The sequence below is a fragment of the Schistocerca piceifrons genome, chromosome 1 (genome assembly GCF_021461385.2).
Source record: "Schistocerca piceifrons isolate TAMUIC-IGC-003096 chromosome 1, iqSchPice1.1, whole genome shotgun sequence".
In the NCBI taxonomy this organism is placed as follows: domain Eukaryota; kingdom Metazoa; phylum Arthropoda; class Insecta; order Orthoptera; family Acrididae; genus Schistocerca; species Schistocerca piceifrons.
Genome location: NC_060138.1, coordinates 867,119,709 through 867,191,797, shown reverse-complemented (window position 1 = coordinate 867,191,797; position 72,089 = coordinate 867,119,709).

Genomic DNA, 72,089 nt, shown 5'->3' with positions numbered 1-72,089 from the left:
TCCTGCCTCGGGCATGGATGTGTGTGATGTCCTTAGGTTAGTTGGTTTAAGTAGTTCTAAGTTCTAGGGGGCTGATGACCGGAGATGTTAAGTACAATAGTGTTCAGAGCCGTTTGAATCAGCCAGTTAAATGCGTGGAAAGTCTTATTTTCTGAAGAAATAGTGGAAAGAATTGTGTTTTATACAAACCAAGAAATCGGGAGACAAGAACTGAGTTATGGACAAGAAAAGAAGTATGTAGGTGACACAGATCTCCGTGAGATACTAGCTCTAACTGCCCACCTGTATATGGAGTTAGAAAGATTCTCATTTTTCTGTGAGTGACATGTTTTCTAAAAAAAGGCGAAGAATATGAAGTTATTAAAAATTTACTTTCGTAACTTCGTTTCGATGAGAAAATTTTAGAAAATATAGAAGGTGAGTTTTCTCCAATTCGTGAAATTTGGGGAGCATATGTAGGAAATTGTACCCATAGTTATCTCCCTCACGCCTCCTGCACAACTGATGAGCAGCTGTTAGGTTTCCAAGGACGTTGTCCATTTAAGTTTTACACAGCATCGGGATTGAAATTAGTGCAGCTTTTTGTATGATAAACTGACAACCTTACATTGGTAAACAAGACGCTCCGAGCAGTGAAGCTGTGGCCAGTCAGCTTGCTAAAAATCTTATCTATTTCATTTTACGGAAGTAATAGAAACAAGCCAACCTACAATTCTTTTACTTCAATCCCACTGGCGGATGAAATGTTTAAAATAATACGAACTTACAGTTACCACTACAGTAAGAAAGAGATTCCTGCGTCACCTTTACCAAAGTCGAAAAATGAGGTTTTACAGCCGGCCGGTGTGGCCGTGCGGTTCTAGGCGCTTCAGTCTGGAACCGCGTGACCGCTACGGTCGCAGGTTCGAATCCTGTCTAGGGCATGGATGTGTGTGATGTCCTTAGGTTAGTTAGATTTAAGTAATTCTAAGTTCTCGGGGACTGATGACCTCAGATGTTATGTCCCATAGTGCTCAGAGCCATTTGAACCTTTTTTTTTTTTTTTTTTTGAGGTTTTACAGTCTCTGTTTATATTCAGAGAAAATGCAACGTTGGTATCCTTCACACCTAGGCGTTCGAAATCTGTTATTTTGATGTCAACTATGCATCCACAAAAACGGTGAATTGAGAAAAGAATAAACCTGAAATAATTGATCTTTACAATTGTACTAAGGGTGTGGTAGATACTTTTGACCAAGTGGTCCATAATTATTCAGTGGCATATCGGACCAGGAGATGGTAATTGAGATATTTTTTAGAAACAAAGTTTGTGGAAGAACTTGGTTTACAATTAGCTGCCCACATATGCTCAGTCGCTTAGCTGAAAGCATGCCTTTGGAAACCCAGAATGACGTAAGAAGAACTTGGTTTACAATTAGCTCGCCCACATATGCTCAGTCGTTTAACTAAAAGCTTGCCTTCGCAAACGCTGAATGACATAGGAGTCATCTTGAAATTAACTAAGGAAACCGCAGATCATAGACCAACAACATAACAATCAAAATCTCCAAAATGTCCCATGTATAGAAGCAGTAAAGACAAGAACACAAAAATTTTCTGTAACAATATAGTATGCCTGTTTGCAGTGAACGTAGAGGATATTTGTTTAACTTGTAATAAATAACAGTAATATAAATTTAGATATTTAGAATATGTAAATAAAGTAAAATATAGTATACCATCTACTTATATGAGTACCCAGACGTATGTAAAATTCGTGTATCGAGTTAAAAAGGCTCAACTGCACGGCTTCAGTTGACTAACCAACGCAGCAGCAAACTGGAGGCGTGTAGTGTCCTTCTACGAGTCGCGATGCTGCCTCTTCTCAAGTGACGTAAGACGTTCGAGTGCGACGGCGGTTCAGTGAGGCGCATAACGGCCGTGTTTGGCGTGCAGTTCCCGCCGAGGGTAGTTCTGTGACGTTGCGAGTGTTCGTACCTTACCCTACATGGGGACCAAGTGAACTTCACCTCACCAATATAATTCATATTGACTGGGTGTATAGGGCACGTTTAGGACTTCAACATATGTAAACAGAAGAAAGAGCTCTCAACCATTTTCGAGCAAAGTTTAGACGAACCTGTATACTCTGCAGGGTCGCCAGTCTGCAAGGAGTCGGCTGCCGAGCGAGTAAGCGCTTAATTCCATAAGTGTGAGGTCTCTGCCGGTATAACATACATTTTGATAAACCACAAAGCTGAACTCTTATGTCTCGTAGAATAGTCCTCAAGAGACAGGATAATAATAATGTCGAGTGACATATCTGCTTACAGATAGCTGCGTAATAATTCATAATGTTTCTTTCAGTGAAAATGTTTGCTAAATTGTGGTAACTACATTGAACTGACAGTAAAAATCATAATTATTGGCTGCACTTCTTAAAAAGCAGGTTTCTCGGAAAACCAACATGTGTAACCGTTATATCATACCAATTTTGACTCTACGACGTGCTTTTATTCTGTCAATGAACATTGTTTTTCTTCTTCCTTTTCTGGGATCAACGCGATACGGATTTAAATGTACTCACTGTACCTTTTGCTAGTAATTATTGGAGTATTATACTAAAAACATGTTTCTTTTTGAAAACGATAAACCTCTCAGTTCCTCCGTTTTAATCGTACCCTGTGATTAACTTCTCACCTTTGAAATTAGTCTGGAAACGATTTCTTTGGTGATGCAACGATCGAGCACCTTAACTACTCCACACTTGGTCATTATATTGCTAGAAAGTCAAACATGCGACTTAATTCAAAGTCTGATTAACCCTTTGTACAGAATAATTTATCTTGTGTGAACATTAACTACACACATGCTCAGTTGCCAGCAGGTGTGTTGTTAACCAGTAGTGAACATTTTGCCTTGAACTGAATTTTCATTGGATCTGTCGTATTCAATGAACTTGATTTCATTTGAATTCTTTCGTTTGAGACTTTATGATACATATAATTTGAGAACTCAATTAACCTGCACGAAGGGAACCACTTCGCCGGTACAATTTTCTTGTAAGCTGTCTTGACCAATTTTGGTCGAGAACCAATCATGAATGTAAACTATGTTTGTTTCACAATACACGCATTGAAAAATCTATGCACATTGAAAAATTCGGCGTTCATTACAAGTACTGTATGTCGCAATGATTGTTATTCTTATTGTTTCTACAATGAGCATCATCCTGATTCGTGCAGTACTTCATAGCTTAACATTACGCTTGTGACAGATGTAGATGCAATAATCTAAAAAAGAAAATTTAACTATACTGATTTTCTTAAAAGCTCTGATGGTTCATTTCCTTTGTTTCTTTTGTGGCGGTGTTCGTAGCGACAAACACTTGGCTGTAGAAATGGCTTACGAAGTCACCGCCACACTTTTAATAGCGGGCCGACCGGTCCGCTGGAACAGTGAACAGAAAGATGAAAGCCCAAACACTCATATTAAATAAAAGTCGGTACTTATCTTTTATTAATGAAGATACAGTAACACAATAGTGAACTCCGTGTCTACAGAGATCTGTCTAGTTCGAGTAGGTGCGGCTAGGTCAGCGTCGGCTGACGACAAACAAAAACTCTGCTGCGATGAACACACAACTGACTAGCAAGTACACAATTCGGCGGCGAGTATACAACTGAGCGGCGAATACAGAACTGTCCTAGCGCTCGCGACTCCAGCGCTTAAGAAGCCAGAAGACAGCGGTGGCGCGCGCAGACTTGCGGCGATTTCCTCTCTCGCTGGCGCTGCTTATGCGGACGGCGTCCGAACTTTGATGCTGCCAACCTTTTGGCAGCGGGCTCGGGTGGCAGTACTGGCTAGGATACAACAGTTTCCAATCTCCTCAAGGAAAAAAAATTCTGCTTCTTTCAGGATAAAGATTAGGAAAATAATAATAAATGAATTGTTAAAGATTGATAATCTGCACAATCATAACAAATTTTCTGTTGAAATTACGGGACAATAAACGAAGAGGTACCGGCTGCGAGATTCGATACAAGTACGTCGTACTTGTAGGACTAAGCACTTACTGACTGACCTTGTGACTGCTTGAATACTACCTATCCTACAAAATATGTAAGAACGTTTTCAAATTCGATTTCCTTGAAAACTGTTGAGAGTTACATCTTCCTGCTCACATATGTTGAAGTTCTAGGGGTGCCCCACACAACGTGTCAGTGGGAATTGAACCGATGAGGGAAGTTCGTACGGTCTCTTGTTATGACCACTCATTTCGTTTACGGTGTTCATTTCGTAATTTTTTGTGCTCAGCTGTTGGCCTTTCTCCTACATATTCATGACGGGTATGCCATGGACGAACCTGTCTTCCGAGGAGACAACAGCAATCTTGACAAGGCTGCAGGTATACGCCCGCTGTTTGAGAAATGCTAAAATACATTATTTCACCTCGAATGACTCGGTAAATCACCTGATCATAATCCGATAGACAAATGTGGGACTGTTTGTAACAATTGGCGAAAGATATCAATCAGCACGCTGTTAGTTTGGTAGCTCTGCGGGATTTAATAAGCTAAGAGTGGATTGAACTGAATCTTTCATAGGAGAACAAAATTTGTGGGCTACGTTCCATGTCGAATTGAGGCCATTATTACGGCTTGAGGCGGTGTTAACACAGCTTGATTTTGCCTGGGAGGTGATCAATATTTTGGGCGCTGGACTCATCAATAATATTACTTCAGTGCCTAACGAAAACAATTCTTTTTAACTGAGAAATGTTGCGCAAGTGATCGTGGGACGTGGTTACCTGTTGCGTGGTTACTTTTTTTTTGTGTCAGTGGGTAGAGTGGAGTAGTTTGTTTACGCAGAGTCACCGGCAGCCAGAAGCGGCAAGCAGCAGACGGCGGTCCGCGACGCGCCCCCGCGGGCAGTGATTTGCATGCAGATGGGATGCGGGGCGCGCCTCCGGGTAGCGCTACTGCGACAAAAGCCGTAACTGAATAATTACCGTCCCAGAATACGTGAATTTTATGACTGCGAAAGCATAACAAGGGCTCCGGTGACCTGAAAACGACATGAATGAAACATTATTTTCACAAATCCTTTCGTGCTAAGGTAATTTTACACGAAGTACTTCTTACGTTTCCAAGGAACACTTGTGGCATGGTATATTTACGCTGATCAGGAATTCAGTTGTCTTTACAAAGATAAAGCTAGGGAGAAGGACGTATGCCGAGAGCTTGTTTGGAGAATCCAAAATCAATACAAATCTTTCGAACAGCATCGAAACAGGAACCTCCTTTTCGAGAAACCTGTAAATTTGGAACCCTCGACAGACCTCGAGAAGTCTGCAGAACTAGTTACAGGTGAGAGTTCCCGGTGAACGTGCAAAGCACTGTAGCCAGGACGGGTTCAGCAACATTTCGCCTCTCAACGGCCATTAAAATTGCTACACCAAGAAGAAATGCAGATGATTAACGGGTAATCATTGGGCAGATATATTATACTAGAACTGACATGTAATTACATTTTCACGCAATTTCTTTGGGTGCATAGATCCTGAGAAATCAGTACCCAGAACAATCACCTCTGGCCATAATAACGGCCTTGATACGCCTGGGCATTCAGTCAGAGCTTGGATGGCGTGTACAGGTACAGCTACCCATGCAGCTTCAAGACGATACCACAGTTCATCAAGAGTAGTGACTGGCGTATTGTGACGAGCCAGTTGCTCGGGCACTATTGACCAGACATTTTCAGTTGGGGAGAGATCTGGAGAATGTGCTGGCCACGGCAGCAGCCGAACATTTTCTGTATCGAGAAAGGCCCGTACAGGACCTGCAACATGCGATCGTGCAATATCCTGCTGAAATGTAGGGTTTCGCAGGGATCGAATGAAGGATAAAGCCACGGGTCGCAACACATCTGAAATGCGAACAAGAGGTGACCGAGACATGTAACCAATGGCACCCCATACCATCAAGCCGGGTGATACGCCAGTATGGCGATGAAGAATACACGCTTCCAATGTGCATTCAGCGCGATGCCACCAAACACGGATGCGACCATCATGATGCTGTAAACAGAACCTGGATTCATCCGAGAAAATTACATTTTGCCTTTCGTGCGCTCAGGTCCGTCGTTGGTTACACCATCGCAGGCGCTCCTGTCTGTGATGCAGTCAAGGGTAACCGCAGCCATGGTCTCCGAGCTTATAGTCCACGCTGCTGCAAACGTAGTCGAACTGTTCGTGCAGATGGTTGTCGTCTTGCAAACGTCCCCATGTGTTGACTCACGGGTCGAGACGTGGCTGCACGATCCGTTACAGCCATGCGGATGATATGCGTGTCATCTAGTCTGCTAGTGATACGAGGCCGTTGGGATCCAGCACGGCGTTCCATATTACCCTCCGGAACCCACCAATTCCATATTCTGCTAACAGTCATTGGATCAGTACTAACGCGAGCAGCAGTGTCGCGATACGATAAACCGCAATCGCGATAGGCTACAATCCGACCTTTATCAAAGTCGGAAACGTGATGTTACGCATTTCTCCTCCTTACACGAGGCATCACAACAACGTTTCACCAGGCATCGGTTGGAAACTTTTCTCATGTCAGCACGTTGTAGGTGTCGCCACCCGCGCCAACCTTGTGTGAATGCTCTGAAAAGCTAATCATTTGCATATCACAGCATCTTCTTCCTGCCGTTTAAATTTCGCGTCTGTAACACGTCATCTTCGTGGTGTAGAATTTTAATGGCCAGTAGTGTATCATCTGCTTTCCTTCCTCCCCACGCCCGCTCCCCGCTTCCTTCCCTCCTCATTTTTCCTAGTACTTATCCAGTGTCAATTTCGGCTACTAACTGCGTTAGCCACTGTATACAATTCTTGCACTCGAGTGCCACTGGCGGCGCTCTCATTTTGGCACCCTAAAGCATATTTCACATCTACTCGGCAGGCGGCAACCGACAACTGCTAACCGGCCGTGATGATGAGGGGCTTACATGACTGTGTAGGCCAGCTGTCGGTGTCCTACTAAATACCTGTCATAGGTAGTAAGGGATTTAAGACAGCAGAGGGTTTCACACTGCCAGCCAGTTGCGTTTTGTTTGTGGTACAGTCTGTTCTACTGTGTCATTGCGGGAAATAATATTGAACTCATCATAACATTAGTTTAGTTTCTCGCTCACTGGCAGTGTTGAGACTACAGAAAGACCACTTTCTGACGATACTTTTTCCAGCCATTGACGACGCTTAGGATTTAGAAAATGGTGGGAAAAGGAGTAGCTTCAAAACACAGGAATCATGCAATAATAAAAAGCGAGAGAGCTGAATAATGCGGCACACAGAAAATGCAGTCGGTTATGTCCTTCTTTTTCAGCGGAATAGTTCCAGCTCTGGAATCATTTCACTACGATGAAGTAGTTGAGTTTTAGTTAAGGGGTATGAAGCTTATCTCCGAAATTAAGAAACGTAAAATGTTGTTGCAAAACAGTAATATAGGTGCTCACCCTAGAACATCACGTCCGTACACGTTCATCAGGAACAATGATTTAAAAATACGTCAGTAAATAGTCAGCCAGCTACTACCGACACATAGTATTATGAACGAGCGGTGGGACAATTTTCAGTGACATTTTCCAGATACTCCACGCCTTGACAGATATCTGAAAATTCGTGAAATAGGTCGTTCACTTTTTAACATATGTTTTAATTCTCTGACGTGAATACAAAGAAGTAGCTTTTTAATTTTACCTATTATTTCCACTCGCATTGATTGTAACTGCTAACATTTGCATAAACTGGATACATTCTGGGAAGGATTTGTTGCGACTTTAAATGGAACTCTTCATTCGTGCATGTGAATCATCAAAACTTCAAAACTATCGGAAAAGAATTTAAATCCTTATCTCCATCTCCGTGTAATTCCTCAAAAAGAAACAAGAATGCATCTACTTATCGCTTCTCATACTGAGTGAATGGACTCAGTGCTCCCTTCTTCTTCTTCTTTTTCTGCTGCTTCTTCTTCTTTTCTTCAAACGCCTGTACAAGACAAGTCACGATAATAACTGGTCGTGCTCCATTTGCAGTCTGAGCGGAACTGAAGTTATACAAGGCACGGAAGAGTCGCACGACATGTCGTGCGGCTGTCGGATAAATGTGCAAACGCGTGGGTCTCGTAACGCACAGGTAAGAATGCCGGCTTCTCCGCTGCTGGAATGATGTCAAGTAAGTATAAGCGGCGGGTTATGGCGGCGCTGTCTGTAGCGCAAACGGTGACGCCAACATTCGGTCTAGAGGACACAACGCCGGATAACAGACCACCGCCACACACAGCCACGAAGAATCTTCACTTAGTTACTCCTCTACGAATACAGTTATAGGTTTAGTGCTACGGATGGAATCCCTTTATTCGCTAGTTAATAATGCATCATAACATTCATTACTTCCTTACACGTACTTATCCTTCGTCTCCGAACCTGTCGATCACGTGCTGTGTCAATAATCAGTACGCACTGCATTCTGTCCGTTGCTGTTCCCTCCCAGTCGACTGCATTCAAATCTTTTGCATGTTACTTTACGTTATCTTACCATTGCTTCTTAATCTACCCAGAGGTTCAAAAATCGTTCAAATGGCTCTGAGCACTATGGGACTCAACTGCTGAGGTCATTAGTCCCCTAGAACTTAGAACCAGTTAAACCTAACTAACCTAAGGACATCACAAACATCCATGCCCGAGGCAGGATTCGAACCTGCGACCGTAGCGGTCTTGCGGTTCCAGTCTGCAGCGCCTTTAACCGCACGGCCACTTCGGCCGGCCTACCCAGAGGTCCTTTGTTATAATTTGGACTATGAAAGCCTCTTGAGGACGTAGAGTCTCTAGCATATGGATTACGTGATGTGGTCACTGGACTCGTCTGCTCTTCTGATGATGTAAAACGCTCATATATCAAAAATTTCATTATTCTATTTTGTTGTCAAGGTATCTCCGTCTCTTGTCGGGCCCCAGATTCTTCATCGTCATGATAACTTTATAATATATACAAGTAGTATAAAATTCATTCCTTTCGGTTGTTGAGTTAAGGTCGTACGGCGCAGTTAGTAAATGATCATTACATCTGTTAAGTGAGCAGAACTTTATGTCAGCTTCAAAACTGGTTATAGGTCTCTGAATGAAATCGGCAAAAACTGTAATTTGATGCAAAGTTTCTTTGTGACACCGTTTACAAACGACGGTTAAACCAAGAGTCGCAATAGACGCTGTTGGTCATTTGAAAATCCACACAGTCTTAAAAAGGTGAATAAATAACGACCCTAATCTGTCCACAGGTACTGCTGGGTTTCCTACAATCGCATCACTGGCCCTGGTTTCATTAAAGGGACACGAAATAAACACCTAGGATATAAACAAACATGTGCATCCAGAAACTCGAAGGAAAGCGATAGGAGTAAATAGGGACGGAACATTTAGTGTACTTTAGCATCAAGGACCAGTGAGCCACCTTCATACAAACCTAGGAAGATGAAATACCACCTAACGGAATCACATTTACTCAGACTCGCTAAGATGAGTAAAAAGTAATGTGGCGCTATGCGACATAAAACGAGAAGAAATTGCCATAATTTAACGCGGAATTTTTGTAAACTGTTTGCACTTTTCTCGACATACGTGAGAATAGCGTTGCTTGACAAAAATTATTCACCATTGACTCTCTAGCAATGGATCTCTAGGTGTACGCATATCTTGTATCAGTTTGACATTATCCGACGTTGGGACTTGAACTACCGTTCAACCCTGATATAAAAATAAGCTGAAAGAATATCAATGATACGATTCCCAGATGACATTGCTATCCTGAGTGACAGTGAAGAAGAATTACGTGAGCTGCTGAATGGAATGAACAGTCTAATGAGTACAGAATACGGACTGAGAATATGTCGAAGAAAGGCGAAAGTAATGAGAAGTAGCAGAAATGAAAACGAGGAACTTAACATCAGGATTGATGGTCACTAAGTAGATGAAGTTAAGGAATTCTACGACTTAGGCAGCAAAATAACCAATGACGGACGGAGCAAGGAGGACTGCAAAAGCAGACTCGAACCGTGGAAAAGGGCATTCATGGCCATCAGAAGTCTACTAGTATCAAACACAAGCCTTAATTTGAGAAAGAAATTTCTGAGAATGTACGTTTGGAGCACAACATTGTATGGTAGTGAAACATCGACTGTGGTAAAACCAGAACAGAAGAGAATCGAAGCATCCGAGATGTGACGCTACAGGCGAATGTTGACAAGTAGGTGGACTGGTAAGATAACGAGTGAGGAGGATGTTCTGCGCAGAATCGTAGAGGAAAAGAATATGTGCAAAACACTGACATGGGGGACAGGATGATAGAACCTCTTTTAAGACATCGGGGAATGACTTCATGGTACCACAGGGAGCTGTAAAAGCAAAAAATCTGTAAAGGAATACAAAGATTGGAATACATCCAGCAGATAATTGAGGACGTAGGTTGCAAGTTTTACGATGAGATGAAGGGGCTGGCACAGAAGAGGAATTCGTGGCAGAACGCATCATAAGACTGACGAAAACAAAAAAAAAAAAAAAAAGAAAAAAAATTGCAAAATATGGATTTCACAGGATTCACAAGAGAAACCCATAATCTCATACGGGAGAGAAGTGGGGTGTCGGAGATGATTTACGGTAGTTAAATGTCATGAAAACCACGTCGCCTGTGGGAAGAAACACTCTCGTTTGTTTTGTGTCACCAGCCCGACAACTAAAACTCTGCCTTTGACTGTCTAATTGCTATTGTGGATGCAAGCGCTATATAAAGATAAGCGCTACCAACTTACTACAGACCATGAATGACAAATAACGGTATTGCTAGTTAAAATACGAGTATAAGAGGGTCCTTGTTCTCGTACAATGATTACTTGAAAATCAGAGTTCTTTAAAAATAACGTTGCTAATTTAAGGGTAAATAACATGCACTACAGGTAGTAGCTTATCGACAAAACCGATGAGAAGAACTTGAGATATTTGGAAGAAAACAAAAGCATGTAAGAATCTTCAGGTTGAAGTGTGTCTTCCAGAGGAAGTTCTACCCGCCACAGTGTGGTCCCCAAACCATAGTGTCGTGTCCCGAAGAACAGAACAGTCTCCGCCTCATTCTTTGTCTGGTAGGGAGTTATTTGCACAATAAAAGGTAATCCAAGTGGCTCGACCCTTGTATGTTGAATTGTCAGCGATAGCAGTGCAATGGAAATTGTCAAAGGCAGCCGAGTAACTGACTGTCCCATAGTATATGGTGTTTGCAGAAATCTGAAAATATAATTATCACTCAGAAAAACGAGGGCGCTACACAACATCATTAAAAATTGTTGTTACATAATTCTATCGGCAAGGAAAAGAATCGAAACTAACTCTATTCACTAGATATTCGCAGACAGTATCCGTACATTCCACTGGATGAAACAGCAAAATTATGTCACTGTATGATACAGAGCTCAGTGAATATGAAGTCGTGAACATCGAGCTGCGTGAAAAATGAATGTGAGGAGGGAAATTCGCTAGAGATACAAATAAAATATGTGAAGAAGTGAGTTGAAATGTGTTAACTATATGTGATACGTGCATGCAGAGAAAATGTATGGGTAAAAAAGCTTCTCTAAACTCCAGGATCGATTTCTGCCAAATTTTGTACACATATTACTTACGACAGGAAAGAAATACTGTGGTGGTAAGAGATACTAACTTCCTAATGGGGTGGGGGTGATAACGTGAAGCAAAGGGCGGGTAGACGAGGATGGACAAAGAGGGACTAAAAGGAGGTGGATACAGGCTTATTCGGAGATACTTTACTACTAGACCTGTTGTGAGGCACTGCAAGTACTGCTCAGAAGTTTCTCAGTACCCATGTTCTGAGCACAATGACCAGCAGTTACTTGTACTCCCATCAAAAGGCCGCAACAGTTCAGCTAGGCTTCCGGTGCAGCTACGGCAGGTGCTGCATTCAAGCACACAATGGCAGCTCTCGTGTACAGTCAGCCGGCGCTGCCCACAAACCACTCACTGCCTGCTATTGACAGCCACTAAATTGCATTTGCCACTGTTCCATTCGTTGCAGAGTAATAACTAAGTCCCAGGAAAACAGAACCTGAGACACTTGTTTGTACGATGGACATATATTGTTTTCTTATTTTTTGTACAACTTGAGTTTGGCCATTCCACAAGCATTCAGAGCAGGGAAATATTTGTGTTGTGGTTTTCGCTAAGTGTAGAGCACTGTCACGAATTTTCTTTCATGTGCAAATACTTTTAACGCTTTTTGCTTTCGAATTACTTTTAATCGAACTAATATACTTGCTGTGGTCACGGAAAGAGCTTTCTAAGCGAAATTCGGCATGATATTTGGGAATTTGGTTCACAGTAAAAAGATAAAAGTGCCACATACCGACCTCCAGTCTTCAGGATAATAGGTCCAATAACGTCGCCTTACTGTAAGCTGACATGTAACTAAGTTCAGGGTTAAGGGTTTAACATTGTGATCGTCGTACCAAGTGTTCACCGAGGGTTCATAAACACTACACAGCAATTGTGGACGGGATGTATCGTATTACACGTTGGAATTCTTCTCGATTTATTCCAGGTCAGACCCATATTATATAGCATTTCATATCTTCAGGTGCCGTCACTGCATACTTGTAGCCCTGTTGGGCATGAATTGTCAGACGACTCGAGTCGATTGAACTTGTAGGTCATTTTGTGTTTCCTGTAGCGGCCCAGGTTGTCCAAGCCTGCGATGGGTCGCTGAGCTGAGCAGTGTTGTGACAGTGGTGGGGTGCTACAACCAGAGGCACCAGTAACACAGCGATATATTGAATTACATTTTATTATCACAGAGTAAAGTAACTGTCTCGTAGCGTTGTGCAGCGTGCAGGCCTCAGAGCGTGCCGGGAAAAATGCACCTCGTCAGTGAGTCGTGACAGAGGTGCCGCCAGTAATTAGGCAGTGTGTGGCGTTAAGGTGAATCGGTGTTGTCCGTTACCACATATTTTGACCGCACAGGCGGATCTTCACATCAGCCCTCTCGTAAGCGGCCTACGGTGCGCTTAGATCAGTTTAGCTGTCTGAGCAGTCCAGGCCGACAGTTGTGTACGGCAGGCCGTGGTCTACCACAATGGAACGCTATGACTGCATGGCGGGAGGGGGGGGGGGGGGGACAAGAACGTGCCGGCACACCGGTCTTCGCCTCATCCACGATACAGCTGTGCCTTCCATGCCGTTGCTTACGTCTTGGCGTCAAAGTCGGCAAGCTTGTGGCAGGCAGACCGTCGTCGATCATCTTGTCGTACTTACTCTGAAAGTCAACAGACTCACTTTCTCTCTGGTTCTGGTGACACGACTGAATGTGAGTGTGAGTTCTAAAAGCCCTGTTACTTAAGGTGTGAATTTTCTCTGATTTCTTGGAGTCGGCAGCGTTCTTCATCATGTGGTGGCTCAACAACTGCTCTGAGCTGTCAGGCTTCTGCAACGTTTGACTATTGCAATGCCGCTCTGATGCTCGGAGTTACGGAGCGCTACTTGATGCTACTCGGTTGTGATGTATCCCGGTGTTGGCTCTTTTGACTACTTCTGCCCCCTAGCTCGGAGGTTGCCTTCTGCTGCGTTGGCGGCACGCTCTGTTGATGTGCCAATTGTCACACCGGCCCCGAGCTGTCCAGCTTGGCTCTGAGCCGGCCAGATAGAAACATAAAAAAGAGGACATGCGGAACGAATTCATTTTGGTGCGCTACAGATGTATCAAACGTTCTCCAAATGCAGCCTGTAATTACCGGAGATGGATCAGGGGAACATCCGTTTTATTGTGGTACGTCGGTTGCCTTATGACCAATGGTATGTCTTCCAGTAACCATGGCAGCATGTCTGTTACGAACTGTAGATACGTAAGGTAGCTGAAAAGAATGTCTGGGAGGGGTGTAGTAAATGTAAATGTCGTTTGACTAGGGCCTCCCGTCGAGTACACCGTTCGCCTGGTGCAGGTCTTTCGATTTAACGCCACTTCGGCGACTTGCGCGTCGATGGGGATGAAATGATGATGATTAGGACACCACCCAGTCTCTGAGCGGAGAAAATCTCCGACCCAGCCGGGAATCGAACCCGGACCCTGAGGATTGACATTCTGTCGCATTAACCACTCAGCTACCCGGGGCGGACAGGGAAGCAGTTGGGAACGGGGAAATTGTCCTTCGCGTCGCTCTCTTCTGCCCCGCATATGCCCATAGACCGTTTTATTGGCCGTCTGAAAAAAAGTTGCTTTACGGGTAAACTTGGCTGCCAGCTATCGAGTCTTCTTATTCGTCGGCCGTGGTCTCACATTTACAACCCTTTTTGGCCTACTATACAACCAAAGGGAAAAATTCAAGTCGACCCTGATTGCATGCCACATATCCACAGTAAAAGCAAGTTTTCAGGACGACAACAATAATAGCCCAGCGGTATGTGCAAGTTATAAGACTGCGCTTAATATAGCGAGAGCTGGAAAACCATTTGCTGAATTAATAAGTGTCGGTTAAGAGCAAACATCAGTGATGAAAATTTACGTAACTGTTTGTGTTGTCTGTATGTAGAAATTTTGTTCCAGATATTAAACGTATTGTAAACTCCACCTGTGATAATTAAATAAAAATCGTATCGTAGGTAATAGGTACTCTTTTCAAACCATGATTTCCTTCAAGCACTGCTACTAACCTTATTCATTCACTCAATAAAGCAAGCTAGGAAACAAAACGCATTACAGAGGAAGGAGCGGACAGAAGGTATGGTGGGGATGGGAGATAAGCGGGTGGCCAGCTTGCCCCTGTGTGCACGCGGAACACCTGTTAACTGCACGCGTGCAAGTGCACCGCACATGTGCAGGATTCCTGCCCGCCCCTGCTTTAACTGAATAAAACGAAATGTGGACCTTATCGAAAAGACACATTTTAGTAGTTACAAAAATTACTAAATTAATGGTATAGCTGATACCGATAACTTACACAGAATTGGGAAATGTGACAGATATTATTGCGGAAAAATCAGTGCACCAAAGATGACAGACAAGCTACGTCACTCGAGTCACAGTTAAAAATCTCCTTACGACTTTTTAGTAATTTTTGATCATTTCTTGTTTCTGTTTCAGATATCGCTGTTTCGAAAACTGGTTCTGACATTTCCTTCCTAATTTACTGTTGTTTCACTCGTTTTTGTATCCTTTTAATTTTAGGAGTATTTAACTAGCGACGATAGTTTGTTTCCTTTCGAGTCTTAGCTGTTATTTTTAAAATGTTCACTTCGGTTTGCAGGTAATACGGCCTACGTTAAATCGATATCTTACACAAATTTCACGCTTTTCAAACAGCTAAATGTATGCGTAATTGCATCACGGTTTACAGTTTGAGTCACTCCCCCCCCCCCCCCCCCCCTCACCCATCCACTCCACCACAAAAACACACACACACTCACTCACACACACACACACACTTGTTTTCAAAGACAAAGTGAATCCTCACAGCCTCCGTCTCACAGCTAAGCTAATAATGTTTTCTAAATAGACAGGCGCATTCTCTGTCATAACCATAACAGCTGCGGGAGAACGCCGTAAATACCATGCGTACTTTCTCTTGCGGAGGGGGCAGGGGGGGGGGGGAGAGTGTGATAAATATGTTTCAGTTTGGTACAATGCTGCTCACAAATACTTCCTTTACTGTTCCAACATTTTCAATTACAGCAAACGTCGTCGGTTACTTTAGGGATCCATTTCCCTGTATGGCTTTCCGTACAATTTTTACACTTTACAGCATCCTCTGCTTGTAGTAGCTACGCCCTGACTTTTTCACATATAGTGATCTTTACCACTTTAGATACATTTTAAAAATAATACAGACAGATTTCTTTATGTTTTTTATATATAATGAAAAATACGGAAACTGAAACATGATATAGTATTGGTAGGAGAAATATTCAGGCGCAGCTTATCTGTTGCTAGGACAAGATGTAATTTCTTTTTTTTTTTTTGCACAAAGACCACTAAGTTCGTGAGCTAATTATGATTATGCTAACTTACGTCGCGATATTTCACCTTGGTTGTTACGGATGAACTTTTCATGTTTATTGGAAGCGCGATGTTCTGCTGCTTTGTGAGAACAGTTCAATACAGCTAAAAAAAGGACTGTTGCTAAATAAATATTAAATACAGTTGCAGCGAAAAGTTGAGAATTACAGTATGACCTATGCAATGTCTACCTCAGCATTTGCCAGACATTATTCTTCACGACGTGCATCTGCCGTCTGCAGCATGTTTTTGTTACCAGTTCATTGTAGGCAACAGTAGTAATTGTATTGAGCAGTGCTTTAGATTCGGCACTAATCCATTTTTTCCGATGATACAGAAATCATATATGTTTTATTTTTTTAACGTATCAAAACACGTAGTTCAAATCAGAAGTTCGACGGGGCACTTCGCGACTAGCGAGTCCCTCGTATCGAACTCGGCGAGAGTAACGAACGGCCTCACGAAGCCAGCAGAACCCACAGCGCTGGAAAGTTGCAGGTGTTTACACAATGAATCACGTCCCTAGAAACGTCCCATGAGATAGCAGTCGATTTCGAGGACCGGTGAGCCATGGCTGGTAAGATATCGAGGTAAACGGCCGTGCGATAAGAAGTTGTGTTTTCGTGGAAAAGGTTGCTAGTGGAGCGGGGAGGAAACTTAGGTGTCTTCGGAAAACAGAGCACCAAGGTGGTGAGAAGACTCTTTACAGTCGAGGAAATACCACTTCTAGAGAAGGCAGTGTCACGAACACCTCGGAGAACCATTCTGTAGATCATGAGTTATTCCCACAGTGATATCTTAGTTAATCTGTTGTCATCATAATCTTCTGATGATCAAAACTAGTGAAACAGCCAAAAGTTTCAGTACCTATAGCATTTCGGACTGACAAAAATGTCATCCGCTTTTTTTTCTATTTTCACCAACATGCACATCACATTAGAAGCAATCTTACGCAATGTGTTGAGGCGTGTTTTCATGCAGCTAGGGCATGTATTAACTACTGTGGCGAATGATGGAAGCTAGATTTATGCAGTTATCCTTGAGTCACAAATTTGTGTGTTGATAAAGAGAGCGAAGAAGAGTGAATGATTCCAGGCGTTTTAGTTTGTGCTGCGTTCGAAATATTCATCTTTAAATTCCAGCTCCAGTATTTCAAAGACAGATTCTTCATTGTGTTTCATGCATCCAATCATAACCATATAATTCATGTTCTAAAACCTTTTCAGTTGTAAAATAAAAAATATTACCCTACGGACGTATTTTGATCACTGCATTCAGCTGGTTTTCAATTGTCATAAGCAAACGACGGGAGTTGTTGTTGTTGTTGTTGTGGTCTTCAGTCCTGAGACTGGTTTGATGCAGCTCTCCATGCTACTCTATCCTGTGCAAGCTTTTTCATCTCCCAGTACCTACTGCAACCTACATCCTTCTGAATCTGCTTAGTGTATTCATCTCTTGGTCTCCCTCTACGATTTTTACCCTCCACGCTGCCCTCCAATACTAAATTGGTGATCCCTTGATGCCTCAGAACATGTCCTACCAACCGATCCCTTCTTCTGGTCAAGTTGTGCCACAAACTTCTCTTCTCCCCAATCCTATTCAATACTTCCTCATTAGTTATGTGATCTACCCATCTAATCTTCAGCATTCTTCTGTAGCACCACATTTCGAAAGCTTCTATTCTCTTCTTGTCCAAACTATTTATCGTCCATGTTTCACTTCCATACATGGCTACACTCCATACGAATACTTTCAGAAATGACTTCCTGACACTTAAATCAATACTCGATGTTAACAAATTTCTCTTCTTCAGAAACGCTTTCCTTGCCATTGCCAGCCTACATTTTATATCCTCTCTACTTCGACCATTATCAGTTATTTTGCTCCCCAAATAGCAAAACTCCTTTACTACTTTAAGTGCCTCATTTCCTAATCTAATTCCCTCAGCATCACCCGACTTAATTAGGCTACATTCCATTATCCTTGTTTTGCTTTTGTTGATGTTCATCTTATATCCTCCTTTCAAGACACTGTCCATTCCATTCAACTGCTCTTCCAAGTCCTTTGCTGTCTCGGACAGAATTACAATGTCATCGGCGAACCTCAAAGTTTTTATTTCTTCTCCATGAATTTTAATACCTACTCCGAATTTTTCTTTTGTTTCCTTTACTGCTTGCTCAATATACAGATTGAACAACATCGGGGAGAGGCTACAACCCTGTCTTACTCCCTTCCCAACCACTGCTTCCCTTTCATGTCCCTCGACTCTTATAACTGCCATCTGGTTTCTGTACAAATTGTAAATAGCCTTTCGCTCCCTGTATTTTACCCCTGCCACCTTTAGAATTTGAAAGAGAGTATTCCAGTCAACATTGTCAAAAGCTTTCTCTAAGTCTACAAATGCTAGAAACGTAGGTTTGCCTTTCCTCAATCTTTCTTCTAAGATAAGTCTTAAGGTCAGTATTGCCTCACGTGTTCCAGTGTTTCTACGGAATCCAAACTGATCTTCCCCGAGGTTGGCTTCTACTAGTTTTTCCATTCGTCTGTAAAGAATTCGTGTTAGTATTTTGCAGCTGTGACTTATTAAGCTGATAGTTCGGTAATTTTCACATCTGTCAACACCTGCTTTCTTTGGGATTGGAATTATTATATTCTTCTTGAAGTCTGAGGGTATTTCGCCTGTCTCATACATCTTCCTCACCAGATGGTAGAGTTTTGTCAGGACTGGCTCTCCCACGGCCGTCAGTAGTTCCAATGGAATATTGTCTACTCCGGGGGCTTTGTTTCGACTCAGGTCTTTCAGTGCTCTGTCAAACTCTTCACGCAGTATCATATCTCCCATTTCATCTTCATCTACATCCTCTTCCATTTCCATAATATTGTCCTCAAGTACATCGCCCTTGTATAGACCCTCTATATACTCCTTCCACCTTTCTGCTTTCCCTTCTTTGCTTAGAACTGGGTTTCCATCTGAGCTCTTGATATTCATACAAGTCGTTCTCTTATCTCCAAAGGTCTCTTTAATTTTCCTGTAGGCGGTATCTATCTTACCCCTAGTGAGATAGGCCTCTACATCCTTACATTTGTCCTCTAGCCATCCCTGCTTAGCCATTTTGCACTTCCTGTCGATCTCATTTTTGAGACGTTTGTATTCCTTTTTGCCTGTTTCACTTACTGCATTTTTATATTTTCTCCTTTCATCAATTAAATTCAATATTTCTTCTGTTACCCAAGGATTTCTACTAGCCCTCGTCTTTTTACCTACTTGATCCTCTGCTGCCTTCACTACTTCATCCCTCAAAGCTACCCATTCTTCTTCTACTGTATTTATTTCCCCCATTCCTGTCAATTGCTCCCTTATGCTCTCCCTGAATCTCTGTACCACCTCTGGTTCTTTCAGTTTATCCAGGTCCCATCTCCTTAAATTCCCACCTTTTTGCAGTTTCTTCAGTTTTAATCTACAGGTCATAACCAATAGATTGTGGTCAGAGTCCACATCTGCCCCTGGAAATGTCTTACAATTTAAAACCTGGTTCCTAAATCTCTGTCTTACCATTATATAATCTATCTGATACCTTTTAGTATCTCCAGGGTTCTTCCATGTATACAACCTTCTTTCATGATTCTTAAACCAAGTGTTAGTTATGATTATGTTGTGCTCTGTGCAAAATTCTACCAGGCGGCTTCCTCTTTCATTTCTGTCCCCCAATCCATATTCACCTACTATGTTTCCTTCTCTCCCTTTTCCTACACTCGAATTCCAGTCACCCATGACTATTAAATTTTCGTCTCCCTTCACAATCTGAATAATTTCTTTTATTTCATCATACATTTTTTCAATGTCTTCGTCATCTGCAGAGCTAGTTGGCATATAAACTTGTACTACTGTAGTAGGTGTGGGCTTCGTATCTATCTTGGCCACAATAATGCGTTCACTATGCTGTTTGTAGTAGCTTACCCGCATTCCTATTTTCCTATTCATTATTAAACCTACTCCTGCATTACCCCTATTTGATTTTGTGTTTATAACCCTGTAGTCACCTGACCAGAAGTCTTGTTCCTCCTGCCACCGAACTTCACTAATTCCCACAATATCTAACTTCAACCTATCCATTTCCCTTTTTAAATTTTCTAACCTACCTGCCCGATTAAGGGATCTGACATTCCACGCTCCGATCCGTAGAACGCCAGTTTTCTTTCTCCTGATAACGACATCCTCTTGAGTAGTCCCCGCCCGGAGATCCGAATGGGGGACTATTTTACCTCCGGAATATTTTACCCAAGAGGACGCCATCATCATGTAATCATACAGTAAAGCTGCATGCCCTCGGGAAAAATTACGGCTGTAGTTTCCCCTTGCTTTCAGCCGTTCGCAGTACCGGCACGGCAAGGCCGTTTCGGTTATTGTTACAAGGCCAGATCAGTCAATCATCCAGACTGTTGCCCATGCAACTACTGAAAAGGCTGCTGCCCCTCTTCAGGAACCACACGTTTGTCTGGCCTCTCAACAGATACCCCTCCGTTGTGGTTGCACCTACGGTACGGCTATCTGTATCGCTGAGGCACGCAAGCCTCCCCACCAACGGCAAGGTCCATGGTTCATGGGGGGGAGGGGGGGGGGGGGGTAGAAACGTCAATCGCTCACCCTTTCAACTTCCCATTCGTAGTAATGATTCATCTTCATTCTCGGCGTGAAGTGTTGTGTGAAGTCCAATAAAGAGAGACAGATAGAAAAAGTAAGTGAACAGGTTACTGTTTCAAAATTTATTGGCGTAACTGTTAACACATTTATCCCACTGTCAACAAAAGTCGGTTAATGCCTTCATAGAAAATTATTTGTGTTTGTCTAAGGAGCCACGATTGTACCCAGAAGATGGGCACTGTATGGAGAATGTTTAAGGGCGTCTCAGTGAAAGTTTTTCAGCCCAGTCGGAACAATCTTGGTGACATGCAGGCGGACGTTATCCTGCAACAGAATAATGCCTTTCCAATAAACAGCAGAAGTTTTGCTGGGAACTCTTTACACGTCCTCCTTACCGTTCCCATCCTTCCCCATGTGATTTGTATATTTTTGGAACCCTGAAGAAAATTATTCGTGGCCGTGATTTGCTTTGGATGAAAAGGTGCAGGCCTGGGTACAAACACAGTTCCGTAAGCAACAGCAAACAGTTTTCCATGAAAGCATTGACCGTCTTGTCTCACAGTAGCACCTATGTATTCGCAGTTACGGCAAGTACATTTGAAATACGCACTAAACAGTTTACTTTTCCCATCTCTCGTTTTCCACTACCCCTTATATAAACAAAAACTATGGTAGTGTTGAGGAGAAAGCAGTGTTGCATGAGAAATATGCAGTGACAGTAGAATATTATTATCAGTTTGAAGACAGCAAGGAAATATTCCTCTTACTGAGAGGTGAGTAGACTGTCGCACATAAATAACTTGAATTTAAACAGCATACAAGCCAGTCACTTGTCACGGAAATTATAAATGCACTACGCGAACGCTAATGGCGATGAAGAGCAGATGGACCTACAGGGAGATTGCTATAAATTGAGAATGCTACGAAATGTATACCTTATGATGCTTTACGTTACTCACTTCACTTATCGAAAACATGTATTCTGCCTCATATTTTGGATTCTGTTTAATATCTGTCAACCCCACATACGACGTGATTTCCTACACAACTAATGAACTGACATTAACATTCTTATTTTCAGTAATTTGGCACACCATTACGTTCACAGTGGAATATTCTGACCGCTACCGACTAGTCTGAGTAAGTTGAATGGTTCAAATAGCTCTGAGCACTATGGGACTTAACTTCTAAGGTCATCAGTCCCCTAGAACTTACAACTACTTAAACCTAACTAACCTAAGGACATCACACACATCCATTCCCGAGGCAGGATTCGAACCTGCGACTTTAGCGGTCGCGTGGTTCCAGACTGTAGCGCCTAGAACCGCGCGGCCATCCCGGCCGGCGAGTAAGTTGATGATGTGGTCACAATGAGAGTAGAAATGAGTCATCAGTATTGCTATTCTTTTTCTACCTATCGTGATGATAGTTACCTCAGCAGAAGCGTTAACGATTCCTCTGTTTTACCCCTTGTAAAACGATCTTCGGCTCCGGAGTTCAAGCTCCGCTGCAACTAAAGAAATGTCTCGAAGTCATCCAATTAGGACGGTAATTTAGATGCAGTAGCGAAATTACTCTAATGAAAATTTTATTGAATATACAACTGGTAACTCGCTATTTTTCGCTGATCAAGATACTGAAGTGACGTAAGGTCTTTTACTTCAAGGCTCAAATTATAAAGGAACGAGCCGTACTGTCCATTTATAAAATAACGCTGTGAGGCTAAAGAAGGTGTAGAGTGTAAACTTTCACGGTCGGAGTTGCCACAATTAATAAAATATTCAGTGCTATTATGCCGTGGTCGAAGGGATTTCTCTTTAAAATCTGACGTTTTGTCCCCACCTGCGTAGGAAATTTTCAAGGGGGATCGTAGCTTTGCCAAATCTCCTATTCACGCCCTGGCTCGCTACTGATTACAGCGAAATTCCATTTCCGCGAGCTTCCGCGCAGTGGCATGAAATGTTCTGAACAGGCGAGCGCAACTGGCTGTTGACCGCCGTCGTCCACTGTTACTATCATCCCATGGTGAAAGAATGGTACACATCTTCTTCGATACCGGAATTCAAATTTCATTTAATTTCACGCCCTACTCCTTCCTATTGAAATTCCTGGGTTGTTTCACAATCTCTGTGGCCTCTATGTATAGCCTTTAGTGGTATCCGCTTGTGGCTGCTAGTACTTGAGTCCTATCAAAATGCAGTTATGGAGAGGTGTACGTGGGTAAACAAAAAAAAAAAAACTGAAAAAACGACTCGAAGAGCACAAGGGAAGTTACAGAAGAGGGGAGGCTGACAGACCATCTGTATCGGAACATGTTTTACAGCCAGGATACCACCACATTCATTTTGATAGCACTCGCGTACTGACAGCCACAAGCGGATACCACGAAAGGCTTTACATAGAGGTCATATAGATTGTGAAACACCACAGGAAGTTCGATAGTAAGGAGGAGGGCGTGAAATTGAATGAAATCTGGATTCCGGTGCTGAAGAAGATGTGTACCAGGCTTCTACCATGGGATGATAGTAACAGCGGACTACGGCAGTAAACAACCAATTGCGCTCGCGTATTCAAAACATGTCAGGCCACTGCGCGGAAGCTCGCGGTAGCGGAACTTTGCTGTGGTCAGTAGCGAGCCAGCGTGTGAATCGGATATTCGACAAAGCTACTATCCCCCTTGAAAATGTCCTCTGCAGATAGGGAACAAACGTCGGGTTTTAATGAGAAATCCTTTCGACCACGGCATAATAGCCCGGAATATTTTATTAATTGTAAAGAAGGTGTACACACACAGCTAAATATGATACTTCACCTCAGTATAGAGACACAGGTCCTTCGAGTGCCTCATGTCTTAGGATTGTTTTTATACTGAGTGATGAGGCTTAAACTCTGGCATCATGTATCAAAATACACTGCCAATAAAAAGAATGAAGAACATAGATAAGGAGGAGTGAAAAAACCCAGGGGTTGGGAGAGAGTGTGACGCTATTTCAGTAATTACAAAATGGAGCCAAATTTACAAATATCTTGGCAGTATGAACTCATTCATCAGTAAGGCGCTCTAGTCATGCTGATCTGGATCCAAGCACTGATTCACTTGGGAACGGGTGTCATAAAGTCGTTATATTCTCTCCTGAGGCAAGTTGGCTCACAAGTATTGTAACTGCGTCTGGGCATTCTACGTACTTGTACTGGGGCGGAGTTCACGTCCAAGGTGGCGCCACATATTTTCTATCGGGGACAGATCTGGGTAACTTGCTGGTCATGGGAACACCTCAGCATCACGCAAAGAGCTCGTAGAGAAGCATTCCATGTGTGGGCCGGCACGTAATACGTGAGGATGTAGGATGTCCTTGACGTACCACTGTGCCGTTAGGGTTCCTCAATCAGTAATTTACCCTGTCATGAGGAATACCAGTGCGTCTCTCTAAAACAATGGAAGAATAGGACCTCTCCACAGGTCGCCACCATACTGACGGTGGTCAGCCAGGGTAGTCAGAAGCGCGAGTCGTCGCTGAAGTCAGTGGGAGCCATCCACCAGCAGTCCGTGCTTCCCGGCCACGGCAGCACTCCATCCGCAGCCGTTTGTGCTGTGTTGATAACGGCAGCCAGCGCTCGAGACGCTATTTCCCTGGCCCGGCTGCTGTTTGTCTCCGTGAATGGTGGGCGACGACACGAAACGTCGCAGAGAGATCAATACATTTTGTCGGAGGGCACACACAGATGTGAATGTGGTTAAAAGTGCACAGTACAGCGATTTTTCTTTGTCACATGCGAATTCCCTACAAATCTGGATTCTGCAGTTTGTCAAATGGACGCCACAAAAGAGGCTCATTACAAACTCTGTTAGCTGTTGATAACTGTACCTCATACGAGTACATGGCATCTTCGTGTCCTCCACATCGATCATTTTACGTGTAACCTACCGGTAACAACAGTAAACACGAACGATTTACCTACACTCTTGCGGCTGTTCTACCTTTCACAGAGATTTGCAGCTCTAATCATTTACATACCCACCGATGGTGAGCACTTGTCCGAAGTTTTGTTGACATCCGACTAAGTTCTTTTGGTCCTACAGATTTTTTGCTAGGCAGTGTAGTTCAAACCACGGTTGTATTTGGTGTCAGTGACCGCAATATTGTGTTGTTTATGTCAGTATTCAAGAAAAATAGATGTTTCCCGTAAACGGTAGAGTTCATTTAATGAGAATAAACAGTACACACAGTTCGTACACACACACACACACACACACACACACACACACTTTTTTAACCTTGTATAGGACAATGTCTACCATTATACCACAAAAAATAGTTCCAATCTCTCCGATGACGACCAAAGTTTTTGGGAAGTTTCCACTATTTATGAGGAGGATGACTGCATTGAAAATTGCAATGAAAATTTTCCAGTCTGGGTACTCCATGGCTGTTGATAGTAACTTTATGCTATGGGGCCATTCACTTGGGCCTTCTGCTTGTCTCGCAAGGCTACGTTCGTGCTACAGAGGTTTGAGGAGCATGATTGTAAACTCACTCTGATCTGAAAACTATGGAACATATCTGGAACGCTTTCAGGCCCCGTTTCCTAATCAAAGACCGGCACTCCGCAAATTACCGTAACTGCGTGATCTGTGCGTAGACAGTTCGCGCTACATGCCTCCAGCAAACTGTGAGAGACTTTTCTAAACTAGATCATGGAGACTTGCCGCTGGTCTGCGTTCTAGAGGTGAACCAACTCGCTGGTAAGCAATTGGTCGTACTCTTCAGCTTGATAACTCATAATCTCATAAAAAAGAAACCCTTGTTAGTTGGTATTATAAAGGCGAAACATCTAAAAGCGTACGAAAGTGAATATGTCTGAGAACGAGACAAGTACTTTTGTGTGAGAAAACACTTACGTATGACGTAATAGATGAAAGTGTAGATTTATGGAATGTAGTGGATTTATTAAGTTTAGGGTTTTAAGAATGTTTTATTTCGCTTATTCAAAATCCAAAGCTTCGTTACCCTGTCATGAGGAATACCAGAGCGTCTCTCTAAAGCAATGGAAGAATGGCACTTCTCCACAGGTCGCTTCTCTCTACATAAGCCTCTTCTGTTCTTCTCGGTACCTGATCTGGCTCCAGAACTGGCTGAAATATGTTACCGAATAACTTGTTAACAGTCTCTGTAAGATAATTTGGCTATTTATTTTTGAGACAGTAAAATTGTACGCCTCTACTGGAAACCTAGTCTATTCTGTCAACCCATGCTACAATAGAAGTGAACTAGGGCAGATTGTCTGTAAACCTGCGACGATTCTTAACAGTATTTTCATATCAATGATGCAAATGTAAATAACGCTTCTTCTAAATATACTTTATGTATATGTTAGTAGTTACGTTATGTATATGTTAGTAGTTACGTTATGTATACGTTAGTAGTGACATGTTTTACGTCTCAGATGTTATGAAGTAAAAGAAGTAACTAGTAACGTAGGTGTAAAGCATATATATCTATATTATACTGTAGACATAAGCAACGTACCTTAATCACACACGTTTACGAAAAATTGTAACATCACAAAAGGACCCCTTGAAAGTGTAAAAAAATCCCAAATGAGCTTGTCGTGATAGAATTATAGCAAATCAAAAAATAGCAACAAAGACTTGGAATAATTTACGTAATAGTGGTCATTTTCTTCTTTACCTAATCAAAGAAAGTAATACGTCAATGCGTCGCTAGACTTATGTGTGTGGTATGCTGTTTAATGTCCGTGGGATCCGTACACCGATGGGGAAGCGTAATTTTGGATATATTTGAGAGACAGTGAAAAATAAGTAGAAAATTGAGTTTTCTTGGAGAATTCCGATTTCTCATTTAATTTACAACTCCTGATGCTAGTGAATACATACATCAACATGGATACATTCCCATACCCGAACGTTGATTGAAAAATATCGTTAGTTATAACCGGGAGACACTGTTCCTTAAACCCAAACCATTTGTAGGAAACATCTGTAAATGAGACAAAAAATAAATGCACTAATACTACAGCTGCATAGAGAAATGTCTGCCCCATAACAAGCAAGAACGTTATTTTTTTAAAAACATCTCTTAACTTTGCAGCGGTATGTCATGGTATCACGCACCGTTAAAAATTGCAGTACACCGCTTGTATGAAAGAGAAATTTAACTGAATCAGAATAATCATCAATCAAGCACACTCATGAGATACAGTGCTGAATTTAATGTACACAGCGGATTTACTACTGATCTCATTTATTTATGACCTAGCAATTGTGGTGGTTGGGGAAGGGGGAGGGGGGGATGAATTGCCATCATATTTGTTACTGAAAGTGACTGAATATGGTAATAAACTATGGGGTCAAATATACCCTTTGGTTTGCTACAAAAGACAATTGGAATTGTAAAGCACTAAAAAGTTATTGATTTTCAACTTTTCAATGATGTATTTTCCGATGAGGAGTGTAAACTAAAACTCTGAATTGGTAAAGTTACTAAAGGAGGTAAAGTTACTTAATACTCTCGTGCCTGACTCTACGAACTGATTTACAAGCTGACTGTGATGACGACAATGAATGTTTGTGTGCAGGTAAAACCTAAAAATCCCAAAGATCTGCGGAAGCACTGACGACTATGAGACTCTCGCTGGTCCTGATATGCCAAAGCTGTAAGCGAAACTTAACATAATCTTCAATAAAATGTGAACAGAGTGGAGACACTGGAGGTTTCAATTGTGAAGTACAGCACTACAATCGGGCGGTTGAGGACTCGGAATTTGGACGCCAGATGACCCTGCCGCTTGAGAGCACAGCCGTGACTGCCACCCACTCCCATTCATGACTTGTCCGCATATTCTCTAAGTCTCTCAAAAGCAGCCTGCTCCTCTCCTAAGCCAAACGAAGTGTGTCCACCAATCCTCTCAGAAGTCACGATAGCCCACCACTGCTGTAAATATTTTTTTAGCGAAATATCGTGCCAAAAAACAGCGAAATGTCTACACCCCAACGAACTGAATTTATTCACCTCTTTTCTAAAAAGCTCTCCACGCCCTCCTGACGTTACTTCTAACACACCAATCAGTGTTCATTCAGCCAACAGCTCGCCTCTCATTCCATGCCCTATGAAAATGTTAAAGAGCTGTCCATCAAACTAGTCGCTGATTTTGCTGTAACTAATGAATGATAAGCAATTCGGAACAGTATTGACAGGTGTTATAGGAAAGCCGGAAGATGTTAATCTGCGCAAATACTTGAGTTTTAGGGAGTTGCTCCTAGCGCCTACCACCTGCTGACAGATTTATTTCTTCTGGAAGGAAGTCGTTTTATGTCGGTCACCCCGCAGATCGTAGTAAAAACCAGACAATGGCCTATCCGCCTGCTCATCGTTTGGAAAAGCGACGTTCTCCTCCAGTCCTGGTGAGCACGCTATACCTGCGCTTCTTCGACTTACGCTTCTACAAAAGCTGGTATGCCCACAGCTCCCCGTGGCTCGTTCCTCTGGGCCTCACTGCAAATCGTCTGATATTCACAGCACTCCTCACTTCCAATGCTCGCCCATAAAGCAAATTGATGTACCCAGTACCAAATTAGTTTACTGAAAGTTAAGGAGAGGAAGTGAAATCAGCTCATGCAATCAGTGTGAGATCATGAGTCCCGTTAAACTAATTCACCTCGCCCCTGGAACTTAGCTGTTTCTCTCTACAAAAGCCTCTTCTGTTCTTCTCGATACCTGAGTTGGCTTCAGAACTGGCTGAAAGGTGTTTGTTCTACCAATAGTCTACAGCAGTGTTTTGTTCGACACCAAAGGTAGATTTAATACACTTTAATTACAGTCTTAGTGTAAAGTATTCATGATATGGCCAGCTTTGAGTCTCACATTTAGTTCGCATTAAAGGAAAGAATACTACATACTGCACAAGTTCACAGATTGTTAACATGTCCAATTGCAATAATCTTACAACTTAGTCCAGTGACTGAAAACGTTTCGCCTGTGGCACATATTTAAAGTATCAGTTCGCCATATCACTACTCTCATACACATTTGAGGAATTCGAAATAAAACAATACACAAAAGTAATCAGTAAGTCCGCCAATATTTCCCTGTTAACTAGTTATTGTTCATAGTAGTCAATAATCACTGTGTTACTGTAATAAGTTCTCACTCGGAATTAATTAGTAATTACCGTCATCCGCGAGTGAAGAAAATGAGCTGTGCACAATGCTTTCCAATATTTCAGAAAGTTGTTGGATAAAGGCGGATTGCTCACGACGAGAGCCTTGGGTGTTGCCTCCTTTACTTACAGCCACAGATCGCCTTACTTCACATTTGCTGGTTCTGTATAAGGTTTCGACTATGAACAATATGTTTTGCACTGTTATTTGCTCGTGGCAGCCATCTTGAATAAAATACATTATGACCCAAAAAACGCGGAAATTTCTATTTAGTGAGTTAATTAGGAAACCTTGCACATCAAATGGAACAAAAATATATAATGCCAAAGTTCACAAACTAACAGAAATTTTGACATAACTTGTAACTGGGGTTAGCAATGGTATCAAGCTTTAATGTTAGTTAATTTGAAAGACAACTAGTTCCAGAAAATTTTAGATACCTTATGGAAAAATTGAGGATATGTACTTTGAAATGATAGGCGTTAGTATGCCGAAATATGATTCCTACCACTCACTAAATACGTAAGGTCGTACTGTATGAACCTTTTCAATTAACAATTTTTCATAGTGAACAAAGTTTCTGAGTTAAATAATTACATCAGTGCAACTATATCAGCAAGTAGTATGTAATGAGGAATGAAATTCAGTGGGAATGAACTTATTGATGAATCTGAAATTACTATGCACTCACTGTGTACTAGATATACTATCGTATTATCATTATGATAGCTACGAAACAATTTAGATAATCTTGGGAGTTCGAAAAACATAGCAGATAAGATTGGATACTGAACCTGCTTTGGCTAATCACCCCCGGCATTGGTGTGACCTGAGAATTATAGGAAATAGCTGACTGGAATATCCAATTGTCCAGTGACAAATAGTTAAAAATCAAGTGACACATTCCCAAATATGTTACCAAAAATAAAATACAAACGCCAACACAAAATCCCTAGCGAATCTGCCTAGTCACACAGTAATAGTTTAAAGAAATACATAAAGCACAAATATTTTTGAACCCATTTAAATATATCATGCAATACAAAACGGCAAAACGGCAATTTAAATTCACTGACACACGTACAAATTAACCAATCATTTTCAAAAATGAAGTCCAGTCTTCCCATTGTCTTACTAAAAATGTAGAATAAAAAAAGCATTACTTCTAAAATGAACAACTCACAGTTCTTCTTATTACTGGTGTCTCTTTCACTTAAATCTTTAGCTTTTAACATTTGTAATGAAACACTAACAGGCTCCACTGGCTGTACCAGAGTCCACTACAGCTAAATGTCCAACTGACTGTACGCTAGTCACTCCCCATTCTACTCTCTGCGGAAAGGTGCTCCTTATCAACGTGTATGGAAAATAGAAACAAACAGAAGTCTACTTTAGTGCACTAATTGCACTCACACCTACAAGAAAAACCTTCCATCCATCCAGATGGATACTCCGCAAATCACATTCAAGTGCCTGGCAGTGGGTTAATCGAACCACCTTCACAGTTCTCTATTATTCGAATTTTGTATAGCGCGCGGAAGAAACGGACACCTATATCTTACCGTACGAGCTCTGATTTCCCTTATTTTATCGTGATATCGTTCCTCCCTATGTAGGTCGCTGCCAACAAAATATTTTCGCATTCGGAGGAGAAAGTCGGTGATTGGAATTTCGTGAGAAGATCCCGTCGCAACGAAGAATTTCTTTCTTTTAATGATTTACAGCCCAAATCCTGTATCATTTCTGTGACACTCTCTCCCATATTTCGCGATAATACAAAACGTACTGCCTTTCTTTGAACTTTTTCGATGTTATCTGTCAGTCCTATCTGGTAAGGATCCCACACCGCGCAGCAGTATTTTAAAACAGGGCGAACAAGCATAGTGTAGGCAGTCTTATTAGTAGGTCTGTTAAATTTTCTGCCAATAAAACGCAGTCTTTGGTTAGCCTCCCCCACAACATTTTCTGTATTCCTTCCAATTTAAGTTGTTCGTAATTGTAATACCTAGGTATGTAGTTGAATTTAAGGCTTTTAGATTAGACTGATTTATCGTGTAAACGAAGTTTAACGAGATCGTTTCAGCACTCATGTGGATGACCTCATACTCTTCGTTATTTACGGTCAACTGCCACGTTTCTCACCATTCAGATATCTTTTCTAAACCGTTTTGCAGTTTGTTTTGATCTTCTGATGACTTTATTAGTCGATAAACGACAACGTCATCTGCAAACAACCGAAGACGGCTGCTCAGATTGTCTCCCAAATCGTTTATATAGATAAGGAACAGCAAAGGGCCTATAAAACTACCTTGTGGAACGCCAGAAAGCACTTCTGTTTTACTCGATCACTTTCCGTCAGTCACTACGAACTGTGACCTCTCTGACAGGAAATCACAAAGGCAGTCACATAACTGAGACAATAATCTATAACCACGCAATTTCACTACGAGCCGCTTGTGTGGTACAGTGTCAAAAGTCTTCCGGAAATCCAGAAATACGGAATCGATCTTAAATCTCTTGTCAGTAGCACTCAACACTTCATATGAATAAAGAGCTAGTTGTGTTTCACAGGAACGATGTTTTCTAAATCCATGTTGACTGTGCGTCAATAGACCGTTTTCTTCAAGGTAATTAATAATATTCGAACACAATATATATTCTAAAATCCTGCTGCATATCGACGTTAACGATGTGGGCCTGTAATTAGTGGCTTACTCCTACTACCTCTCTTGAATATTGGTGTGACATGTGCAACTGTCCAGTCTTTGGGTACGGATCTTTCGTCGAGCGAACGGTTGTATATGGTTGTTAAGTATGGAGCTAATGCATCAGCATATTCCTAAAGGAACCTAGTTTGTATACAGTCTGGACCAGAAGGCTTGCTTTTATTAAGTGATTTAAGTTGCTTACTCGTGTTGGCAGCTGTTCTCGATTCGAATTCTAGAATATTTACTTCCTTTTCTTTTGTGAAGGAATTTCGGAAGGCTGTGTTTAGTAACTCTGTTTTGGCAGCACTGTCTTCGATAGTATCTCCATTGCTATCGCGCAGAGAAGGCATCGATTGTTTCTTGCCGCTAACATACTTTACATACGCCTAGAATCTCTTTGGATTTTCTGCCAGGTTTCGAGACAAAGATTCGTTGTGGAAACTGTTACGGGCATCTCGCATTGAAGTCAGCTCTAAACTTCGAGCTTCTGTAGAAGATCCAAAATCTTGGGGATTTTGCGTCTGCTTGAACTTGGCATGTTTGTTCCGTAGTTTATGAAACACTGTTCTAACCCGTTTTGTGTACCAAGGAGGATCAGCTCTGTCGTTTGTTAATTTATTGGTATAAATCTCTCAATTTCTACCGATACTATTTCTTTGAATTTAAGTCACATCTGCTCTACACTTATATTGTTAATTTGGAATGAGTAGAGATCGTCTTTTAGGAAGGCGTCAAGTGCTTTTTTTTATCTGCTTTTTTGAATAGGTGCATTTTCCCTTATTTTTCGAGGTTTTTGGGATTACAATATTCAATCCCTCTACGACAGCTTGTAACACCACAGCTCTTATACTGTATGGATTTATTTATTTTTTTGCTTTTGCTTTATTTAATGTCACATTGTTGATCTTTTGTAAATGTGTTTGAATCGATAACATAAAATTGTGTACTCTTTTCTTTGTCAAACCTTTGATGTCGTGATTTGATTCTATGCAAAGTAATGTATCTGTAATTTAAATTCTTTGTCCCATTTGGAGGGAACAAAACTTACTGTATATGATTGTAATTTTGTGTGAATAATCTTTGTAGAAGTGTCAATATGTGAAAATGTTCTGTTTTATTTAATACATTTGGTTGCTATTATGTAAACTGCTGATCCTCACTTAGGGCTCTTAGTTATTCTGTATGTAAGAGGTAGTGTGGTTCCCCTCGGGAACGGAAATGTGTAGCGCGCGCAAATTGTGGTTGGCCTAGGTGGAAAAGGTGGAACTGATAGTCAGTCGGAGGCGAACTACCAGTCGGGGACGAGCCACCAGTCGGGGATGAGCTACCAAACTGTGCACTGCTATGCAAAGTGTGCATATTGTGCTGATTCCGAGAGAGGCTTTTCCTGCTTCTTTCCAAGGCCTCGGGTGGATGCATAAATAGCTGGAACTATTCTGGAGTTTGTATCTATCATCGTCACCAAGAAATGACAGAGTCCAGCAATTCAGTCTGCGGTTCCACCTACCAACATGCAGTTGCCACCACGTTGCGCAATCACTGTAACGTAATACTATAATGATGTACAGTGAAGGATCAGCTTAATGGAGGTGTTATTGTGCGCAAATATAAGGTAATTTATATCTGAATTTATGTACCAACCTTGATTTTTCTCCTCATCATAACACCTCTCAGGTTTCTTTCCGTTTGAACTAAAGTAATCACCGAGTGTCCCTACTGAAAGAACTTTTATGACCAGTGTTATGCTAATTAAAACCTCTTGAACTTAGTAAAAGGAAATTTAAAGTTAATGTGGCAATAGAATGAGTTAAAGTAAATGTTGTTTGCCGAAAATAATTTTCCTATTAAAATTGCTTATTAAAGTGCTGTCGCCAACTGCAAAATTAAAAGTTCTTAAGACTGAGGTTTCTAAAGTTTTTCTTAGCTATGATCACCTTGATATCTGTAGTAAATTCTAAAAGGTGAGTCAGTCTTGCAATTTTGTTAACATTGTGTCTCATGGTAGTAAAAGTGGAAAACTGCATAGTAGGAAATTATAAGTTCATGATTACTAAGTGTTTGTCTCTTTTGTGTGCATATTAACAGTGTAAAAACCACTCAGTTTGTGTAAGCCTTGAAAGTGATAGTGTTTTTTTCTGTACGTGTTATAATTTTGCAAATAGTTTTTGTGCTGCCCCCAGTTGTTAGCTTCAATCTTATAGCATATGTGTGTCAGAGTTCATTGCACTCGCGTGTGACCTAGTCTAGGTTGTGTTTGTCCGTTATAGTTACTTTACCTACTTTCATAAACGAGAACGTTATTCTTTCTCTTGCCTAATTAGGCTGGCGACCGTTTCCCTTATTCTGTAAACAATATAGCTAGGCAAAATTTTGTTTGTTACTATTCCAAATTTTACGTAATTTTGACTTTCATTTCCGATAAGCCACCTCCGTTAGGAACGACATGGTCAACATAACAAAATTCCTCTCAGAGGGTAACACTGCTCTGTTGCTTTATACCATAACTGCTATAACAATATAATTCTGTTTTGCAAACTGCCTCCAGTTTTGAGGTTAGGGTAGAGCAGTAGCAGACGAGAGTGTTATACGTGGCGCCGCGTGACAGGACGTTGTTCAGTCTGCACATACAGACGGAAAAAAATTATAAGTAGTTAGCATTTTACAAATATAGAGTGAACATAAAACGTCCAGCGGCACGAACCTGTACATTACCTGACAGAACTGGTAGTGAAAGTTCAGTTTAAATTAAAAATAAAAGGTGTCAGTACTTAATAATAGCTAAAATGGACAGGAAACTAGAAATAAATCTAGACACGCGAGAGCAGAATGCAACCGAGAGCAGTTCAAGCAGCACACCAACAGATGGCATGACGCGCGAGTAAAATTACGTACGTTATCACGCAGACGTCAATAAACAAATTGAAGCTATGTTTGTCGCGCGTACTAAGCAAGACAATATGGGCGATGTTGTCGAAGACAGTGGTTATGTCAATGAATCGCGGGATATGTTCGAATCACCAGAAACTGAGAGGGGTGTAGAATCTGAACACGGAAATGCAGTTGAAACCAAAAGTGAAAAGACACCAGATGTGACTGATTTGTTAAAAATGTTGTCTGCACAAATTGCAGCACTGGGGCAACAAAATGTAGAACAAAGACAGCTAATTGAAGCACAGGGGCAGTTAATTACCCCACAGGGTAGCGATATCAGTAAACAGATTGAGAAAGTTGATGTAAAAGTAGACATTGTGAGTAATGAAATTAAAAACCTTAAAAGCGAAATTACTGTCATCAATGGCAATATTGCCAACATACAGGGACAAGTTGATGACATTAACGAAAGATTTGACACATGAGTAATTAAAATTCAAGATCAAATAGAACCCTTAGTCTGTACTAAAGTGGACGAAAAGGTATTCGGTATTAAATTCGAAATACAAACAGAGTGTAACGCGGAATTTGCACAGATCAAACAGTCTGTAACAGAAACAAGCAAGGCTCTAACCAAACAGATTCTTACTTGCGAAAAGAAGTGTGAACATAACACTTCACAAATCCAAGGCAAAATGTATGACTTGGAAAGAAAAATACAAACCGGACCTACACATATTACTGAAAGAATGCCTCTCAGTAAAATATTAGAGGGCGAAGAGAAATTCGACCCTGCAAAGAGGCATAATGGATGGCACCGGCTAGACTTTATAAAGAATTGCGAAAGGAATTTTCCTGAATATTTATCTGTCCAGGAAAAAATTAATGTCGTAATTAGTGCACTAACGGGAGAAGCTAAAAGATGGGGGTTGAATCTGGATAATAACCAGATGTCTTTTGAGACCTTCAAACAAAAATTTATTGACGAATACTGGTCAGAACAAAAACAAGACCAGTTGTGGCGTGAATTTCTAATGGCCAGACTGTATGATGTCAGCGGTAGGCAAACCATGAAAGAATTCTGCGAGTCATGGTACAGAAAACTGATACATTTGAAGGCTAGAAGGACTGAAGCTGAGATCGTTTGGGTTCTTTGGCAGAAACTGCCTGAGGATTCTAAACGATATGTTGGGAGTAACCACATAAGTTTTTCTGTGTTTTTGGAAAGGGTAGAGGATGAAGATCACTGGCGAAGGAATCGCGAGCCCCGTCCTCATAATAACAATCATTCGCGAGAAAGTAATGACCAAGCTGAACGACATGAAAACGATAGATATCGTGTAAACGCGATTCAAAGAGGTCGTGCGAGAGGCAGGGGAAATTATACTACGCGGGGGTCACTGCAGGAGCCTCCACGAAGATTGCGTTCACCACTCGAACAACAAGCAATCGGGCGTCCCCTGGAAACGACCTAGTCGGCCAATCCTGCAAACACCGGAGAAAAATTACCGGACACGGAAGAAGAAGAATACTACGCGCGGTAGAGGATACATGCCACGGAATTTCCAAAATAGAGACGAAATGGAAAACTGAAAACCGCGTGTGTTACGCGCCGGATTCACGCGGAAATCGGTTTTGGGCCCAAAGAAAAGATGTCAAATATTAGATTCGAGAAAGAAAGATGTAAACTATGGGGCAGGAAGGTTAAGGACCCGCCTATAGCAGACGGGCGCGGAGTGATACATAGTGGCGTTCCCAGTGCGGAGTCACGTGACCGTTCGTGCTCGGGCCAGCGGTTGCCGGAGCAGCGTACATTGCACTTGGCAGCAAACACAAATGGCAGACGTCAGAACAAGATGGCTGCCGTAGAGAGAAACAGAAGAGGCGGGATCGGACACTTCCGATGACCGGTTTCAGTAGTAGATGAATGTAGAAATGAAAATAAAGTTAATATGTCATGTGATAAGGATAACTCAATGTTGAAATCGTGCGAAAAGAATTTATTAAAGAATGAAAGGGAAATAGAAAACGCGAGTGAAAAAGGAAATATTGGCACTGTTAATTATGTGTATGAGGTAAAAAACGTAGATGTGGGGGAAGTTATGATGAATGAAGAGGTAAGGGAGATAGAGTATGCCACGCAAAATACGTGTTCACAATTAAAAATAGGTGAAAATGATGTAAAGGAGGACGTTAGTGAACATTGCATTATAAACAGTGCAGATAAAATTGTTGTTGATGGAAAAGTGTTTTATGATTCTAATGCAGAAGGGTCTAGTAAGTATTTCGCACGATTACCTGAGAATGATAACAAAGGGGAAAATGAAATGAAAGTTATCGAAGTACATGAGGATTATACTAAATATGAAGTTAAGGCCGAAATCGTTCAAAGTGATATAACAGAAGTGTCTGACTGTCCAAACGAGGTGTATTGTGTAGAAAATGAGTTAAAAAACGAAGTGGCTGAAACATCTAGTGATAATCTGCCTCACTGCTTAAAAGTTGCCTTACTGATCGAATCTGATAACGAAAATGAAATCAGTGATGGTTCAGATGATGAAAGGTACGCAAATACAGACGAAAATGAATATACTAACTTTCCCTATTGTTCAAAAGTCGCGTACTTAAGTGAATCTGGTGCTGAGGAAGAGAGTAGTGATGACTCTAGTGAAGATGAATTTTCAGGTGTAAACGAAAGTGAATATAATTTTACTGAAAGAGGGTACGAAAAAATTAGTGACATTTTTCCAAAGCAAGGTACAGAAAGTAGAACTGGGCCAAAACCGAAGGAATTATTCAGTAATGTAACACAGGTGCGTAATTTGCAGGAACCTCCAGATGATACTATACTGGGGCAAGCCTTAATAAATGTTTTGAAAGAGTGTGAATTACAGGAACAAAAGAACCACCTGGTAAGATAATAGCAGAACAGGAGATCATGTACCTTGCTAAGGACTTTGAAATTTCAAAACCTAAAAAACCACCTGATGAAACAAAACGTTGGCAAGACCTGAATAGGTTAGTGAAAGATGTAGAAAATAGGAGGCCTAAAAAGCCACTAGATTTAAGTGACTGTTTTATGAATCATAAAAGACTGCCTTGTTAATAAAGAGACTGGAGGCAGGATGTATGTATATATACTGTTAATTTAATGCATGACTTTATTCTTATTATTATTGTATCTGAGTGTTACCTGAAGGTGAATTATTGTTTTGTTTATCCTGAGACCTGGGGGAGGTTGCTTATTTATTGTACTGTACTGTATGACTGCTTAGGAACTGTTTCAATTTTAATTGGATACTTATTGTTGCCAGTCTAATTATGAAGAGAGGGCCATGTAATGTAAGAAACCTGAGTACCTTATGAATAATTATGCGTATAGTAACTTAATGAGAGTGCAAAGAACTCTACAAGATAATGATTAATTTCTAATGTACTTAAAAATCAGAAAGGGCGTATGTTTGCAGTATGTGGTTTACTCAAAGAGACATGTGCTCAGATGAGGGTTCTTAATCCTCAGGGGACAATGCACTCCTTGCATTGTCAGGTGCCTGACGAGCACCAGGGACCCGAGTCGTGGCCAGCACTATTTTCGTTTCTTTTCGTGCTGCCAACCTTCCTCTTCATCATTCAGAACTTTTACTATCTTCTTTCCTTCTTCTCTATCAGAATAATCTGAAAAGTGTAGAAATAATGTAAGATACTGTGTATTGTTTGTGGACAAGTGAATGTATAAATAATATGGGTACACTAGGAAATGGCCAGGAATAATGAAAGTATAGTGGGTACAGTAAAAAGGAATAGGAACATGCAGTTAAAGTAAACGAATAAATGGTTCTATGCAGAAAGATGCAAGTGTGAATAAAGGTAACGTTTAAAGTGAATAATCTAATATGATTAATGTCTAAAGATGGTTGTACAGAAATGGGTAAGAACGGTGATGAAAGATGTTCTGTGTCAAAACTGAGGAGAGAAACCTGATTAATATGTGTAAAGTAGATATGAGATATATGTGTCCAGTGCCACAAAGAGTAGGCAGAAGTCACTTACAGTAGGATGTAATATTATTCTTCTGAGCTTGACATATCTGATGACCTGAATGTGTAATTAAACTTGATACTGACTTTAAAAGAAATATTACTGAGTAAGAAAATGGGGAGAAAAACTACAAATCTGGGACTCTCAAATAACCCCTAAACATTGTCATTTTACCAATAATGTCATTTAAAATTTTCTTGATTAATGTATATGTTTCCTGATGTTGTCATTTGAAAAGAAATGGTTTTGTTGCCGGTGTCTAATTACTGTTTCAAAGTTGCAGATTTTATGTTTTATACCATTAATGCAATTGGTAACAAAGATGTGACACAATGGTGGAAAACTTGGAGATGATGACAATAAACTGCTCAAAAATATGCTGTTGGGCAGAAAAACAAGACAAAACAACCAAAAATGCTGTGGTCCTGACGTTGAGGGCTACCCAAATATGCTGTGTGAGCAGTAGCCAAAGGACTTGCCATTGTGAGGGCAAGAAGTTGAAAAGTGGTCATAAACTGCCAAACCCCAAGGATGGGGCAGTGTGTCAATTTAAAAATGTGTTTGTTTTAGTATTCTTAATCTAAATTGTGTTTTTGTGTCTAAATGTTTTTAGACAAAGACTGCCAAGCTAATGAGAGGCAGAATGTGTAACATGGACTGCTAGTGCTGAGGCAAGAAGCGAACTTAGTTAGGTTTATTGGTCAATGTGTTATGAACTGACTATTTTTCTGAAGTCAGTGAAAATTTATTATTGAATATATACATGGATTCTTATTCAAGCAGATGTAGATGTTTTGGTGCTAAGGTTTTTTGGAATAACTTAAAGTTTTGGACTGTCTGTTTTTAAAATACAGCAGTGATGATTAAAGATAGGTTCTGGATAGGTTAATGTATTTATGTGCAACAAATATTTTGGACTGCTATTAATGAAGAGCAGCTTTAAAGTTAATTGTTTTGAGAAAACCTTGAAAAGTTACTTTTGTATTTAAAGAGTCAGTTAGAAAAAGTTCTCATAGCTGTTTTTTGTAAATATTAGTACATAAGTAGATGCAAACTGAATTTTTCAATATTTCATTAATTGCTGAACCTTGCAAAATGTAATGTGATCATTAGTTTACTTGTGTGTCTCTGAAAGTTTCATTCTTTAACAAGATTGAAAGACAAATTTGTGTTTTGTTGAGTTAGAATGTTCTGTGCTGTTGTATTTGTGTATTATTTTTTTTTTTTTGTGTTGAAGGCCATACCTATTCTACTAATATGAAGCTTATTTTGTGTACTGTTATTTGTTATTTGAACTGTATGTGTATGAAATGAATATGCTCAATGATAACTTGTATAATGATGCAAAATTAGTTTCCTTAAACCAGTCTGAAAATGAAAATTACTGTAAATGCTTTACTTTGAGGATGTTTTGGAAGAAATGTATGAATCTTCTTAGTGTATATACTGTATATTTGTAATATGTGTATTTTTTTGTCCCAACTGATGTTGGATGTTATAATTTTTTGCAGCTAGCACCACTTAGGTGTTATAGATGTTTCCTTGAAGTATCCCTTACAGGAAACTTCAACGAAACATGGGGCATGTGTAACACCACAGCTCTTATACTGTATGGATTTATTTATTTTTTTGCTTTTGCTTTATTTAATGTCACATTGTTGATCTTTTGTAAATGTGTTTGAATCGATAACATAAAATTGTGTACTCTTTTCTTTGTCAAACCTTTGATGTCGTGATTTGATTCTATGCAAAGTAATGTATCTGTAATTTAAATTCTTTGTCCCATTTGGAGGGAACAAAACTTACTGTATATGATTGTAATTTTGTGTGAATAATCTTTGTAGAAGTGTCAATATGTGAAAATGTTCTGTTTTATTTAATACATTTGGTTGTTATTATGTAAACTGCTGATCCTCACTTAGGGCTCTTAGTTATTCTGTATGTAAGAGGTAGTGTGGTTCCCCTCGGGAACGGAAATGTGTAGCGCGCGCAAATTGTGGTTGGCCTAGGTGGAAAAGGTGGAACTGATAGTCTGTCGGAGGCGAACTACCAGTCAGGGACGAGCCACCAGTCGGGGATGAACTACCAAACTGTGCACTGCTATGCAAAGTGTGCATATTGTGCTGATTCCGAGAGAGGCTTTTCCTGCTTCTTTCCAAGGCCTCGGGTGGATGGATAAATAGCTGGAACTATTCTGGAGTTTGTATCTATCATCGCCACCAAGAAATGACAGAGTCCAGCAATTCAGTCTGCGGTTCCACCTACCAACATGCAGTTGCCACCACGTTGCGCAATCACTGTAACGTAATACTATAATGATGTACTGTGAAGGATCAGCTTAATGGAGGTGTTATTGTGCGCAAATATAAGGTAATTTATATCTGAATTTATGTACCAACCTTGATTTTTCTCCTCATCATAACACCTCTCAGGTTTCTTTCCGTTTGAACTAAAGTAATCACCGAATGTCCCTACTGAAAGAACTTTTATGACCAGTGTTATGCTAATTAAAACCTCTTGAACTTAGTAAAAGGAAATTTAAAGTTAATGTGGCAATAGAACGAGTTAAAGTAAATGTTGTGTGCCGAAAATAATTTTCCTATTAAAACTGCTTATTAAAGTGCTGTCGCCAACTGCAAAATTAAAAGTTCTTAAGACTGAGGTTTCTAAAGTTTTGCTTAGCTATGATCACCTTGATATCTGTAGTAAATTCTAAAAGGTGAGTCAGTTTCTTGCAATTTTGTTAACATTGTGTCTCATGGTAGTAAAAGTGGAAAACTGCATAGTAGGAAATTATAAGTTCATGATTACTAAGTGTTTGTCTCTTTTGTGTGCATATTAACAGTGTAAAGACCACTCAGTTTGTGTAAGCCTTGAAAGTGATAGTGTTTTTTTCTGTACGTGTTATAATTTTGCAAATAGTTTTTGTGCTGCCCCCAGTTGTTAGCTTCAATCTTATAGCATATGTGTGTCAGAGTTCATTGCACTCGCATGTGACCGAGTCTAGGTTGTGTTTGTCCGTTATAGTTACTTTACCTACTTTCATAAACGAGAACGTTATTCTTTCTCTTGCCTAATTAGGCTGGCGACCGTTTCTCTTATTCTGTAAACAATATAGCTAGGCAAAATTTTGTTTGTTACTATTCCAAATTTTACGTAATTTTGACTTTCATTTCCGATAAGCCACCTCCGTTAGGAACGACACGGTCAACATAACAAAATTCCTCTCAGAGGGTAACACTGCTCTGTTGCTTTATACCATAACTGCTATAACAAAATAATTCTGTTTTGCAAACTGCCTCCAGTTTTGAGGTTAGGGAAGAGCAGTAGCAGAGTTGGAGTGTTATAAGCTCTGTGGTCACTAATCCCTGAATCGGTTTTGATGCTCGTTACTAACTCATTAACCTATTTCTTTACACTGTACAAGATAGCAAGTGTCTGAACAGTATATAGTCACAGATTACTGTAAAATAAGTTATATACACGGTAATTAGATAAAAGAAACAGTTTCACATTTGTTGTAAAAAATAAAAGACTTTTCTTGAATAAAATCTTTATTCTTGCTCACTTTTTAAAATGTACACTTGTTATTACTCAAAAGTGTCACATTTACATTGAATCACTCCAACAGAATGGATACTGTTTCCTATTATTATGTACTTCAATTATTTATCTCAGTTTATTAAACTTGACAGCCAAATTTTCTCAGTTAAGTTTGTGAATGTCCAATCAACATTTCTCAAAATTAGCTTCAAATCCATTCAATATATTTACATTATTATTCACTACAACAATATTTAAATGAAGAAATGTTTAATCACAGATCATTCACAATAATTACAAATAAAGATTTCTTCGTAAATAAATATGCTAGTATTCTTGCACAAGTATACTCACGTTAACCGAGAACGAATTGCCGTTTAATTTTGCTTAAACAATTATTTCTGCGTTCTTGACAGAAGCGTCTTTTAGCTCTCTTTTCAATTGTGGTGTCCGCTAACACATTCGATTGACCACTTTTAAATTAGCACAGCTTTTTAATAGTACTTGCAGTCAACATTTAAATAAAGTTACTGGCAAAATATTAAACTGTGCATTGAATGAACATACAAGTATGACAATATGAGAGTTACTCATGCTATATTCGTCAGTCCTGTAAATGTGGAGAACACTACATTATGACAAACACTTGCATGATGAAAAAGATATAAAAGACGTCGTAAATCAATAAATAAAACAGTTACAGGTACCTAGCTTTCAGGGATGATAGCAATAATACAATGCTATCATCTGAGATATCGTTTGTTGAAATCGCATGAAGCGATCAAAAGTTATTAATTCAGAAGTTCATTTTGTAAATGTTTATTCACTGTGAGATATTAGCTTCAGTAGTTCTAAAGGTATTATTGCAGTATTATTGTGTAATGGAAGTGCCTCATTTCTCTGGGGTTGCCAATTTATTCAGATTTGCATTCATATTTTATTGTAAAGTGTTATAGACTCTCAAAGAGCAGTAACAAGCACTCTTTCAGTTCGTCTCAAGTCCGCCATTTCTAGGAGCACTCCTCAAGCGATCAACGCGTCGAAAAAATTTCCCTTACCGGGATTTTCCCCACGCCCGGTCCTTGGTAACGCTCTTGCACTTGGCTCACCTGGAGTGACTGCGGTGGCCAGGCCGTCCGCGAAGTGCTCCCTGCACTGGGGCCGCACAGTTTCGCAAACAGATTCACTTTACCTATCAATTGTAGGCGACTGATTAATTCGCCAACACATGCGTAATGTTACACTTCCTTTGCAAAAATCTATCACATGATTACCAAACATTCATCCCTACTCATATTAATTACCAATGCAATGCAAAACCACTCTCAGCAATAAATTTAGATTGGTAGCCAAATACCAGTATCAGTTACTGTCACAAATACTACATATTTACTGACATATTGGCTAGTACACAAAATGTTCTAATCTACAATCTTCTGCTTGTATTTACTGTTCACCTTTAAATTTACACATGCTTGTCAGCTCAAATCACATACCTCCTTCACAGAAATGGATAACTAGAGGAGTGCTTCTGCAGCAAAGACAGGCTTACTAACCATTTATTCCCTACTTATTACATTTATCATTATTCCTCATTATTTTTTCATTAATCGTTGATTCATTATCTCGTATTCATCACTTCATTGTTGCTTTATTACTGAGTTACCTCATCACGTAATACTTAACATCATCATTGCCATACTTCCTAAACTAAGAAAGAAAACACCTACGCTGCTTCTTGCCAAAATAGCTCAAAAATGACACTTCACAATAACTTACTATAATGTTATTTACAAAAACTAGAGGTGCCTTACTTAACAGGCAGTCATTTATTTACCTCTTCATTAACTAACTGTACACCCTTACATTACTCATCATTGTGACCTAAAAGACACAATTTTCTCAGCCCGCTTGCTTTCTAAACACTATCATAGGCAGCCAAATTTAAAAAAAAAAAAAAAAAAAAAAATTTCTTTTTGTGTTCGCTAAATCTTAAGACATCTACATTACAACACAAGTTAACTTTCATAGACACTTACTCTCCTCAGAGTAGTTCTAGTTAATGCTATAAATACACTATCGATGTTATTCTTTCATTACAGATTCTATACCAATTCTCTACATAACATATGCTTACTGATTATTCCAAATCGTACTCCACTACCACTGCTGCATAGACCAAACTGTTGTCACTCATCTTTCCCTGAAACTTTCGTATTTGTATCCAAATGAAATGAATCTTCTATCCACTGCACATGAAAATATGCCACACAAAAATGTCTCTGTTCCTGAACAAGGAAACGAGCCCAGCTATTGGAAACAGAGGATGACAGTTGCTTCAAGGAGGCAGAAATAAGGACATGTAAATTTTTCTAAGGAGAAAAATTGCAAAAAAGAGCATCAAAGGATATGCACCAATCGAGAGATTTTGCAGCTTTACTACAAGACAACCAACTCTTGGGGAGCAGAACACCCGATTTTTGTGGAGACGAACCCCTGAAGCTCGTTAAAAACCAAATTTCTGGCCTCAAATCCTGGACGGGCAAAGAGGCAAATTAAAGTGCACAAACAGGATAGTGGCAAAATTGAGTGTCCCTGAAAAGAAGGATGGAAACATCCAGCTGGGGTAAGGCACCACTTGGCAGATAGTGTGTCCACCACAGGTGCTGACCTGTGGAGACCCTATATTTAAGTTTTCTGTTTACATTTCAACATATTTTCTAATGTAACAACCAAATTCGAGCTTTCATGTTCTCTCTTTTCCAAATTTACACTCACACACCTTATTGCCTGTATATATGATCTCAAATTAATTATATTTTTCAATTCAAAATATGCTGCCTAATTTTGTGTAAGCTAGTTCATATACACAATCATGGGCAACTCTTATTACTTTAAATGCTCCGTGACATACATGTAAAGACGTCTTGATTTCGGCATTTACCCTACCCGATTTCTCATTCGTGTTAACGAAGGCAAAGTTCCCAAACAAATAGAAATGAGCGTATGGCATCGGGCATGGGAGGCGACCATGTCACCGCCCAGCTAAGCAGGCGGACGAAGTCCCCAATCTTGAGCGTAATCGATGTGACACCCTTGTCTGCGTCCTCTTTCTCCCTAATGCTTTTTTCTACATCATTTCTTTTGCCAACGTAATCTTTCCATCCTGGGTAACTGCTAGAAATCCCACTTTGTCTCTGATGATGATTGTGGGTATTTCATCAGATATGAACTCGCAGGGAACAAACCGTCCGACTCATTCCATAAAATTTTAATATTTTCAAAACATTGCTGAATATGAGAGGCCCATGGAGAATTTTTGTTGCAATAGATCCTACATAGTCTACTGACTTCCTTCATCACCCTCTCAGTTACATTGCTTTGTGAAAAATACTTTAAGATCCTGGTATGTTTAATTTTATACATCTCTATACACTGAATATATCTTTTTCAACTAACAATATCTCATAATTAACATTGTTTCTGAATTAACTAACTAGGTAACTGATGCTATATTAGGAAGTAGAATTTAATTAGCTATGGAACACAATGGCAAGAAGCTGATTTATAATCTGAAACTACAATGCTCTCACTGTGTACCGGGTACACTACCATACTGTCATTATCATAGCTTAGGAAAAAATTTAGAAATCCTCTGGAAGCCGAAAAACACATCAGATGAGACTAGGTGATCTGATTGCTTTGTACCCCCTCCCCATCTCCCAAGTTGCACAATTAAAGGTAGATAAATGGAAAGAGGTCAGTCGAAGAACCTATAACGTTTCAAAATGCTTGTTCGAAGTAATTCAGAAAGAAAGAAAATTATCTCATGAATAACAGAGACGGGATATCTACTTATAGTGACGTCTAGGGCTGTTTTAGGTGCGTATATAGCGTAATGTGGGCGCCACTGATATTTCTTGGTCACTTTAGGTGAAGGTTTTACATATGCGATAACACGCAAAAGGGAATTTTTTATCTTTGATCATTGTTAACAACGGCTCTCGCCAGACTGTGAAGCAACGAACTATTTTAATAACGAAATTTCCCTCGTCTTCAACGTTGTACAAGAACACTATACCTGTGAAACACTGTAAGAAACCAATGAACTTTTTTCTTGAAGCAACTAGAATGTGTATTAAGAGCGAACGGAAAAGTTCAGTATAGCGCAATCTGATTTGGTTCAAATGGCTCTGAGCACTATGGGACTTAACTGCTGTGGTCATCAGTCCCCTAGAACTTAGAACTACTTAAACCTAACTAACCTAAGGACGTCACACACATCCATGCCCGAGGCAGGATTCGAACCTGCGACCGTAGCGGTCACGTGGTTCCAGACTGTAGCGCCTAGAACCGCACGGCCACTCCGGCCGGCCGCAATCTGATTGCTGGCCTCGCTATATTATATATGTATACGGAAAGGTAGTCTGTTAAGTTGGCAGTCTGTCCTTTGAGAAGAGCTGTTTGTAAATATTAACGGTGATGATGTTTCCTATGGTTTATATCGACACATTATACCCTGTATGAAATCGTTAGACTTTGCGTCAGACTCCCTGTATAACGGTGGACAAGTCGATAACAGGGAGACATGCACACGAGTGAAGGGAAAACACTGCAGCGAGCCTTCATGGATGATGTCGGAGAGAACAGAGTTGTGTAGATGGTTGAAAAAGCGAAAATCAGTTTCTCAAATTGCACAGCACAGAATGGTACATTATTGGCAGATCGCCAACATTGTTTGCATGAGTCTTATTGAGCAGGCAGTTCCCTGCCTGGTTATGAACATTTTATTTAGTTCCAGAATCAGTATCCAAAAATGAAAATTTTGTCTACAGCGAAAGGTTTTCCCCGTGACGTAATCTACCATACGATTGATACAGAAAGAGTGAGAATGATATATATATATATATATATATATATATATATATATATATGTCGTTGCTTGAAGGATGAATAAGTACTTTTAATCGACAACAATGAAGACCAGTGATGACAATGCTTCAAGATAAAGTTAACGGTGAAAGGCCAAACGTTAAATAAGAGCTTGTAGGTGGGGCTATGAGTATTCATCTGGGGTATTAATAACTGCTTCAGCTGCATTTAGTCCTTTATTACTGGATCACTACCTAAAAGCCACATATTCAGGTGAACATATGATTAAAACATTAGAGCGGAAAAGCTAGGAAACTTTTTGCCCAACATTCGTTTTCCGTCAAAACAAAACACCGCTAAAAGACGGTATGTCAAAGATTAAAAACTGCCAGATTCCAATATAGTGGATGGGTCCAAAACAAATCGTACCATAGGTCGCCACTATGCTACGAGCGGTAGCATAAACGACTAAGTACAGCTGGAGCTGTTATTAATACCCAATATTAAATATGAAGTACTTCCCTTTATAATTTCTTAAAGACACAGGAGATAACGTGAGCAGCCCCCTTACATTGTTGGCAGATGACGCCCTAATTTAGCGTCTAGTAAATCTAGAGAGAATTTCTGTATGGTGCGAAAATGGCAGTTGGCACTAAACAAAGAAAAGTGCGAGATTATCCACATGGGTACTAAAAGAAACCCGGTAAATTTTGGATATACGATAAATGGCACAAATCTAAGGGCTGTCATTTCAACTAAATACCTAGGAATTACAATTACGACCAACTTAAATTCGAAAGACGACGTAGATAATGTTGTGGAGAAGGCGAAACAAAGACTGCGCTTCATTGGCACAACACTTAGAAGATGCGCAAACCCACTAAACAGACAGCCTACATTATACTTGTCCGTCCTCTGCTGATCACCATAGTAAAATAAAAGAAATCAAAGTTCGAACGGAAAGATTTAGGTGTTCCTTGTTCCCACGCGCCATTCGAGAGTGGAATGGTAGAGAAGTAGTATGAAAATGGTTCGATGAACCCTCTGTCAGGTACTTAAGTCTGAATTGCAGAGTAACCATGTAGGTGTAGATGTAGATGTTAAGAGGACAATATTTTTTTGAACGTACCACCATGTGTGGCAAAATGTATGAACTGTTTCATGTAGGGGAAAAACGTTTCTCAGACGTGTGATGTGCGACTGTGTAAACAGAGGCGTTCCATCCGAGCGGCGCTCCCCGCTGCCGTACATATACACACGTGCCGTGGCGGCGGCCGTAAGTTTTAAATGCACACGCACTGGGGTACGAGGAGCAATACGTGCGCGTAACCGGGTTACACGCTGGCCGGAACGGTTGTGCCGCGGGACGGGAGAGTTGCGGCAATTTCATGCTGTTTGCAGGCGGGCGCTCGCCACGCTAAGGCCCAAATATATGGTCGCTGCGAGGCCATTCTGCGGACTTTGCCGGCGGTGTTAGTTGTGTTAAGGATTATAACAGCAAATTTACCGCACAACCTTTCCCAGCGGGCTGAATAATGAGTCAAAGCAACATGGGCTGCTCTGATAAGCGCAAATATCACACCAGTCCGTGTTGTCTTGAACTCAAAAACAGCATATTCTAGTACCCAATGTATTTGTGATGTCTTCTGCAATGTGTGTGAACGTAAAGAGGAAATTACCTTAAATAGCTGGAATACTAAAAATCTTCGTGGAGGAAAGCATTTATTTACGTCTCAATTCCCGTTGCAGTGCTGTTCCACGTCTTCAGGGCAGCGTCCTCGCTTTCTTTCTTCTGGAAAGAATCTATTCGCTTACTCCTTATAGTCACTTGCTTTCGTTCAGCCTCACAAATTATCCGTACGAGAGCACACATTTAGTTTAAAGTGTAAGAACTTTTCCTATATTTTCTTTTTTGGTGTCGACTGACAAGTGTACAGTGCTTGTAGGGTGCATGGCAAAGGGTGGTTTGTACTAACTTTCGGTTCGCATATTGAATGTGATAAGCGACTGATTATATTCCTCGGTACGCATACCAGTTTATTATATTGTGTAATATTTTCCACAGATACCTACTCAAAACATGCCAGTAATCTTATGACTGGGTGATATAAGTTTTTCTTTCATATTCATTATGAACATTACTTTGCAAATATATCAATTAAAGAAGACCTGTCTCTCGGTAAGAAAAGTTAAAATAATAATTTACTCCACATTTCTAATTAGTCATCCAACTAGATACCTGTCTGTATACTACACAATACAAATTGGCTAAGTAAACTGCTGCTGAACCAATCTAAAGAATAATGTTAGTTGGGTGGTAATACATACACTGATTACAACAGTCCTCTTACTGTTCCTTGAGCACAGTTGACGGTTCTTTGGTTTCAGTTCACAATGTTTAAGAGTGAATTATTGAGATCTATTAGTAAATACTTTGAAAGGTAACGCTGGACTATATAAAAATGATTGAGAATGTATGCAAAATTTAGATTACTAACACAATTTATTTCCCCCAAAACAAAGACAGACATAAATTATCCTAAACAAGTTTTTATTGTATACCGCAAACAAGTAACAGTTGGTTTAAAACCGCAGTGGACAAGGATCCTTGGTGTCAGAAGTGACTCAAGTACTCTGGCCCTTAAAATGTGGATAACGCAATCTGAATTAATCTGACGCTGAGCAGACTTTGATTGATAATTTACAGAAGTTTCTCAATATAGGTGCAGCTGATAGCAAGTGGCGATTGAGGTCTGTGTGCTCTAACACGGCCGGAGCGGTAGTACGTTACCCTGTTTGCTTCGTGCTGCGATGTAACTTGCAGCTGGCGAGATGTGTGCGGCGGAGGCGAGACGTGAGGCGACACCTGGGAATCGATTGCGGCCACGAAAGAAATGCTAAAATCTCACGGTCTAGCGAACTGCCATGCCGATCGCAATTTACTCTCTCATGACAGATTTCACTGTGTGTCACCCCAATCGCTAGTCGTACCAAGGACCAACAATTATATGACAGAGCGTACAGGGATACCAAACGTCAAGACTGTTAAACCAAAAACGAATAAGTGTGCCCTTGGCAAACGAATAGTCCGAGACATTTGAAGTCACACTGTCGGTACAGTAAGAACTTCATCACAGGCTCCCCAGTCTAAACTACTCGCAATGGAGGTCAGTCTCCATGCCAGAGCTTCGACCAGAAGTCCCCTTCCTAGACCAAAGTCCAGCACCCGATTGCCTCGCACCTCATCAGAAAAAAATTCCGTTTTCCCGCAAAGTGCACAAACGACACCGCTTCACGCCATCATGACCCAAACACAGCATCCTAGAGGAGCTAAATCTCCCCTCCAACATGACAGCACAAACTCCTGTCAAACCAGGGGAATAGGAAAGCTGCGTCTCTGGAAAAAGAAGAAAGTGCCAGTTACTGGCTTTTTTTAAGTTTTCACGGAGGGGCAAAATGTTTTTCTCTGAAGTCGCATTGCTTCCCGTGGAACAAGCGAACAGATACGATCTTAAAGGTGTTTATCCAAATCGCCTGTTCCTTGGAACTTGTTAGTCATAGTTATGAGGTGTAATAAATATTCTATCTATAAAATTTTCTCAGATGCCAGAGTTTCTTATACAAACGAGGCGGCCGATGGAAGTGGGTCACGGGTCTATTTCCAGTATCGGCAAACAGGAAAACTTGTTAATTTTTATTAGGTATGGCTCTGCACACAATGCACAGTTTACGACTCCACTGTGTAGACGCGTCCCTTCAGTCCATCGCCCCCAGCCCAGTCTTCGGCTGGCGCCAATGCAGGTATGGAGGCATTTTTCTGCCGAAGACCTGCTGTGTCTGCCCTGTACGGCTGTGGACCTGTCCGGCAAGATTTACTGAGGGTTGAGCTCGCCACCAATTGCCTCCTACTCCAAACATGCCATTTCTACGAGCTAAGAACCATAAAAGTATCTCATGATTTTAGTGCCCTACCAGACTCCATCAGTCTGCTCAGGCCGTTAACTTTCTAGACCCGGCCGGTGTGGCCGAGCGGTTAGGCGCTTCAGTCTGGAACTGCGCGACCGCTATGGTCGCAGGTTCGAATCCTTCCTCAGGCATGGACATGTGTGATGTCCGTAGGTTAGTTAGGTTTAAGTAGTTCTAAGTTCTGGGGGACTGATGACCTCAGATGTTAAGTCCCATAGTGCTCAGAGCCATTTGAACCATTTGAACTTTCTAGAGTCTCGCTCAAGGTGCATCGGTTTGTAACAAAATCTTTAATAAAGTTCCGTATAAGAAAAACAGGTGAGGGAGTAACTTGTCCTCTCTCCAACGCTTCACACGCATTTGTGAAGATTCTGTGTACCATCAGTTGATAATGGGTTAACTTGACTAGCATCTTTAAAAAAGTTTGGAAAGGCGGAAGCTTCTAGTTCACCTGCTTTTTTTTTTTTTTTTTTTTTGGTCATCAGTCTACTGGCTGGTTTGATGCGGCCCGCCACGAATTCTTTTCCTGTGCTAACCTCTTCATCTCAGAGTAGCACTTGCAACATATTCCTTTCCTCTCCGATTCTGCGTAGAACCTCCTCATTCCTTACCTTATCAGTCCACCTAATTTTCAACATTCGTCTGTAGCACCACATCTCAAATGCTTCGATTCTCTTCTGTTCCGGTTTTCCCACAGTCCATGTTTCACTACCATGCAATGCTGTACTCCGGACGTACATCCTCAGAAATTTCTTCCTCAAATTAAGGCCGGTATTTGATATTAGTAAACTTCTCTTGGCCAGAAATGCCTTTTTTGCCATAGCGAGTCTGCGTTTGATGTCCTCTTTGCTCCGTCAGTCATTGGTTATTTTACTGCCTAGGTAGGAGAATTCCTTAACTTCATTCACTTCGTGACCATCAATCCTGATGTTAAGTTTCTCGCTGTTCTCATTTCTACTACTTCTCATTACCTTCGTCTTTCTCCGATTTACTCTCAAACCATACTGTGTACTCATTAGACTGTTCGTTCCGTTCAGCAGATCATATAATTCTCCTTCACTTTCATTCAGGATAGCAATGTCATCAGCGAATCGTATCATTGATATCCTTTCACCTTGTATTTTAATTCCACTCCTGAACCTTTCTTTTATTTCCTTCATTGATTCCTCGATGTACAGATTGAAGAGTAGGGGCGAAAGGCTACAGCCTTGTCTTACACCCATCTTAATACGAGCACTTCGTTCTTGATCGTCCACTCTTATTATTCCCTCTTGGTTGTTGTACATATTGTATATGACCCGTCTCTCCCTATAGCTTACCCCTACTTTTTTCAGAATCTCGAACAGCTTGCACCATTTTATATTGTCGAACTGATTTCGGCTTACCATGAATGTCCACTGAGAGAAGTTTCTTTTCCCCATGGTCTTATAACCGCGCCCTCGCTGGCCGCTTCCGCTTCCTGCCAACATCCGCGACCAGCGAGTAGCCTGCTCTAGTGCAGTAGGTGCTCCTCCGCAGACAGTCATGCATTGAGCACCGCACCCATTCCACGTGTTTTGGAAACATTACAGGTGACGGCGACATCACACCTGTCGACAAGCTAACCACTTGCGAGCTCATCAGCTACAGCTGCTGTGCTATCTGACATCGTTGCTGGCATCCACAATGAACCGCTCGTCATCTCTCAGGGCTTTCGCCTTCTCCACTGGTACCCTTCCCAGGTCTCGATGCCACTTGTCTTCTAGTACATCTGTGGAACATAAACTTAGTATTTGTGACAAGTAGTGACCACCTCTTCTAACGTCACTACGAACTTTGATTGTGTTATTCGAATATCAGATCTGGACAACCAACTGGTTGTGTTCTTCACATTGTGCGTTATGTTGAACTTCGTATTTGTGTAATGTGCACACAAAAGTGTGCTTACATGCTGCATGGGAATTATCACTCAGTAATTAATTTTTTGGTGCAGCTTGATATTCAATCAGAATATTGCCTTGGATACTGCAACATTTAGTGATTTTGGTATATAATCATGTGCATTATTTCTGTTTTTGTTAGAAGCAGGAGTTTTTTTTTTTATAGTCACGACGCACTGTTCTTTCACGAGAAATACTCGTTAAATATACGGACTGTTCCTTCGCTAGAAATACTCGATAACAGCAGCTAGTAAACGGAACGATTCCGCAGAGAATCGAATGCAAAATCCAACATAAGCTTTTCTTTCACGTCACCCTTTTCTTTTTTGTGAAGATTCGACTATTATTCAATACCAGAAATCTGCATGATCTGTCACTGCTACAGAAGTACTAATCACTGATGTTAACGTATTTTTAATTGCGAAATGAATCGTTTTATGTCTGTTACACCCGACGATGTTTCAATATTAGACGGGTCAGTATGGGACTGGATAAAAGATGCGGTTCCAGGTATTCGCTTTGCATTGGATCAGAACTTCCTGTGATATTCTGAAATTGTATAAATTGTTTAGGCATTATGCTCAGCTGTTGCAACTTAGGCATAAGCTGCTTTTAGGTGCCATGATTTTATTTGTTTTCTCTTACGCAGAGAGACTATAGCAGTCACTGCTTCCTCAAATTCCTTCATATGAGACTCTGAGAATAAGTTTTACGTTTACCGTATTCCATTGCGTTACATCGTTTGTCTTAACCCAGATCTCACTGTATGACGTGTATCAGCTTGGGACAAAATTCATATAATTTGAAAAAAACTGTTTCCTATTAATTACTTTATGTCGGATGTTAGTATCACTTCTATTTCACTTCTAATCCTTCAGATTCAAGTACCAGTACATATAATTTTGCGTTACCTCTTGTTCAACATCCATACCACTGTACGGAATTTCTGCCATTCTGAACAAACTAATGAAGCGTGATTTTTGAAACATGGAGAGTTACTGTGGAGATGACCTCTAAGACTTTAAGAAACAGAATGTTTAACTAGCAAATATCACTAAAGTTAGTTTATTCGTAGGAGGCAGCACAGTAAATTCCATTGATTTTGACTTTCCCTGGATTTTCCCATTTTAGAACTATGCAGTGTTCTATTGTAACGGCATAGTTTACTTTATCACAAAAAGAACTCTACAGCTATAGTGTAAAATGGTATGGTGATGTAATCGTTCGTCAGTTGTCGTAACCAAATAGAAAAAGGTCATGAATACGTTGTTACATTATTTATATGCACTATCACGGCTGGGCAGAAACAGTAAAAAGAGAAATAGTAGTTGCAACTGTTGTCGGAGAGCTCTTCGGCAATAGCTGTACGTACACCAGCACAGCAAACTACAGTCACAAAACTAACCCAAACTGTAGGAGAGAGACCTGTAAACGAGAGAACTGTAGACAGTTAATTGATTGGCGTCGATGTTGGTACCACTAGCCTAGAACAAGAACAACAGTGCCCTCAGCCTGGCCCTGCCTTTCTAAACGCTCCCTCTGGCCACGTTGGGCGACCCTCGACAACCAGTAGCACCAGAGTCTCTATTACAGTGATGGTGCCAGCTGGCGGACACGCCACTCAACACGGGATGGCCAATGGATCGATCACGGTGGCGGCAGTGCAACACTTACATCATCCAACACAGATGTCTCTTGACATGGTTGTCACGACCCATAAGTAGCTGTTGCACCATCACGTATGGGTGGTCATCTGTACCTGATGCGAGACTCATGGCTTTCTCCTCCGCGAGACATGCCTTTGGAAGTAAGGCTAAACGTCACGTACCTGGCAGCTTGATGCGAATCTCTCAATTCTAAAACCTTAAAATATTGAATTCCAATCATTAATTCAGACGAGAAAATACGCATTAGATGTGCCCACCTTACATATGCTAGTGAAACAGGATGAATACTTTATTTTTAATTGAAAATATATTTACCTTACATACGTTCACGTAATAATATGTTTCTTTCACCTAAGGGTACATTTTTTAATGGATAGTTGATGGAGAAGCGTAATGTGATCCGCCATTGGTGTGGTCAGACCTGAAGCACCAAGGCATGGATGAAACCTGTCAAGAACCACGGCGCAAGATTAACAGATTATCTTTTGTATTTATGGGTCCATAGAGGCTGTAAATAAACAGGCAAATTTGATAATCTTTGCAGGCACATACATGTGGGTAAAAATTAAAGAAGATATAAATCGCGAATTTTGCCTCCAGGCCCAATAAGAGTCTTTTGCGAGTCAGTCATTTATTAAGACTTCCTTAAGTAACAGATGTAATCTTGTTCAAGCGTGTGTGTTTGTGTGTGTGTGTGTGTGTGTGTATGTGTTACAGGCCAATTTTTGAGCAGTGCTTTAAAACCTGGTATAACTACCGCACGAGGTGTGAAAATGAAATTTTATGAAGGGTAAAGACAAATGTTCGATTGTGTTTCGGTCACGAAATTAAATCGTTTTAAAATATCATTATTATTATCACTATTTCATAAGACTTCAATGCTGATTGCATACGTCACTAATAATTACATCTTTTTTAAAATACTGGCATTTACTCCCGAGATAATATTGTGGAGGTTGCCGCTTGTGATATGAGTGTGAAAACATTTTCTTTCTCACATAGTATGCCCAAGATATACATACTTTTAACTTTGTACCATCTGTGACAGTTAACTGAGAGATATACATCACGTATGCTTGAATATCACATGAAACTACCTTTTCGAGTTATAAGCAATCCCCGCAGTGGACCAGAAATTGCTGCACTTCGCAACAGACAAACGAACTAACAGCATAACACAGCAGTAACTGGGAAGTGGTTACTGCACTGCTGTAGGACCCGTATTATTATTGTTATTATTACAATTACAAGCAATGGCCAGATACAAAGCGTGGGCATCCAGAACTCCTCCAATTCCAGCATGCTCAGGAGTGAAGAGGCAAACAACCAAGTCATTTATAAACCAAGTATAGTACACACATTTAAACTAGGTTGATGTTACATTGAGTTGCAGGGTGTAGATGAAAGAAGAGTCGTTAGAGAGAGGAATGGAGCAGATTCAGCATGTTTTGTAACAAGTGTCTATTCCCACTGTCGATAGTTTATTTTATGAGAAGATTTTACAGGTAACACTCATTATGCACGGAGAGTTCAGTCACCCGCTAGTTCTAATATGTTGATGACAGGAGGGAGGGGTGAACACGGGGTGGGGTGGAGGGTGGAGGTAGTAGCTATTATCTTATTGTTCGTAGGGATAACGTCCTCAGAAACGTTGGAAACCACTGCACTGGAGGTGCAGTTGGGAGAGAGTTCACGGCAATGCAGGCCCCTTCCTCCTCTTCTACACCCCTATTCTGTCCTCTTATAAATATGAGCGAAATTCTTCACACTGGGATTGAACTGTGGTATTGCGCCACACAGTTATCGCTTGTAATCTGCTATGCTTATGAAATACAGAATACGAAGTATTGCGCAGTGACAGACCTTCAAGACATCACAGTAACATAAGCCGTATCCGTGTGCTCAATATTATCTGTATCGTCAGTGGACAGTGTAAATGAGGTTGACGTAACTTGAAAAGTTATTAACTATTGATTCGTTAGATCAATTTTTATATATATAATGGTTAAAGGAAAGAGTAAGGAAGTAACACACCATGTGATCAAAAGTATCTGGACACACCCAAAAACATACATTTCTGATATTAGGTGCATTGTGCTGCCAGGTACTCCATATCAGCGACGTCAGTAGTCATTAGACATCTTGAGAGAGAAGAACGGGGTGCTCCGCGGAGCTTGCGGACTTCGAACGTGGTCAGGTGATTGGGTGTCACTTGTGTCATACTTCTGTGTGTGAGAGTTCCACACTACTAGACATCCCTTGGCCCACGGTTCCCGATGTGATGGTGAAGTGAAACTTGAAGGGACACGTACAGCACAAAAGCATACTGGCCGACCTCGTTTGTTGACTGACAGAGATCGCCGACAGATGAAGAGAGTCGTAATGTGTAATAGGCAGACATCTATCCAGATCATCACAGGAATTCCAACCTGTATCAGGATCCACGGCAAGTACTATGACAGTTAGGCGGTAGGTGAGAAAACTTGGATTTCATGGTCGAGCGTCTACCCGGAAGCCACACATCACGCCGGTAAATGCCAAACGACGCCTCGATTTCTATAAGGAGCTTTAACATTGGACGACTGAACAGATGAAAAACGTTGTGTGGAGTAACGAATCACGGTACACAATGTGTCGATCCGGTGGCAGGGTGTGGCTATGGCGAATGCCCGGTGAACGTTACGTGCTAGCGTGCGTAGTGCCAACAGTAAAATTCGGAGGCAGTGGTGTTACGGTGTGGTCGTGTTTTTCAAGCAGGGAGCTTGCACCCCTTGTTGTTTGGAGTGCACTACCGTAGCACAGGCCTATAATGATGTTTTAAGCACCTCCTTGCATCCCACTGTTGGAAACAAATTGGCGGATGGCGATTGCATCTTTCATTATGATCGAGCACCTATTCATAATGCACGACCTGTGGCGGCGTGGTTACACGACAGTAACATCTCTGTAAGGGACTGGCCTGAACAGAGTTCTGACCTGAATCCTATAGATCACCTTTGGATGTTTTGGAACGCCGACTTCGTGCCAGGCCTCACCGGCCAACATCGATACCTCTCCCCAGTGCAGCATTCCGTGAAGAATGGGCTGTCATCCTCCAAGAAACCTTCCAGCACCTGACTGAACGTTTGCCTGCGGGAGTGGAACCTGTCATCAAGGCAATGGATGGGCCAACACCATATTTAATTCCAGCATTACCGATGGAGCGCGCTACAAACGTGTAAGTCATTTTCAGCCAGGTGTCCGGATACATTTGATCACGTAGTGTAACATACGATCTGGAAGAGAAGAGAGAAAAAAGGAAGTTAATGTCTAATGCCACCTTTATTACAAAGTAAAGACATGCAAGCGCAGTCACAATGATTGTAACAGGTCCGGATGGCGCATAAAAAAGTCAGATAACACGCCTGGTAGCGTTCGAAGCAGGAACCGGGGCGACTCCACGGGGTGACTGACCGCAAACGGCGCACTGTTGGAAGATAGAGTAAGCCAGGACTAGTGTGCCACAACTGTTTCACTGTACTAACGAAACTGAGGTTTTATAAGGAGATCTCACAGGAAACGCTTTTGTCTCATTCAGCTGAAATCATCGGCGCGGTCAGTCATGTGCAGCAGTGTCATTTGCGGTCGAATTACTATACAACGAAATTTGATGATAATTGTGGTCTAGTTCCATTAATATTGATATTAAGTAATCGTCCACGCTAATATGACCTTGTTGGCACAACAGCAGTACATCTTTTGCCCTGCACGATGACGAACGCGAGAGCAGCATAAGTATCAGATCACAACGGCAAACATGTGCGACGCAACATGACCATCTCCAGGCATAAGCAGGACGCACCAGGTCTCAGGTTTTGCTTCTCTCTGTCTCTCTCTCTCTCTCTCTCTCTCCTGCAAATAGTAACAGCCCACTGTTGATTTTTGACCATCCTTAGACTCTTACTATTAGCAAGAGAAAGAAGAAACAAAACCTGGGATCCGATTTGTCCGCCATGTATCTGGAGCTGCTTGTAGGACGCTGGATGCGGGCACCTTATATAAGCACACGGCGTTCCAGTTGAGACATGACTAGGAAATTTTTATTAGTCTTCCGTCTTTTTGTGTTACTCTCTAACACATTTAATCGTTCATGAGTATCTTGTCTATTCTCTGAATTTTTTTAAACCTATCGGTAATATACTGGCATGTGAGAAATGTAACTTCGAATTCCGAGCACATGACATATATATCGTTACAGTTGGTTGTTACTGTTAAATAATTTGCAGATAGGTGGGGTATAAGAACGGCAGAATTTCGCGGTTCCGTGACTTCGTAGCCTTGCTGCACAGGTTTTATTGGCTCAGTTCATACCTGACCATAAAGGACAACATAGCTGACCATGAATGGAGACAACTCTCATTCATGCTGGAATAAATATACGTCTCTTGGGTAAGTAAAAGGTTTCTTTATACCTGAAGTAAATCTCCTAACTGCTGCGAATAATATGGTATTGCTGATTAACATAAAAAAGATACCACAGCTTAAGCATTTCTCACACTCGGAGAAGCTCACGTAAATTTAGCAGATAAAAATTCTCTGAAAGTGATATAACTGGAAAAAAAAATCTGAAAGATACGGTATATTTGTTACAGTAGCTACAAAGTATTAGTCCAATAAAACATAAATTGACACAGAATGAAAAATAATACGACAAGATTAAGTACCGAGTGAAAGCTATATTTAGCAATTGGATCATTCTGCAGATCATATTCATGGTTGAAGTGTATGAAAACTTCATATTCAGATTTCGTGCATAGCTTCGCGTTTGCGACAGCCTCTTACATATTTCACAATGTATTAATTCCGCAATCAGCTTCATGTGACAACAGTTTATTGGCAGACATCTGTGTAGCTAACAGCGAAACATTTGCCCTCAAACGCTTGCTTGCTAATCTATTGAACAGCTGTTGACAGCTCTCTGCAACCATGTTGTTTATTGAATAAACTCAACTGCTCTCAGCTGAGAACAGTTAGCCTTGTCACTACCAACGGCTTTATACACTCACCCTGTAGAAATGGTACACGTAGTCGTGGATGTCTGAGACCCCTGACAAATAATTTTTTAATTTATTTTTGCAAAAAAATACACAGAATTTTTGTTTTTCGACCTTGAAGGTGAAACAGTGAAGATAGCGGTAATATTGCTTCCTACTGCCACATAGTGAACTAGTATACTTCAATCGTTTTTAGTAGAAACGTACTGTAGGCGTAGTTTTTGGAGGATGGAGAAGCCTGTAGTTCACACTTCTGCCATTGCTTTTATAGGATTGAGATAGGACATGCAGCATATAAAGTTTGTTTCTTAAAATTCGATTGAATACCTTTTAATGAAACATAAAGTTCTTTCGTTGATGATTTAAATTAATGTTTTTCTGTTTAGTTCTTTAAATGGCAAACCTTAAAAGAAATTAGATGATTATTATTCTCTAGGAATATTCTGCTTGCGGCGTATGTGCATTCAGTATCGTAGTGGCTCAACGTGTAGAGGCTGATGGTTCAGTAGCTGTGTTAGGATTTAGGCTATTCAACATAACATTTAAAGCATCAGCACCCTAAAAAGTTGGGTGAATGATGAATGTCTCTAAAAGTTATCTTCGAACAACTATAATAGTGAAACTGCTAGGAGGATCAAAAAGTGTTTGTCCTAGCAGCACTTCAGGACGGGAGCTTGAATTGAGCAGGCGATTCATTTGCCGAGTGAGCTATCCATACATATATGACCCACCTATGAAACTTGCTGGTAGATTAAAACTGTGGGTCAGACCGAGAGACGAACTCCGTACCTTTGCCGTTAGCGGGGCAAGTGCTCTACAGGTAGAGCACTGTCCGCCCCTGGTGAGGTATACGGCGGTGGTCTGTGGGAAATATTGAAAACATTGTACATTAGTCTGTATCTTCTCAACGTGGCCCAGAACAAGCGCAGTTTTGGACTTCTCCGCATCTGAGATAACAATTTCGGGTTGGGATCCAGCCTGAGTGCGCTGGAAGCAGACCTCTCTGCCGCTTTAATATTATAACAGGCGAACGCTCCCTCGTCAGCACATTACTGTTTCTCTCCTGACCTCCCCAGAAGCGTACAAAGGGACTTTAAAAACAGTCTGCTCGACAATACTTAAAACAAATCAACAATGGCCAGACGTCTGGTCATAATTGCAAAGTAAACTTTCCATTGGCAAGAGCAAAGCTGTGTTGGTGAAGGTCAAACATCATCACACTTCAGGCTACGAAAACGTTCCGACTTAGCCGAATGTTGGACAGTGACACAGAGGGGTCAAATGAAGCCTTAATAGTTCACCCATGGTCTCTGAGTAGCGTCTTTGATTAGTAATCTGAAATGTTCACGGTTCCGGGTTCGAGCCTCGCCACTGTTTAAATTTCCAATCACATCATCAGCAATGGCGGCCAGATACTTCCGGCATAAGAAGTCACACTCATTCTACCAACGGTCTTCTCGAAGAGGATGGAGGAGCGGACAGGGGTTCAGGTTACTCTCTTGACCATGGGGTGGGAAACTGCCCCTATAAGAAGGAAGAATCAGCAATAATTAATGGCACGAGAATTTCGAAGGCAATGCAAACCACTGCATTATAGACCCGTAACTTGTATTTGTAGGACATGTGGCCCGTAACTTAAAAAACTATCATGATTATCTCTCCACTGGGAAAATATTCCGAATTAGTTCCCCATTCAGATATACAGAAGGGGACTGCCACGGAGGAAGAGACGATGAGAAGAAGATTGGATAACCAACGATGGGATAACGTTCTACGAGTTGGGGCCTGGTATGTCAGATGATAGAACCTGGCAGGGAAGCTAGAAAATCTGGAAAGGGAAATGTTAAGGCCAAATTTAGATATAGTCTGGGTCAATGAAGTGAAGTGGAAAGGAGATAAGTGTTTCTGGTCAGATGATTATAGGGTAATATGAACAGTAGCAACAAATGGTAAAGCGGGAGTAGGATCGTTATAAATAGGAAGGTAGGGCAGAGAGCGAGTTACTGTGAACAGTTCAGTGACAGAGTGGATGTCATCAGATTCAAAAGACCACACCGACGTCGCAATCAAATAATGAAGAGTTTGAGGATAATGACCGGCTAATTCAGTATGTAAAGGGATATGGAGTTCTAATAGTCAACGGTGATTGAAATATGGTCGCAGGGAAAGGAGTGGAAGAAAATGTTAACGGAGAATAGGGGCTTGGAACCAGGAACAACAGAAGAGAAATACTAATTCAGTTCTGCAATAAATTTTAGGTGGTAACTGCGAATACTCCGTTTAAAAACCGCAAGAGGAGGAAAAGCCGTGAGATATGGGAAGATTTCAGTTGCATTACGTCATGGTCGGGCAAGGATTCCGAACAAGTACTGAACTGTAAGGCGTACCAAAGGACAGACATAGACTTAGTTCACAATTTGGTAATGATGAAGAATAGATTGAATTTTAAGACACTAGATAGGAAGAATCATGCGCAAAGTAGTGGGATAGGGAAGTACTAAGGAATGAGAAATACACTTGACGTTTTCTGAGGCTATAGACACCGCGGTAATGAAAAGCCCAGTAGACAGTTTAGCTGAACAAGAATGGACTTCACTAAAGAGGGCAGTCAGACAAGTTGGAGATAAACATAGGTATATGTAAGGTAACTGCAATGAAACCATGGGTAACAAAAGAAGTACTTCAGTTGATCGACGGAAGAAGAAAGCACAGACACATTCAGAGAAATTCAGGAATACACAAGTACAAGTGACTTGGAAAGAAATAAATAGGTATATTGGGGAGGCTAAGTCCAAATGGCTACATGAAAAATGTGAAAAAAATCGAAGCTGAAATGACTGTAGGCAGCATATAGGGAAGTCAAATTAAATGCAAGAGCGATAACATTAAGAGTGCAATCGGAATTCCACTGAAAATACAAAGGAGAGAGGGGATGGGTGGAACGAATACTCTGAGGTGTTCTATGAGGTGGAGGACTTCCCTGATGACGTTATAGAAGAAGAGAAAGGAATTTATAGAGCAGAGGTACGAATTCTAGTAGTAGAATAAGAATTTTGAAGATCTTTGGAAGACATAAAATGAAATAAACAGAAGGGATAGATAACAATACACCATAATTCCTAAAATTTCGAATATCATTTGGGGAAGTGGTAACAAAACGACTATTGATCATGTGAGACAGACGCTACAGCATCAGACTTCGGAAAAACATCATCAATACACTTTCCAAGATTGCAACAGTCGAAAAGTTGCACAGTTATCCTACAATCAGCTTAACAGCTCAGGCATCGAAGTTGCAGGCAAAATTAATATACAGAAGAATAGAAAAGTAAATTGAGGATTGATCAGATGACGATCAATTTGGCTTTAGGAAACGTAAAGACACCAGAAAGGCAGTTCTGACTTTGTGGTAGACAATGGTAGCAACGCTGATGAAAAATAAAGACACGATCATAGGATTTGTGTACTTGGAAAGAGGGTTCGACAGTGTCAAATGTCGCACGATATTAAAAATCCTGAGAAAAATAGGAGTAAGCCATAGGGAAAGACGGGTAATGTGGAATATGTACAAGAACCAAGAGGGAACAATAAGAGTGGAAGACCAAGAACGAGGTACACAGGTTAAAAAGGGTGTAAGACAGGGATGTAGTCTTCGCTCTGCTGTTCGACCTATTAGTCGAAAAAGCAATGACGGAGTTAAAAGAAAGTGTTAGTAGGGGGACTCAAATTCGAGGTGAAAGGACGTAAATGTGAAGATTCGCTGACGACATCGCTTCCTTCAGTGAAAGTGAAGAAGAATTGTAGGATGTGTTGAGTGGAATAAACGATATAACGATGCGCACAATATGGACAGAGAGTAAATGGAAGAAATACGAAAGCGCTGAGAAGTAAGTAGTGTACATAAACGTGGATACCTGAAGGACCATACCACATGTGTTATAACACATGTGGTATGGAATTAATGTCATCTCAGTAACTTCAGTTCTTTTCAGTGTTCATTTGTTACAAGATTTCTTTTATTAATCACTTGTCTTGTTTCGGACGCCTCCGTGGCAGGATGTTTTATGGAGACGTTCCCTCTTTTGTACGGTGAAAGAAAGAGTAGAGCTGTACCAAAGTATTCAATACAGTGTTTATTACAAGTCTGGGCTAGAGATTTATTTTGTATGAGGAAAAACGTAAGTCCATTACCATTCCTTCTACAAAAATCCTTATCGACGCGAACGGTTAGAGGGAGTTTACGGCATTTTTCTAGTAAGAGGAAGTCCTCCGAGGAATATTCCAGAGTTGCTGCTACTCAGAAGAAACGAAGTGAGGCGATAACTTCCGCAGACATTACTTTACAAGACAGTAGTGACAATTGGTAGTGTTACTGGTGAACGTAATAATAGCAGCTGCTCGCATATTTTCAAAGACTTACCACTGTTTATGAAATTTGTAAAAAATAAAAATAATAATTAAATCACGTCGTCCCCATTTCCAGAAATGAGACCAACGGGAAACTGAAGATCATAAATGGTGATCGTGAATTAGGTGAAGTTAAGGAATCCTGCTACCAAGCAGCATAACAACAAATGACGGACGGAGGAAGGAGGACATAAAAAGCAGACTAGCAGTCACATGAATAGCATTCCTATCAAAGGAAAGGACACTGGTATTTAGGTCCTAATTTGAGGAAGAAATTTCTGAGAATGTGCGGTTGGAGCAGAACGTTGTATGGCAATGAGACGTGGACTGTTGAAAAACTGGAACGGAAGAGAGTGGAAGTACTTGACATGTGGTGCTACAAAAGAATGTTGAAAATCATGTGGACTGATGATGTAAGGATTGAGGAGGTTCACAGTAGAATCGGCGAGGAAAGGAAGATGTGGAAGACACTCACAAGAAGAATGGACAGTATGATATTTCTTAACACATCCGGGCATAACTTCCATGGTATAGAGGGAGACGTAGAGATTAAAAACTGTTGGGGAAGACATAGACTGGAATACATTTAGCAAGTAATTGACGAAGTAGGCTGCAATTACTACACTGAGATGAAAAGCTTGGCACAGAAGAGGAATTCGGGCGTGCCGCATCAAATCAGTCAGTAATCTGTTGACTCAGAAAAAAAAGCAATTCTTTGGAAGTCATTGGAGCTGTCGCGGACTGTACTAGATCCTCTCACACGGATAAGAGCTAAACAGTTCCGTTTCTTGCTGCAGAGAAATGACTGTGATGTGATAGCTTGGGAAAACCGGAACGACACAATGGCCTCGACACCACAACATAATCGAAAGGAAACATTTCAGTATAACTCTTGTGCTGCCCAGCGTGTCTGCTTTCTCCGACCAACGATTCATCTGCATCCCGTAGGGGTAAACATGGTCAATCCTGAACTTCTCCCACGTATCGAACATTGAGATAACTTAACGAAATGTAGGCGCATAATGTGATTGGTAACAGTTACTGTTTCGGTAGGTCAAGTCACCATCATTTTCTAGTCACAATGCTTTGGATGTATGGCAATGCTGGTGATATGCTATGCACTGCATATATAGTTTTGTTTCCACGGCACAGCCCCACTAACCGAGGATTTAAACTGCTATGAACAACGGTTTCTCAAAGGAAACATACCGTGAAAATGATGGAATGTTCTCTACCAAACACAGTTAAATCATGTATGTCATATCCGTACAGATTTTCGCAGAAGATTTTCATTGAGCAAATTGCTGGATAAGTTTTTAGAAAGAACTGAAACTGAAATTGAAATTTTAGAAAAGAGCCGCACACAATGTATTGTCAAACATGTTTTCTGCCAAATGAAATAATAATTTGGCTACCAACATTAAATATTGTTTGGAGCTCATCTCTCCGACCAAAAGTAATATTTGTTTCTAAGACCACGTAAATCAGTTTTCTGTAAAGCTAAAATACTTGTATACGAACCTCTATGCGTTACTAAGCAACCATATTTAAATGTCCACTGTTTTATATTTTTGAATACTGATATATAGTTAATCGAAAAGCAACTAGAGCCAGTGAAAGATGAAGGGACCCCCTGTTCTTCAGCCGAATTTCTTAAGTCATTTAACAGTATCCCAACAGAGCTTAAATATTAAATTCTGTTCTCAGAAATAGCGCAGAACTGTAATCATATTTGATCGAGATCAGTTTGTCGTGAAACAATAATTTGTTTTTGGTCTTCCGTTTTGCAAAGCAAACAACTACACTAGTGAGCAGAAAAGGGCGAAAGTATCTTTGGCGTGAAGTACCTGCAGATCTTTTAACACGGAACGTTCACCGGTCTATACTATTTTGACAATGTACTTGTTCCCTATGTGCATTTTTCAAAGGTTCATTCTGCCTTAACTTCGTTTTTTGGGTTGACAATGCACCACCGCATAGAACAGGTAGCGTAGCTCTTGGAACCAGAGGATACACGGCCATTGGACCGGACCTTCTGTACCCCAGACTTTCGCATCCGGCACATGTGTCATAAGTTTGGGAGACGTATTACAGCACGTACACAAGCACCAATGGCCATTAAGCGGAAGTAAAACGCACTGGTGCAGGAATAGAACGCACTACCACACTACCACAGTAACTCCTTACTGACCTTACGGCCAACATGGGAGCACGGTGCAGGATATGCATTGTCATCTTCAGTGGTCACGTGCCGTATCAGCCACCGTGCCCCCGCATTTTGTAATGTGTGGGGGTCTATCGTAAATCGCGGTACCTCTTTGAACATAACTGTCACATCTGTCCAACTTATTGTGTACTTCTTTCAATTATCTTTTGTACTATACTGTAGCAATATTTGTATGCATGGTCCAAGATTTATCGAGCTATGTTACTTGGCAATGACACATTCCAGTGTAGTAAGTACACTACTGGCCATTAAAATTGCTACACCAAGAAGAAATGCAGATTATAAAGGGGTATTCATTGGACAAATTTGTTATACTAGAACTGACATGCGATTACATTTTAATGCAATTTGGGTGCATAGGTACTGAAAAATCAGTACCCAGAACAACCACTCTGGCCGTAATAACGGCCTTGATACACCTGGGCATTGCGTCTAACAGAACTTAGATGGCGTGTACGGGTACAGCTGCCCATGCAGCTTCAACACGATACCACAGTTCATCAAGAGTAGTGACTGGCCTATTGTGACGGGCCAGTTGCTCGACCACCATTGACCAGACGATTTCAGTTGGTGAGAGATCTGGAGAATGTGCTGGCCAGGATAGCAGTCGATCATTTTCTGTACCCAGAAAAGCCCGTACAGTATCTGCAACATGCGTCCGTGCATTATCCTGCTGAAAGGTAGGGTTTCGCAGGGATCGAATGAAGGGTAGAGCCACGGGTCGTAACACATCTGAAATGTAGCATCCACTGTTCAAAGTGCCGTCAATATGAACAAGAGGTGACCGAGACGTGTAACCAATGGCTCCCCATACCATCACGCCGGATGATGCACCAGTATGGCGATGACGAATACATGCTTCCAATGTGCGTCCACCGCGATGTCGCCAAACACAGATGCGACCATTATGATGCTGTAAGCAGAACCAGGATTCATCCGAGAAAATGACGTTTTTCCATTCGTGCACCCAGGTTCGTCGTCGAGTACACCATCGCAGGCGCTCTGTGATGTAGCGTCAAGGTTAACCGCAGCCATGGTCTCCGAACTGATAGTCCATGCTGCTGTAAACGTCATCCAACTGATCGTGCAGATGGTTCTTGTCTTGCAAACATCTCCATCTGTTCACTCAGGGTTCGAGACGTGACTGCACGATCCGTTACAGGCATGCGGATAAGATGCCTGTCATCTCGACTGCTAGTGATACGAGGCCGTTGGGATCCAGCACGGCGTTCCGTATTACCCGCCTGAACCAACCGATTTCATATTCTGCTAACAGTCATTGGATGTCGACCACTGCGAGCAGCAATGTCGCGATACGATAAACCGCATTCGCGATAGGCTACAATCAGACCTTTATCAAAGTCGGAAACGTGATGGTACGCATTTCTCCTCCTTACTCGAGGCATCACAACAACGTTTCACCAGGCAACGCCGGTCAACTGCTGTTTGTGTATCAGAAACCGGTTGGAGACTTTCCTCATGTCAGCACGTTGTATTTATCGTCACCTGCGCCACCCTTGTGTGAATGCTCTGAAAAGCTAATCATTTTCATATCACAGCATCATCTTTCTGTCGGTTAAATTTCTCGTCTGTAGCACGTCATTTTCATGGTGTAGCAATTTTAATGGCCAGTAGTGTAGAATCAACATGCTGTGATAGGACTGGCAATGCCTGCTCGTGAGACATCCCTCCAGCAACGGCGGCTGAACTGGTCAGGCTGACCTTTAGGCGGAGCGAGTCCTCCAGGAAATCTAGGGGCTTACTACAGAGCTCGCTGGCAGAGCAAGACAATGTTTCGCGTCAAACATCATGTGGAGCAAGTTGTGCGGAGCTTATGACTGCACAGTAGGATACAAGTCGTGCTACGACTGAAAAAATAAAATCCAGAGGAAAGGAGTACTGCCTGGATCAAGTGGAATCAGCGCAAATGTGAACCCAAAAATCAGGCTTTCATGGCGCAAAGAAAAACAACAGCGAGCAACATCCGCAAAACCAAGAGGAGATACAACAGAAGAAGACTTCAAGAAAAACAATTCAAGAGATCTCTACAAGCGACTCAAGAAAACGACTACTTCATACACTGCCCCAACCCTACATCTCAGACGGCAGACGGCCAGATGAAAAACTCCAAATGAATAACAGGGACTGCACAAAAAACCCTGCAGAATACTTCCAGAAACTCATCAACGCAGAACAACCGAAAGAGAGAGTTGCTTTCGCCACGCTCGCTGTCGGGATCAGGACTCTATATCACCTAACAGGGAAGAAACAGAGAAGATCATCAAAGACGTTAAGAACATCAAGGCCCCAGGTGAAGTAGGTACAGCTGCAGAAGTGTGGAGGCACGTAGGTGACAGGTCACTGCAGAGTATCACCCAGATTATTCAGGACATTTGGAGCACGGAGGTCTTGCGAGAGAGATGGAACTGAGCTGTGATCCATCCACTACACAAGACAGGAAGTCTACATAGGCATCTCCTTGTTACTAATAACCTGTAGGATCTTCTCTAAAGCCCTGCAAAATAGAGTCACGAAACAGCTAGACTCCTAACTTGGTGAATACCAGGTGCAAGTAGGTCCTGCACAGAACAGATTCAAAATCCCAATACTATCCTCTCATACAGGAGCCGATGGGGACACCCTTGGGTAGCCATTATGGTGGACTTACAAAAGGCATATGACTCAACAGATCGACAGACCCTCTTCTCTAACCTGTGGGAACTAGGCCTGGATGACAAGACTACGAGACTGGTCCAAGCTACCCTGAAGAACACCACCTCTAAAGTCGACTTCAGGGGTGAACTCTCCACGAGCTTTGCTATCCAGACAGGAGTCTGGCAGGAGGATGGCCCCTCTTACAGCCTCTTCGACTGTATTCTGGAGAAAATCGTCAGAGGATGGACTTCCACATTGTCACCAGAAGCAGGACTGAAGCTTGGGTACAAGAAACACAACTTCAATGTACCCTTCTAGGTTTTGCTGATAATTGACCAGCAGCATGGACAAGGCTACTCAAAAACTATATAGCCGCTACGGTATTGCGGCAAAAAGCGGCTTGAGGGACAACATACGGAAGACTGAGTTCATCACCGATATCAAGCTGGCTTCTTCTACAATCCCAGAATGAAACAATACTGTCTGTAAAGTTCCTGCAGTCGAGTACTTGGGAGAATGGATCTCAGCAAGCGATAGCGAAACCTTGACCATAGACGCCAGATGCACCAAGTCAGAGAGGGCCTACAATTCCTGTAAGAACATCTACAAGTACGTATCTAAGAATATACTGCTGAAGCACTACAACTCGGTAGTAAAACCCTTTGCGCTCTATGCATCTGAGTGCCTCTTGACGAATCGAAAGGGCCCACTCGGGAAACTAGAACCTAAAGAGAGGAAGATCCTGAGGAGAACACTAGGACCCATAAGAGAGGAAGATGGTACCTACAGAATCGGCACAATAACGAGCTCTACAAACATCAGGAAGACATCGTCACATGTGTGAGGAAAAGGCGACTGACCTTCTACGGGCCATGACCCGCCTGAATCACTCCAGGTTAACCATCAGGATCCTCACTGTGACAAGTAGGGAAACGGTCCAAAGCCAAGTGGATCACCTTTGTTAAAACAGACTCAGTTGAGCTACAGATCACATTAAAGACAACCCAGAACCGAACTGAACACCGACAGGCAATGCTATTGGGAGTCTTCCCACTGTCTCTCACAAACAAGAAGTGTACTGCCACCACAAGGCCTAAGTGGACGGATGAGAGGAACCAGGTTCACGGCCAGAAGATGAAGGCATACTGTGCTAAGAAAAAGCAGAAAACCCTAGGAGAGAGTTAAGAAGAGCCCCATGGTCCCTAGCAAGCCGAAACGAACTTAAAAAAATGCAGTTGCATCGTAAAAAAAGGCGACCTACACTTCATATAATATAATATTTGCAATACTCTAATCTTGTAGTCATAGCAGCACGGTTATAGTAGTCGGCAGAGGGAAGCTCAAGTTGATCAGATGTTGATGCAGTGGCTGACCGGTGGTAATGTATCTGTCCCGACGTTCAAGGAAGGTGTGGTTGAGTCCCAGTTCTTTACTGTATCCGCATAAAGGAGATATCTTCAAACCAGTAAGATATATATATATATATATATATATATATATATATATATATATATATATATATATATATATATATTCCTGGTAGATATCTTGTAAGCAAAGCAACGCGCGCGTATTGAGAAACAGCGCATTTACATGCAGAGATATAGAGTGAATGGTGATTCCTTAACAAATGTGTTGATTGTGTATCTATGGAGAGCGGTCTCCTAAAGAACTCGTTGCTTGGAAATGAAGAGATGTTCCCTACGTGCTTTTTACTTTTCTGAACTTTTAAAGCTAGTTGCCAAACTTTTTACCATTTTGAAGTATTGTCGAGATCCCTTGACGGACCGAGCAAGGAGGACATTAAAACGAAGACTCGAAGAGTTCCATGCGAGAGGCAGTCAGAATTCCAGTCGCGGTGGCAGTTCATCGCAGTTCAAATCGGTGACGAGGGGTCAGCCACATACCGACAACGCACAGCACCACTACGAAAGTTTTTATGCCGGAAAGAAGGCAGGAGCAGTCACCGATTGGACTTAGTCTGAGAGCAGAATTGCCACAGAATAGGACTAGTACAGAACGATATCGTGAAGGTGAGTGTTTGTAGTACTGAATAAATGAGTGTTTTCGAAGTAGAATTTATAGTCATTACAGTAGTTCTGTTGAAAATTTGCTGTTGTTTGGGATTAACGCCACTTTTCACATTGACGTATCGGCGATAAATCAGTGTTTGTAGTCAACGAACAAGTAAATTTACAACACAACAACCGTGCAAACACCAACCGCATAAATGAATTTATTCTGTTCTGAAAGTTGAGCAAAAAATCGTGCTTCTCTTTTAGTGGCGTATAGGGCAACATATCCAATTTATCAAAAGAATCTTTTCAGACCTCAGATTAAAATTAGCAGAAAAGTATACTAGAAGCGCAAGTTGTAATAGATGTAGGAAGAAAGATAAGCATGTTATTGTTTGCTAGGAGATCCCGAGGGGTTCATTTGGCCGCATGATAGGAAAAGGTTTTCTTCCTGTGAGCACAATGGTCCCTTTCCTCGCTGTTTGTGAGAGCTGTGTCTTGAGTGAAGGTGACTGCAATGAATTTGTTTACGATGTGATGCCATGTTTAATAATGATGAGAGAAGTGAAACGGTAAAATCCATATAGCCTACCACTATGAAATAAAATTAAATGGCAACCATGTAAATGTAAAACGATACTGAGGCGTCCGCCGATCTAAACGTTTGCGTCCGACAGACGGATGCCCATCAATAGCATCATAAAAGAAAACTAAGCTCCTCTTACAGGCCTTGAAGGCCCAAGGGATGGCGACCGGCCAGCGTGTCACCGCCTGCCACGTGACGTCATGCGGACGCAGTATGGAGGGTCATGTGGTCAGCAAGCGGCTCTCCCAGACGCTTTGCAGACTTCCCAGACCATGGAGCAACTACTTCTCAATTAAGCAGCTTCTCAGCTGGTATCACCAGGCCCAAAGTGTCCCGTATCTGCCAACCCAGCAATGAAAAATCCTTAGCGGTATCAGGAATCCAAGCCCAGTCCTCCGCATGACAGTCATCTATGCTGACGACTCAATTACGGAGAAAGACAACTGTGTCTTAAACCCTCCGTCGATACGAGACAGCAGACAGCATTAGCTACGTCAGCTACGCAGGTGGGTACCAGACCATGGAAACGCAAGGTTCGTATTTACCGACATTTAGAAGACTGAAGATGGATGTGGTTGTGCCTCCTGGCCTAGCAGCTGTCAGTGAGGTGTGAAATCCACAGTGTTTAAGAAGATAAGCATCGTAACAGCTGAGTTCATAACTGTACAACGAGCGCTTCT